We start from the raw sequence: 72089 nt of genomic DNA, 5'->3' as shown, positions 1-72089 counted from the left end.
CTGTAGACGCTGTCTGTCTCACCATGCTACAGTCCTGGTAGTAGTGGTTACTGTAGACCTGTCTGTCTCACCATGCTACAGTCCTGGTAGTAGTGGTTACTGTAGACCTGTCTGTCTCACCATGCTACAGTCCTGGTAGTAGTGGTTACTGTAGACTGCTGTCTGTCTCACCATGCTACAGTCCTGGTAGTAGTGGTTACTGTAGACTCTGTCTGTCTCACCATGCTACAGTCCTGGTAGTAGTGGTTACTGTAGACTCTGTCTGTCTCACCATGCTACAGTCCTGGTAGTAGTGGTTACTGTAGACCTGTCTGTCTCACCATGCTACAGTCCTGGTAGTAGTGGTTACTGTAGACCTGTCTGTCTCACCATGCTACAGTCCTGGTAGTAGTGGTTACTGTAGACCTGTCTGTCTCACCATGCTACAGTCCTGGTAGTAGTGGTTACTGTAGACGCTGTCTGTCTCACCATGCTACAGTCCTGGTAGTAGTGGTTACTGTAGACCTGTCTGTCTCACCATGCTACAGTCCTGGTAGTAGTGGTTACTGTAGACCTGTCTGTCTCACCATGCTACAGTCCTGGTAGTAGTGGTTACTGTAGACCTGTCTGTCTCACCATGCTACAGTCCTGGTAGTAGTGGTTACTGTAGACCTGTCTGTCTCACCATGCTACAGTCCTGGTAGTAGTGGTTACTGTAGACCTGTCTGTCTCACCATGCTACAGTCCTGGTAGTAGTGGTTACTGTAGACCTGTCTGTCTCACCATGCTACAGTCCTGGTAGTAGTGGTTACTGTAGACCTGTCTGTCTCACCATGCTACAGTCCTGGTAGTAGTGGTTACTGTAGACCTGTCTGTCTCACCATGCTACAGTCCTGGTAGTAGTGGTTACTGTAGACCTGTCTGTCTCACCATGCTACAGTCCTGGTAGTAGTGGTTACTGTAGACCTGTCTGTCTCACCATGCTACAGTCCTGGTAGTAGTGGTTACTGTAGACCTGCTGTCTGTCTCACCATGCTACAGTCCTGGTAGTAGTGGTTACTGTAGACGTCTGTCTGTCTCACCATGCTACAGTACTGGTAGTAGTGGTTACTGTAGACCTGTCTGTCTCACCATGCTACAGTCCTGGTAGTAGTGGTTACTGTAGACCTGTCTGTCTCACCATGCTACAGTCCTGGTAGTAGTGGTTACTGTAGACGTCTGTCTGTCTCACCATGCTACAGTCCTGGTAGTAGTGGTTACTGTAGACCTGTCTGTCTCACCATGCTACAGTCCTGGTAGTAGTGGTTACTGTAGACGCTGTCTGTCTCACCATGCTACAGTCCTGGTAGTAGTGGTTACTGTAGACCTGTCTGTCTCACCATGCTACAGTCCTGGTAGTAGTGGTTACTGTAGACTGCTGTCTGTCTCACCATGCTACAGTCCTGGTAGTAGTGGTTACTGTAGACCTGTCTGTCTGTCTCACCATGCTACAGTACTGGTAGTAGTGGTTACTGTAGACCTGTCTGTCTGTCTCACCATGCTACAGTCCTGGTAGTAGTGGTTACTGTAGACCTGTCTGTCTCACCATGCTACAGTCCTGGTAGTAGTGGTTACTGTAGACCTGTCTGTCTCACCATGCTACAGTCCTGGTAGTAGTGGTTACTGTAGACCTGTCTGTCTCACCATGCTACAGTCCTGGTAGTAGTGGTTACTGTAGACCTGTCTGTCTCACCATGCTACAGTCCTGGTAGTAGTGGTTACTGTAGACTCTGTCTGTCTCACCATGCTACAGTCCTGGTAGTAGTGGTTACTGTAGACCTGTCTGTCTCACCATGCTACAGTCCTGGTAGTAGTGGTTACTGTAGACTCTGTCTGTCTCACCATGCTACAGTCCTGGTAGTAGTGGTTACTGTAGACCTGTCTGTCTCACCATGCTACAGTCCTGGTAGTAGTGGTTACTGTAGACTCTGTCTGTCTCACCATGCTACAGTCCTGGTAGTAGTGGTTACTGTAGACCTGTCTGTCTCACCATGCTACAGTCCTGGTAGTAGTGGTTACTGTAGACCTGTCTGTCTCACCATGCTACAGTCCTGGTAGTAGTGGTTACTGTAGACCTGTCTGTCTCACCATGCTACAGTACTGGTAGTAGTGGTTACTGTAGACCTGTCTGTCTCACCATGCTACAGTCCTGGTAGTAGTGGTTACTGTAGACCTCTGTCTGTCTCACCATGCTACAGTCCTGGTAGTAGTGGTTACTGTAGACCTGTCTGTCTCACCATGCTACAGTACTGGTAGTAGTGGTTACTGTAGACCTGTCTGTCTCACCATGCTACAGTCCTGGTAGTAGTGGTTACTGTAGACCTGTCTGTCTCACCATGCTACAGTCCTGGTAGTAGTGGTTACTGTAGACGCTGTCTGTCTCACCATGCTACAGTCCTGGTAGTAGTGGTTACTGTAGACGCTGTCTGTCTCACCATGCTACAGTACTGGTAGTAGTGGTTACTGTAGACCTGTCTGTCTCACCATGCTACAGTCCTGGTAGTAGTGGTTACTGTAGACGTCTGTCTGTCTCACCATGCTACAGTCCTGGTAGTAGTGGTTACTGTAGACCTGTCTGTCTCACCATGCTACAGTACTGGTAGTAGTGGTTACTGTAGACCTGTCTGTCTCACCATGCTACAGTCCTGGTAGTAGTGGTTACTGTAGACCTGTCTGTCTCACCATGCTACAGTACTGGTAGTAGTGGTTACTGTAGACCTGTCTGTCTCACCATGCTACAGTCCTGGTAGTAGTGGTTACTGTAGACCTGTCTGTCTCACCATGCTACAGTCCTGGTAGTAGTGGTTACTGTAGACTCTGTCTGTCTCACCATGCTACAGTCCTGGTAGTAGTGGTTACTGTAGACCGTCTGTCTGTCTCACCATGCTACAGTCCTGGTAGTAGTGGTTACTGTAGACCTGTCTGTCTCACCATGCTACAGTCCTGGTAGTAGTGGTTACTGTAGACTCTGTCTGTCTCACCATGCTACAGTCCTGGTAGTAGTGGTTACTGTAGACTCTGTCTGTCTCACCATGCTACAGTCCTGGTAGTAGTGGTTACTGTAGACTGCTGTCTGTCTCACCATGCTACAGTCCTGGTAGTAGTGGTTACTGTAGACCTGTCTGTCTCACCATGCTACAGTCCTGGTAGTAGTGGTTACTGTAGACGCTGTCTGTCTCACCATGCTACAGTCCTGGTAGTAGTGGTTACTGTAGACTTCTGTCTGTCTCACCATGCTACAGTCCTGGTAGTAGTGGTTACTGTAGACCTGTCTGTCTCACCATGCTACAGTCCTGGTAGTAGTGGTTACTGTAGACCTCTGTCTGTCTCACCATGCTACAGTCCTGGTAGTAGTGGTTACTGTAGACCTGCTGTCTGTCTCACCATGCTACAGTCCTGGTAGTAGTGGTTACTGTAGACCTGTCTGTCTCACCATGCTACAGTCCTGGTAGTAGTGGTTACTGTAGACCTGTCTGTCTCACCATGCTACAGTCCTGGTAGTAGTGGTTACTGTAGACTCTGTCTGTCTCACCATGCTACAGTCCTGGTAGTAGTGGTTACTGTAGACCTGTCTGTCTCACCATGCTACAGTCCTGGTAGTAGTGGTTACTGTAGACCTGTCTGTCTCACCATGCTACAGTCCTGGTAGTAGTGGTTACTGTAGACCTGTCTGTCTCACCATGCTACAGTCCTGGTAGTAGTGGTTACTGTAGACCTGTCTGTCTCACCATGCTACAGTCCTGGTAGTAGTGGTTACTGTAGACTCTGTCTGTCTCACCATGCTACAGTCCTGGTAGTAGTGGTTACTGTAGACCTGTCTGTCGTCACCATGCTACAGTCCTGGTAGTAGTGGTTACTGTAGACCTGTCTGTCTCACCATGCTACAGTCCTGGTAGTAGTGGTTACTGTAGACGCTGTCTGTCTCACCATGCTACAGTACTGGTAGTAGTGGTTACTGTAGACGCTGTCTGTCTCACCATGCTACAGTCCTGGTAGTAGTGGTTACTGTAGACCTGCTGTCTGTCTCACCATGCTACAGTCCTGGTAGTAGTGGTTACTGTAGACCTGTCTGTCTCACCATGCTACAGTCCTGGTAGTAGTGGTTACTGTAGACGCTGTCTGTCTCACCATGCTACAGTCCTGGTAGTAGTGGTTACTGTAGACTCTGTCTGTCTCACCATGCTACAGTCCTGGTAGTAGTGGTTACTGTAGACCTGTCTGTCTCACCATGCTACAGTCCTGGTAGTAGTGGTTACTGTAGACGCTGTCTGTCTCACCATGCTACAGTCCTGGTAGTAGTGGTTACTGTAGACGCTGTCTGTCTCACCATGCTACAGTCCTGGTAGTAGTGGTTACTGTAGACCCTGTCTGTCTCACCATGCTACAGTACTGGTAGTAGTGGTTACTGTAGACCTGTCTGTCTCACCATGCTACAGTCCTGGTAGTAGTGGTTACTGTAGACCTGTCGCTGTCTCACCATGCTACAGTCCTGGTAGTAGTGGTTACTGTAGACTGCTGTCTGTCTCACCATGCTACAGTCCTGGTAGTAGTGGTTACTGTAGACCCTGTCTGTCTCACCATGCTACAGTCCTGGTAGTAGTGGTTACTGTAGACCTGTCTGTCTCACCATGCTACAGTCCTGGTAGTAGTGGTTACTGTAGACCTGTCTGTCTCACCATGCTACAGTCCTGGTAGTAGTGGTTACTGTAGACCTGTCTGTCTCACCATGCTACAGTCCTGGTAGTAGTGGTTACTGTAGACCTGTCTGTCTGTCTCACCATGCTACAGTCCTGGTAGTAGTGGTTACTGTAGACCTGTCTGTCTCACCATGCTACAGTCCTGGTAGTAGTGGTTACTGTAGACCTGTCTGTCTCACCATGCTACAGTCCTGGTAGTAGTGGTTACTGTAGACCTGCTGTCTGTCTCACCATGCTACAGTCCTGGTAGTAGTGGTTACTGTAGACCTGTCTGTCTCACCATGCTACAGTCCTGGTAGTAGTGGTTACTGTAGACCTGTCTGTCTCACCATGCTACAGTCCTGGTAGTAGTGGTTACTGTAGACCTCTGTCTGTCTCACCATGCTACAGTCCTGGTAGTAGTGGTTACTGTAGACCTGTCTGTCTCACCATGCTACAGTCCTGGTAGTAGTGGTTACTGTAGACCTGTCTGTCTCACCATGCTACAGTCCTGGTAGTAGTGGTTACTGTAGACCTGTCTGTCTCACCATGCTACAGTCCTGGTAGTAGTGGTTACTGTAGACCTCTGTCTGTCTCACCATGCTACAGTCCTGGTAGTAGTGGTTACTGTAGACCTGTCTGTCTCACCATGCTACAGTCCTGGTAGTAGTGGTTACTGTAGACCGTCTGTCTGTCTCACCATGCTACAGTCCTGGTAGTAGTGGTTACTGTAGACCTGTCTGTCTCACCATGCTACAGTCCTGGTAGTAGTGGTTACTGTAGACCTGTCTGTCTCACCATGCTACAGTCCTGGTAGTAGTGGTTACTGTAGACGCTGTCTGTCTCACCATGCTACAGTCCTGGTAGTAGTGGTTACTGTAGACCCTGTCTGTCTCACCATGCTACAGTCCTGGTAGTAGTGGTTACTGTAGACGCTGTCTGTCTCACCATGCTACAGTCCTGGTAGTAGTGGTTACTGTAGACCTGTCTGTCTCACCATGCTACAGTCCTGGTAGTAGTGGTTACTGTAGACCCTGTCTGTCTCACCATGCTACAGTCCTGGTAGTAGTGGTTACTGTAGACCTGTCTGTCTCACCATGCTACAGTCCTGGTAGTAGTGGTTACTGTAGACCTGTCTGTCTGTCTCACCATGCTACAGTCCTGGTAGTAGTGGTTACTGTAGACTGCTGTCTGTCTCACCATGCTACAGTCCTGGTAGTAGTGGTTACTGTAGACGTCTGTCTGTCTCACCATGCTACAGTCCTGGTAGTAGTGGTTACTGTAGACCTGTCTGTCTCACCATGCTACAGTCCTGGTAGTAGTGGTTACTGTAGACCTGTCTGTCTCACCATGCTACAGTCCTGGTAGTAGTGGTTACTGTAGACCTGTCTGTCTGTCTCACCATGCTACAGTCCTGGTAGTAGTGGTTACTGTAGACCTGTCTGTCTCACCATGCTACAGTCCTGGTAGTAGTGGTTACTGTAGACCTCTGTCTGTCTCACCATGCTACAGTCCTGGTAGTAGTGGTTACTGTAGACCTGTCTGTCTCACCATGCTACAGTCCTGGTAGTAGTGGTTACTGTAGACCTGTCTGTCTCACCATGCTACAGTCCTGGTAGTAGTGGTTACTGTAGACGCTGTCTGTCTCACCATGCTACAGTCCTGGTAGTAGTGGTTACTGTAGACCTGCTGTCTGTCTCACCATGCTACAGTCCTGGTAGTAGTGGTTACTGTAGACGCTGTCTGTCTCACCATGCTACAGTCCTGGTAGTAGTGGTTACTGTAGACCTGTCTGTCTCACCATGCTACAGTCCTGGTAGTAGTGGTTACTGTAGACCTGTCTGTCTCACCATGCTACAGTCCTGGTAGTAGTGGTTACTGTAGACCTGTCTGTCTCACCATGCTACAGTCCTGGTAGTAGTGGTTACTGTAGACCTGTCTGTCTCACCATGCTACAGTCCTGGTAGTAGTGGTTACTGTAGACCTGTCTGTCTCACCATGCTACAGTCCTGGTAGTAGTGGTTACTGTAGACCTGTCTGTCTCACCATGCTACAGTCCTGGTAGTAGTGGTTACTGTAGACCTGTCTGTCTCACCATGCTACAGTCCTGGTAGTAGTGGTTACTGTAGACCTGTCTGTCTCACCATGCTACAGTCCTGGTAGTAGTGGTTACTGTAGACGCTGTCTGTCTCACCATGCTACAGTCCTGGTAGTAGTGGTTACTGTAGACGCTGTCTGTCTCACCATGCTACAGTCCTGGTAGTAGTGGTTACTGTAGACCTGTCTGTCTCACCATGCTACAGTCCTGGTAGTAGTGGTTACTGTAGACCTGTCTGTCTCACCATGCTACAGTCCTGGTAGTAGTGGTTACTGTAGACTCTGTCTGTCTCACCATGCTACAGTACTGGTAGTAGTGGTTACTGTAGACCTGTCTGTCTCACCATGCTACAGTCCTGGTAGTAGTGGTTACTGTAGACCTGTCTGTCTCACCATGCTACAGTCCTGGTAGTAGTGGTTACTGTAGACCTGTCTGTCTCACCATGCTACAGTCCTGGTAGTAGTGGTTACTGTAGACCTGTCTGTCTGTCTCACCATGCTACAGTCCTGGTAGTAGTGGTTACTGTAGACCTGTCTGTCTCACCATGCTACAGTCCTGGTAGTAGTGGTTACTGTAGACTCTGTCTGTCTCACCATGCTACAGTCCTGGTAGTAGTGGTTACTGTAGACTGTCTGTCTGTCTCACCATGCTACAGTCCTGGTAGTAGTGGTTACTGTAGACGCTGTCTGTCTCACCATGCTACAGTCCTGGTAGTAGTGGTTACTGTAGACCTGTCTGTCTCACCATGCTACAGTCCTGGTAGTAGTGGTTACTGTAGACCGTCTGTCTGTCTCACCATGCTACAGTCCTGGTAGTAGTGGTTACTGTAGACCTGTCTGTCTCACCATGCTACAGTCCTGGTAGTAGTGGTTACTGTAGACGCTGTCTGTCTCACCATGCTACAGTCCTGGTAGTAGTGGTTACTGTAGACGCTGTCTGTCTCACCATGCTACAGTCCTGGTAGTAGTGGTTACTGTAGACCTGCTGTCTGTCTCACCATGCTACAGTCCTGGTAGTAGTGGTTACTGTAGACTCTGTCTGTCTCACCATGCTACAGTCCTGGTAGTAGTGGTTACTGTAGACCTGTCTGTCTCACCATGCTACAGTCCTGGTAGTAGTGGTTACTGTAGACCTGTCTGTCTCACCATGCTACAGTCCTGGTAGTAGTGGTTACTGTAGACCTGTCTGTCTCACCATGCTACAGTCCTGGTAGTAGTGGTTACTGTAGACCCTGTCTGTCTCACCATGCTACAGTACTGGTAGTAGTGGTTACTGTAGACCTGTCTGTCTCACCATGCTACAGTCCTGGTAGTAGTGGTTACTGTAGACCTGTCTGTCTGTCTCACCATGCTACAGTCCTGGTAGTAGTGGTTACTGTAGACGCTGTCTGTCTCACCATGCTACAGTCCTGGTAGTAGTGGTTACTGTAGACGCTGTCTGTCTCACCATGCTACAGTCCTGGTAGTAGTGGTTACTGTAGACGCTGTCTGTCTCACCATGCTACAGTCCTGGTAGTAGTGGTTACTGTAGACCTGTCTGTCTCACCATGCTACAGTCCTGGTAGTAGTGGTTACTGTAGACGCTGTCTGTCTCACCATGCTACAGTCCTGGTAGTAGTGGTTACTGTAGACGCTGTCTGTCTCACCATGCTACAGTACTGGTAGTAGTGGTTACTGTAGACTCTGTCTGTCTCACCATGCTACAGTCCTGGTAGTAGTGGTTACTGTAGACGCTGTCTGTCTCACCATGCTACAGTCCTGGTAGTAGTGGTTACTGTAGACCTGTCTGTCTCACCATGCTACAGTCCTGGTAGTAGTGGTTACTGTAGACCTGTCTGTCTCACCATGCTACAGTCCTGGTAGTAGTGGTTACTGTAGACTCTGTCTGTCTCACCATGCTACAGTCCTGGTAGTAGTGGTTACTGTAGACGCTGTCTGTCTCACCATGCTACAGTCCTGGTAGTAGTGGTTACTGTAGACCTGTCTGTCTCACCATGCTACAGTCCTGGTAGTAGTGGTTACTGTAGACCTGTCTGTCTCACCATGCTACAGTCCTGGTAGTAGTGGTTACTGTAGACCCTGTCTGTCTCACCATGCTACAGTCCTGGTAGTAGTGGTTACTGTAGACCTGCTGTCTGTCTCACCATGCTACAGTCCTGGTAGTAGTGGTTACTGTAGACCTGTCTGTCTCACCATGCTACAGTCCTGGTAGTAGTGGTTACTGTAGACGCTGTCTGTCTCACCATGCTACAGTCCTGGTAGTAGTGGTTACTGTAGACTCTGTCTGTCTCACCATGCTACAGTCCTGGTAGTAGTGGTTACTGTAGACCTGTCTGTCTCACCATGCTACAGTCCTGGTAGTAGTGGTTACTGTAGACCTGTCTGTCTCACCATGCTACAGTCCTGGTAGTAGTGGTTACTGTAGACCTGTCTGTCTCACCATGCTACAGTCCTGGTAGTAGTGGTTACTGTAGACCTGTCTGTCTCACCATGCTACAGTCCTGGTAGTAGTGGTTACTGTAGACCTGTCTGTCTGTCTCACCATGCTACAGTCCTGGTAGTAGTGGTTACTGTAGACTGCTGTCTGTCTCACCATGCTACAGTCCTGGTAGTAGTGGTTACTGTAGACCTCTGTCTGTCTCACCATGCTACAGTCCTGGTAGTAGTGGTTACTGTAGACCTGCTGTCTGTCTCACCATGCTACAGTCCTGGTAGTAGTGGTTACTGTAGACGCTGTCTGTCTCACCATGCTACAGTCCTGGTAGTAGTGGTTACTGTAGACTGCTGTCTGTCTCACCATGCTACAGTCCTGGTAGTAGTGGTTACTGTAGACCTGTCTGTCTCACCATGCTACAGTCCTGGTAGTAGTGGTTACTGTAGACCTGTCTGTCTCACCATGCTACAGTCCTGGTAGTAGTGGTTACTGTAGACGCTGTCTGTCTCACCATGCTACAGTCCTGGTAGTAGTGGTTACTGTAGACCTGTCCTGTCTCACCATGCTACAGTCCTGGTAGTAGTGGTTACTGTAGACCTGTCTGTCTCACCATGCTACAGTCCTGGTAGTAGTGGTTACTGTAGACTCTGTCTGTCTCACCATGCTACAGTCCTGGTAGTAGTGGTTACTGTAGACCTCTGTCTGTCTCACCATGCTACAGTCCTGGTAGTAGTGGTTACTGTAGACGCTGTCTGTCTCACCATGCTACAGTCCTGGTAGTAGTGGTTACTGTAGACCTCTGTCTGTCTCACCATGCTACAGTCCTGGTAGTAGTGGTTACTGTAGACCTGTCTGTCTCACCATGCTACAGTCCTGGTAGTAGTGGTTACTGTAGACCTCTGTCTGTCTCACCATGCTACAGTCCTGGTAGTAGTGGTTACTGTAGACGCTGTCTGTCTCACCATGCTACAGTCCTGGTAGTAGTGGTTACTGTAGACCGCTGTCTGTCTCACCATGCTACAGTCCTGGTAGTAGTGGTTACTGTAGACGCTGTCTGTCTCACCATGCTACAGTCCTGGTAGTAGTGGTTACTGTAGACCTGCTGTCTGTCTCACCATGCTACAGTCCTGGTAGTAGTGGTTACTGTAGACCTGTCTGTCTCACCATGCTACAGTCCTGGTAGTAGTGGTTACTGTAGACTGCTGTCTGTCTCACCATGCTACAGTCCTGGTAGTAGTGGTTACTGTAGACCTCTGTCTGTCTCACCATGCTACAGTCCTGGTAGTAGTGGTTACTGTAGACGCTGTCTGTCTCACCATGCTACAGTCCTGGTAGTAGTGGTTACTGTAGACCTGCTGTCTGTCTCACCATGCTACAGTCCTGGTAGTAGTGGTTACTGTAGACCTGTCTGTCTCACCATGCTACAGTCCTGGTAGTAGTGGTTACTGTAGACCTGTCTGTCTCACCATGCTACAGTCCTGGTAGTAGTGGTTACTGTAGACCTGTCTGTCTCACCATGCTACAGTCCTGGTAGTAGTGGTTACTGTAGACCTGTCTGTCTCACCATGCTACAGTCCTGGTAGTAGTGGTTACTGTAGACCTGTCTGTCTCACCATGCTACAGTCCTGGTAGTAGTGGTTACTGTAGACCTGTCTGTCTCACCATGCTACAGTCCTGGTAGTAGTGGTTACTGTAGACCTGTCTGTCTCACCATGCTACAGTCCTGGTAGTAGTGGTTACTGTAGACGCTGTCTGTCTCACCATGCTACAGTCCTGGTAGTAGTGGTTACTGTAGACCTGTCTGTCTCACCATGCTACAGTCCTGGTAGTAGTGGTTACTGTAGACCTGTCTGTCTCACCATGCTACAGTCCTGGTAGTAGTGGTTACTGTAGACCTGTCTGTCTCACCATGCTACAGTCCTGGTAGTAGTGGTTACTGTAGACCTGTCTGTCTCACCATGCTACAGTCCTGGTAGTAGTGGTTACTGTAGACCTGTCTGTCTCACCATGCTACAGTCCTGGTAGTAGTGGTTACTGTAGACCTGTCTGTCTCACCATGCTACAGTCCTGGTAGTAGTGGTTACTGTAGACCTGTCTGTCTCACCATGCTACAGTCCTGGTAGTAGTGGTTACTGTAGACCTGTCTGTCTCACCATGCTACAGTCCTGGTAGTAGTGGTTACTGTAGACCTGCTGTCTGTCTCACCATGCTACAGTCCTGGTAGTAGTGGTTACTGTAGACCTGTCTGTCTCACCATGCTACAGTCCTGGTAGTAGTGGTTACTGTAGACGCTGTCTGTCTCACCATGCTACAGTCCTGGTAGTAGTGGTTACTGTAGACGCTGTCTGTCTCACCATGCTACAGTCCTGGTAGTAGTGGTTACTGTAGACCTCTGTCTGTCTCACCATGCTACAGTCCTGGTAGTAGTGGTTACTGTAGACCTGTCTGTCTCACCATGCTACAGTCCTGGTAGTAGTGGTTACTGTAGACCTGTCTGTCTGTCTCACCATGCTACAGTCCTGGTAGTAGTGGTTACTGTAGACGCTGTCTGTCTCACCATGCTACAGTCCTGGTAGTAGTGGTTACTGTAGACGCTGTCTGTCTCACCATGCTACAGTCCTGGTAGTAGTGGTTACTGTAGACCTGTCTGTCTCACCATGCTACAGTCCTGGTAGTAGTGGTTACTGTAGACCTGCTGTCTGTCTCACCATGCTACAGTCCTGGTAGTAGTGGTTACTGTAGACCTGTCTGTCTCACCATGCTACAGTCCTGGTAGTAGTGGTTACTGTAGACTCTGTCTGTCTCACCATGCTACAGTCCTGGTAGTAGTGGTTACTGTAGACCTGTCTGTCTCACCATGCTACAGTCCTGGTAGTAGTGGTTACTGTAGACCTGTCTGTCTCACCATGCTACAGTCCTGGTAGTAGTGGTTACTGTAGACCTGTCTGTCTCACCATGCTACAGTCCTGGTAGTAGTGGTTACTGTAGACGCTGTCTGTCTCACCATGCTACAGTCCTGGTAGTAGTGGTTACTGTAGACCTGTCTGTCTCACCATGCTACAGTCCTGGTAGTAGTGGTTACTGTAGACCTGTCTGTCTCACCATGCTACAGTCCTGGTAGTAGTGGTTACTGTAGACCTGTCTGTCTGTCTCACCATGCTACAGTCCTGGTAGTAGTGGTTACTGTAGACCTCTGTCTGTCTCACCATGCTACAGTCCTGGTAGTAGTGGTTACTGTAGACCTGTCTGTCTCACCATGCTACAGTCCTGGTAGTAGTGGTTACTGTAGACGCTGTCTGTCTCACCATGCTACAGTCCTGGTAGTAGTGGTTACTGTAGACCTGTCTGTCTCACCATGCTACAGTCCTGGTAGTAGTGGTTACTGTAGACCGCTGTCTGTCTCACCATGCTACAGTCCTGGTAGTAGTGGTTACTGTAGACCTGTCTGTCTCACCATGCTACAGTCCTGGTAGTAGTGGTTACTGTAGACCTGTCTGTCTCACCATGCTACAGTCCTGGTAGTAGTGGTTACTGTAGACCTGTCTGTCTGTCTCACCATGCTACAGTCCTGGTAGTAGTGGTTACTGTAGACGTCTGTCTGTCTCACCATGCTACAGTACTGGTAGTAGTGGTTACTGTAGACCTGTCTGTCTCACCATGCTACAGTCCTGGTAGTAGTGGTTACTGTAGACCTGTCTGTCTCACCATGCTACAGTCCTGGTAGTAGTGGTTACTGTAGACCTGTCTGTCTCACCATGCTACAGTCCTGGTAGTAGTGGTTACTGTAGACCTGTCTGTCTGTCTCACCATGCTACAGTCCTGGTAGTAGTGGTTACTGTAGACCTGCTGTCTGTCTCACCATGCTACAGTCCTGGTAGTAGTGGTTACTGTAGACCTGTCTGTCTCACCATGCTACAGTCCTGGTAGTAGTGGTTACTGTAGACCTGTCTGTCTCACCATGCTACAGTCCTGGTAGTAGTGGTTACTGTAGACCTGTCTGTCTCACCATGCTACAGTACTGGTAGTAGTGGTTACTGTAGACCTGTCTGTCTGTCTCACCATGCTACAGTCCTGGTAGTAGTGGTTACTGTAGACCTGTCTGTCTGTCTCACCATGCTACAGTCCTGGTAGTAGTGGTTACTGTAGACCTGTCTGTCTCACCATGCTACAGTACTGGTAGTAGTGGTTACTGTAGACCTGTCTGTCTCACCATGCTACAGTACTGGTAGTAGTGGTTACTGTAGACCTGCTGTCTGTCTCACCATGCTACAGTACTGGTAGTAGTGGTTACTGTAGACCTGTCTGTCTCACCATGCTACAGTACTGGTAGTAGTGGTTACTGTAGACCTGTCTGTCTCACCATGCTACAGTCCTGGTAGTAGTGGTTACTGTAGACCTGTCTGTCTCACCATGCTACAGTCCTGGTAGTAGTGGTTACTGTAGACCTGTCTGTCTCACCATGCTACAGTACTGGTAGTAGTGGTTACTGTAGACGCTGTCTGTCTCACCATGCTACAGTACTGGTAGTAGTGGTTACTGTAGACTGCTGTCTGTCTCACCATGCTACAGTACTGGTAGTAGTGGTTACTGTAGACTGTCTGTCTGTCTCACCATGCTACAGTCCTGGTAGTAGTGGTTACTGTAGACCTGTCTGTCTCACCATGCTACAGTCCTGGTAGTAGTGGTTACTGTAGACCTGTCTGTCTCACCATGCTACAGTCCTGGTAGTAGTGGTTACTGTAGACCTGTCTGTCTCACCATGCTACAGTACTGGTAGTAGTGGTTACTGTAGACGCTGTCTGTCTCACCATGCTACAGTCCTGGTAGTAGTGGTTACTGTAGACCTGCTGTCTGTCTCACCATGCTACAGTCCTGGTAGTAGTGGTTACTGTAGACCTGTCTGTCTCACCATGCTACAGTCCTGGTAGTAGTGGTTACTGTAGACCTGTCTGTCTCACCATGCTACAGTCCTGGTAGTAGTGGTTACTGTAGACCTGTCTGTCTCACCATGCTACAGTCCTGGTAGTAGTGGTTACTGTAGACCTGTCTGTCTGTCTCACCATGCTACAGTCCTGGTAGTAGTGGTTACTGTAGACCTGTCTGTCTGTCTCACCATGCTACAGTCCTGGTAGTAGTGGTTACTGTAGACCTGTCTGTCTCACCATGCTACAGTACTGGTAGTAGTGGTTACTGTAGACCTGTCTGTCTCACCATGCTACAGTCCTGGTAGTAGTGGTTACTGTAGACCTGTCTGTCTCACCATGCTACAGTACTGGTAGTAGTGGTTACTGTAGACTCTGTCTGTCTCACCATGCTACAGTCCTGGTAGTAGTGGTTACTGTAGACCTGTCTGTCTCACCATGCTACAGTCCTGGTAGTAGTGGTTACTGTAGACCTGTCTGTCTCACCATGCTACAGTCCTGGTAGTAGTGGTTACTGTAGACCTGTCTGTCTCACCATGCTACAGTCCTGGTAGTAGTGGTTACTGTAGACCTGTCTGTCTGTCTCACCATGCTACAGTCCTGGTAGTAGTGGTTACTGTAGACCTGTCTGTCTCACCATGCTACAGTCCTGGTAGTAGTGGTTACTGTAGACCTGTCTGTCTGTCTCACCATGCTACAGTCCTGGTAGTAGTGGTTACTGTAGACCTGTCTGTCTGTCTCACCATGCTACAGTCCTGGTAGTAGTGGTTACTGTAGACCTGTCTGTCTCACCATGCTACAGTACTGGTAGTAGTGGTTACTGTAGACCTGTCTGTCTCACCATGCTACAGTCCTGGTAGTAGTGGTTACTGTAGACCTGCTGTCTGTCTCACCATGCTACAGTCCTGGTAGTAGTGGTTACTGTAGACCTGTCTGTCTCACCATGCTACAGTCCTGGTAGTAGTGGTTACTGTAGACCTGTCTGTCTCACCATGCTACAGTCCTGGTAGTAGTGGTTACTGTAGACCTGTCTGTCTCACCATGCTACAGTCCTGGTAGTAGTGGTTACTGTAGACTCTGTCTGTCTCACCATGCTACAGTCCTGGTAGTAGTGGTTACTGTAGACCTGTCTGTCTCACCATGCTACAGTCCTGGTAGTAGTGGTTACTGTAGACCTGTCTGTCTGTCTCACCATGCTACAGTCCTGGTAGTAGTGGTTACTGTAGACCTGTCTGTCTCACCATGCTACAGTCCTGGTAGTAGTGGTTACTGTAGACCTGTCTGTCTCACCATGCTACAGTCCTGGTAGTAGTGGTTACTGTAGACCTGTCTGTCTCACCATGCTACAGTCCTGGTAGTAGTGGTTACTGTAGACCTGTCTGTCTCACCATGCTACAGTCCTGGTAGTAGTGGTTACTGTAGACCTGTCTGTCTGTCTCACCATGCTACAGTCCTGGTAGTAGTGGTTACTGTAGACCTGTCTGTCTCACCATGCTACAGTACTGGTAGTAGTGGTTACTGTAGACCTGTCTGTCTCACCATGCTACAGTCCTGGTAGTAGTGGTTACTGTAGACCTGTCTGTCTGTCTCACCATGCTACAGTCCTGGTAGTAGTGGTTACTGTAGACCCTGTCTGTCTCACCATGCTACAGTCCTGGTAGTAGTGGTTACTGTAGACCTGTCTGTCTCACCATGCTACAGTACTGGTAGTAGTGGTTACTGTAGACCTGTCTGTCTGACGCCATGCCACAGCACTTGGCTGGCAAAATTAAGCTTCATTACATATTCACAATGACATCACACCTCCCCAGTGTCCTGGTTACACAGCCCTCACGTGAGAGACAATTAACTATTCTCGATTTCACCTTTTAAAGTGTCAACAGTTTTACATTTCATGGTAAGTCCAGTGCTTAACTTGGACTGAAATAGGTGGTGGTACTGTTTATATATTTAGGTGCAGGTACTCCACAATACCTTTGACCTGATAAGAGGTTTCCGGAACTCCACAATACTTTTGACCTGATAAGAGGTTCCGGAACTCCACAATACTTTTGACCTGATAAGAGGTTTCTGGAACTCCACAATACTTTTGACCTGATAAGAGGTTTCTGGAACTCCACAATACCTTTGACCTGATAAGAGGTTTCCGGAACTCCACAATACTTTTGACCTGATAAGAGGTTCCGGAACTCCACAATACTTTTGACCTGATAAGAGGTTTCCGGAACTCCACGATACTTTTGGCCTGATAAGAGGTTCAGGAACTCCACAATACTTTTGACCTGATAAGAGGTTTGCGGAACTCCACAATACTTTTGACCTGATAAGAGGTTTCTGGAACTCCACAATACTTTTGACCTGATAAGAGGTTCAGGAACTCCACAATACTTTTGACCTGATAAGAGGTTCCGGAACTCCACAATACTTTTGACCTGATAAGAGGTTTCCGGAACTCCACAATACTTTTGACCTGATAAGAGGTTCAGGAACTCAGTAGAACATTTGATGTGCTGGCCCGGGAACTCAGTTCCTGTGAGCTCCTGCCCAAGTCAAGCACTGGGTAGTCAGGTAAATCAATTAAATTCATCAAGGTAAGTCATACAGTTCAATCTGCAATGACATGAAGAATGAGGCCACACTGTTCCAAGCCAACAGCTGGGTGTTGCTAGGGGCTCCCTCCCTCCTACAGCATGTCATTATGCCATGGTGTCTGGTGTATGGCAGCCTCCCACAACACAATGTGTTTGTTTCATGTGACACTATTACACTATGACACACAGCAGGTCTATAGTGGGGGGTGGACGGGCGTGGGAGTGGTGTTTGTGTGTGTGTGTGGGGGGGGAGTGATATATGGTTCCTGTGTGAAGGGGTACCTGTCTCCCATTATGTATCAGTGTGTATGTCATTAGATGTCCAACGGGACGGAGACGGGGGACGGGTTGGGCAACCTATACCTTATAGTACACTTTGGTGAAAAGTAGGGCACTATATAGGGAATAGGGTGCCTATTTTTTCAAACCCCTTGAGAGAATGGGAGAAAGTGGATGGTGGTGGCTATATTCATGTGAAATACGTCCTAGTGACGCTCTAAACAGGACCAAGTCCAGAAAACAAGTCCTTTTATAAACACCTCAATATGATTTAGTAATAAGATGACGTGTTTTTGATCATGACGGCACACAGAGCTTCTGATTTCAGCCATGGGTTAATGTGATCCACGTGTTGTTGTAGTCAGTACTTCTAAACATTACACTGGATACATCTGACTGGTTACATCTGACTGGTTACATCTGACTGGTTACATCTGACTGGTTACATCTGACTGGTTACATCTGACTGGTTACATCTGACTGGTTACATCTGACTGGTTATAGCTGACTGGTTACATCTGACTGGTTACATCTGACTGGTTATAGCTGACTGGTTACATCTGACTGGTTACATCTGACTGGTTACATCTGACATTTCAGTTTCACAAATATTAAATAAAAGGTATTCAAATGCCCCACCCACCCACCCACCAATCCATCCATCCATCCATCCATCCATCCATCCATCCATCCATCCATCCATCCATCCATCCATCCATCTATCCTCCCATCCACCTGCCGACACATTCATCCATCCATCCACCCATTCATCCATCCATCCATCCATCCATCCATCCATCCATCCATCCATCCATCCATCCATCCATCTATCCTCCCATCCACCCGCCCACACATTCATCCATTCATCCACCCACCGATCCATCCAGAAGCGGTCTCTTTTTGAGTGGAGGTAATCTGGGATGGATGGCACCCTATTCCCTATATAGTGCACTACTTTTAACCAGGGCCCTATTCGCTATATAGTGCACTACTTTTAACCAGGGCCCATAAGGAATAGGATGCCATTTCAGACACTTCCAGTGTGATCCCTTCAAGCAGCAAAACAGATGCAAGTATTTTAGTAGGAGGCTAGCGGGTCACTATTGGCAGGCTCTTTAGGCAATAATATGACCCTAAGATGAAGTCACAAACATTGCAACTGTAGTCGACTCCCACACGTCAGGCAGGGCAACACAGACAAAGCATTATGCCCAGTGAGTACCAGCTGGTACCATCGTCTCCTCTCCTCGTCCTCTCTACGGACTTCATTTGTTGTGTCGTCTTGAAAACCAGGACATGGAACTATATAATTATAAAGGAAAACAGCAAACTGCAAATATCCTTCTGGGTTGTCTGGTGTTGTTTTTACTTTCTATACTTTGTCCAGCTGAGAAACGTGAGTAGTGATGTTCTATTGGCTGCTTTGGTCAGGTGGTCATCTTGGTGTGTTATGAGAGGGGTTGTGGATTGTGGTTTCTTGTTTAATGGGGGGGATACTGTACTCAAGCACCGTGCAATCTGACCTCTATCAAAAATGGTTTTATACATTGATAAGTACCTCTGTCACTGTTTCACAGGCCTTGAGGCCTGTACGTCATACTGACCATGGGCCTGATTCTGACTTAGGAAGTTATGCCTTTCCTCCACACGCTAGCCGTGCTTAGGTCAGCTGTTGGCTCACCCGCACCCGCCCGTAATTGCTAATAACCCATCCGCAACCGCCCGACTATGTGTGATAAAGTGAACATCTGAGACCTGCACCCAACCCTAACCCACTAATATACAAAATGTTCTGTAGGCTGCAGTCAGAGACAGCAGAAGGATTTTTTTTAATTAACAGGAGGTGCAGGATATTTTTGTTGTTGCCTGATTTAGATATGTTTCTGCTTATAATTTCCAACATTTTGGTAGGCTATTTGTTAGTCAACTTGTCTATAATTAGATGCAGCTTCTCTTCTGTCATTATAAATGGACCTAGAAGATTAAATCAACCCTTGCTCAACAGAATAATATAATTGATAGATCGATAGAATGCTTCAATATAGTTGACATCCGTAATGTTTTCTCTGTCATCTCTGATTCTTTCTCCAAGACCTTTAGGGGTCAGCGATAAAATGCAAGAAAATAGAAATCTGTGAAAACGACCCAACATGTTTCTGATAAGATTTCAGTTTGGCTTAGATGCATATTTTATGTGTTTGAAATAGTATGAGGTTTTATGATGCTGAAAAAGACAGCACCTTCACCTTTAGAGACGGTCCCTATCCACGCTATCAGGTTTTATGATGCTGATAAAGACAGCACCTTCACCTTTAGATACGGTCCCTATCCACGCTATCAGGTTTTATGATGCTGATAAAGACAGCACCTTCACCTTTAGAGATGGTCCCTATCCACGCTATCAGGTTTTATGATGCTGATAAAGACAGCACCTTCACCTTTAGAGATGGTCCCTATCCACGCTATCAGGTTTTATGATGCTGATAAAGACAGCACCTTCACCTTTAGAGACGGTCCCTATCCACGCTATCAGGTTTTATGATGCTGATAAAGACAGCATCTCTACAGATGGTCCACTACATGGCCAAAGGTATGTGGACACCCCTTCAAATGACTGTATTTCGGCTATTTCAGCCACACTCATTGCTGACAGGTGTATAAAATCGAACACACAGCCATGCAATCTCCATAGACAAACATTGCCAGTAGAATGGGCGGTACTGAAGAGCTCAGTGACTTTCAAGGTGGCACCGTCATACAAGCCAGTTCGTCAAATGTCTGGCCCTGCTAGAGCTGCCCCGGTCAACTGTAAGTCTTGTTATTGTGAAGTGGAAACGTCTAGAAGCAACAACGGCTCAGCCGGGAAGTGGTAGGCCACACAAGCTGACAGGACATGACTGCCGAGTGCTGAAGCACCGTAGCGAGTAAAAATCATCTGTCTTTGGTTGCAACACTCACAACACTCCCTACCGACTGCATCTGGAAGTAATGTCAGCACAATAACTGTTTGTCGAGAGCTTCATGAAAGGGGTTTCCATGGCTGAGCAGCCGCACACAAGACTAAGATAACCATGCGCAATGCCAAACGTCGACTGGAGTGGTGTAAAGCTAAATATGCGATTTGGAACACCTGAGTGTTCCTTACACTGGCGCAGTCGTAGTCTTGACCACGCCATATATTCACCGATATCCCCTTATACTTTCAGTTTATCTTTTATTTTTCACCTTTTCAGTCACATTCCTGAAGCTAAAAAAACAAACAAACACTTTGCTCCCTAGTACATCTGAAAATGAAAAAGGTTCATGAATGACTTGTTGGAGGGTTACTCTCAAAGTGATTTATTAAAATAAATAAAACATAGACATCGATGACATGAGCATGTGCCCCCAGACCTCGTGGGTCTCCCACCTTGCGGAAAACGCCTACAGGGCCTTCTTATTGTGACGTCATCACCCGTTACTAATGATCCTCAGCAACAACCACGTGGCCACGACGGCGTTTATAGAGGAAGCAAATGAAGCTACACGAAACAATGGAATTAAATGGAATGATAATGTCGGCTATTTACCAAATGACTGGAACTAACAGTTGAATTGTAGTGTGTTTGTTAGGCCTACTGACTGTCGATACTGATAATGGCTAATATTTAACGTGATAGAAATAGGAGATAGAGAAAGTCGGGGTAGCCTATAATTAAGACATTCAAGAGTGCCCATCCCTACAAGTTAAAAGGTCTTAACATTTAAATTCTGCAATAATGGCACAACATTTCATAAACTTTATTGTGGGAAAGTTGATATGTTGATATGCTTCAGTTTGTTGCCATATGACTGGTTTCACATTTGTCTCTTGTGATTATTAGGTAAAATATATCTAAAACAAGTGTCATTTCTATTTACAATCCCCTTGTTCAAACGGATTACTCATTTACCTAGCTCTTATCAATAGCACACCTCCTCCATACCTTCATTAATACAGTGTACCTGTAGACACACCTTCATTAATACAGTGTATCTGTAGACACACCTCCTCCACACCTTCATTAATACAGTGTATCTGTAGACACACCTCCTCCATACCTTCATTAATACAGTGTACCTGTAGACACACCTTCATTAATACAGTGTATCTGTAGACACACCTCCTCCACACCTTCATTAATACAGTGTATCTGTAGACACACCTCCTCCACACCTTCATTAATACAGTGTATCTGTAGACACACCTCCACCACACCTTCATTAATACAGTGTATCTGTAGACACACCTCCACCACACCTTCATTAATACAGTGTATCTGTAGACACACCTCCTCCACACCTTCATTAATACAGTGTATCTGTAGACACACCTCCTCAACACCTTCATTAGTACAGTGTATCTGTAGACACACCTCCTCCACACCTTCATTAATACAGTGTATCTGTAGACACACCTCCTCCACACCTTCATTAATACAGTGTATCTGTAGACACACCTCCTCCATACCTTCATTAATACAGTGTACCTGTAGACACACCTTCATTAATACAGTGTATCTGTAGACACACCTCCTCCACACCTTCATTAATACAGTGTATCTGTAGACACACCTCCTCCATACCTTCATTAATACAGTGTACCTGTAGACACACCTTCATTAATACAGTGTATCTGTAGACACACCTCCTCCACACCTTCATTAATACAGTGTATCTGTAGACACACCTCCACCACACCTTCATTAATACAGTGTATCAGTAGACACACCTCCTCCACACCTTCATTAATACAGTGTATCTGTAGACACACCTTCATTAATACAGTGTGTCTGTAGACACACCTCCTCCACACCTTCATTAATACACTGTGTCTGTAGACACACCTCCTCCACACCTTCATTAATACAGTGTATCTGTAGACACACCTCCTCCACACCTTCATTAATACAGTGTATCTGTAGACACACCTCCACCACACCTTCATTAATACAGTGTATCTGTAGACACACCTCCTCCACACCTTCATTAATACAGTGTATCTGTAGACACACCTCCACCACACGTACAGTTTCTCCTGACCCCTGTATCTGTGTCTGTTTGACATCTCTCTCAGTCTGTACAGTTTCTCCTGACCCTGTGTCTATAAAAGAGAACAGCACTGTGGACATTCTAGTAGCCAGGATCAACTGTAGTGTTGATGTTCAGCTGACCATCACAGAGAACCCTGCGGAGGCTTTCTACCTGCGGGGGACGGACCTCATCGCCAAGAGAGGACTGGACTTTGAGGTGAGAGCTCAAGGACAATGTATCAAGCTGATTCTAGGATCAGTTTTGCTTTGTAGAATACAAAGAATACAAGCAGGGGGAGACTGATTCTGGATCAGACCTCCTACTCTGAGACACTTTATACGTACAGTGTCAGAACTTTAACATTTATAGCATTTTTAACATGTCACAAAGTGCAGTTATTTTAAAACTGTGGACAAGTTCAGGTAGTGTTGTGAGGTCTGGCTTGCATGCCAACTGCAAAGTAGTTGGACTGGAACGTGGCCATGAACTGACTCAGTTATGGGGTCAAAGGTCATTTTTCCATTGACAAAAAGGTCAAAAGAAAGGTGGAGGGACTATGCCGATATATTCTGTCTATGATGTGAAATAACAGCTGCTGCTTTTGTGTTTGTTTCCCAGTCCCTGCCCAGTGTGGATGATGCTCTGTGGGTCCGGGTGCGCTGCAACAGAACTGGCTCCAGATCAGTGAGTAGTAGTGATGACATGTCTCATGGTCATGGGCCTGTGAGTCCGGGTGCGCTGCAACAGAACTGGCTCCAGATCAGTGAGTAGTAGTGATGACATGTCTCATGGTCATGGGGCTGTGAGTCCGGGTGCGCTGCAACAGAACTGGCTCCAGATCAGTGAGTAGTAGTGATGACATGTCTCATGGTCATGGGGCTGTGAGTCCGGGTGCGCTGCAACAGAACTGGCTCCAGATCAGTTAGTAGTAGTGATGACATGTCTCATACTGGTCCCACGGCGGACCAGTACAACAACAAAAAAGTATGAAATGTATGCATTCACTACTGTAAGTCGCTCTGGATAAGAGTGTCTGCTAAATGACTAAAATGTAAATGAAATGTCATAGTCATGGGTTATGTCCCAAATTGTACCTTATAGGGCTCTGGTCTAAAGTATATAGGGAATAGGGCTCTGGTCTATAGTAGTACCACTATATAGGGAATAGGGCTCTGGTCTATAGTAGTACCACTATATAGGGAATAGGGCTCTGGTCTATAGTAGTGCCACTATATAGGGAATAGGGCTCTGGTCTATAGTAGTACCACTATATAGGGAATAGGACTCTGGTCTATAGTAGTACCACTATATAGGGAATAGGGCTCTGGTCTATACTAGTACCACTATATAGGGAATAGGGCTCTGGTCTATAGTAGTACCACTATATAGGGAATAGGACTCTGGTCTATAGTAGTACCACTATATAGGGAATAGGACTCTGGATTCCTAAGCATCATTTGGCCTCGCTATTTCTGGGCTGTACCTGTCAATGGTCAAACCATATTTCTGCTCTGAAGCTATGGGTGAAGAACTTCAATGTGTAGAATATCAATTTGCTTTCACATCAAATCTTCAACTCTAAAAATAAGTAGGTTCTCTAAAATGTTTTGCTGCTTTCAAATGCAAACTAACAACGATCCACTCTTTTCTAAGGTGAACGTGTCTGTTGAAGTTTTCATTGAAAATGTGAATGATAATCCTCCAAACTTCGCTCAGAGTCATTACGTTCTCCAGGTGAACGAGGTGAGACTGACCATCTTTCATTTACTATATATTTTATAGCATTAGACACTTATATGTGGGCCTAAAAATACAATGGTGACTATGTTATGATGACTATAGTAATAAACTACTTGCACCCTTCATATAATACCACATCAGTTTGTATGAATTAACTTTCCATATCGGTACATTTCCAAGAAGTAACATTTCTGTAACATAATATGTTGATTCTGGGCCCTCTCTCCCACAGCTGACTCCTGTGAACACCAGTGTTGGTCGGATAGAGGCCACAGACATTGATTCTGAGCCACTGTACTATCGTTTAGAGTCAGCCACGGTAAGACCTTCCCTCTATCACCGATGAACACCATCACTGATCTGTTGATGCTGCTGTCTTGGTCCAGCTCTTTCCTGAATTTTTTTATTTTTATCTCAACAAGACTAACCTGGTATAAATAAAGGTTCAGTCAAATCATTGCTCAGCAGTTAGGAGATTAAACAGACACGTTTGTCATTGTTGGTGTCACCAGAACAGGTATCTACGACTGGAGAACGCCAACACCCCCAACATACTGGTGCACAACATCATCGACTACGACTCCGTCCAAAAGATCTCCCTTGTCTTACATGTACAGGTATACTGTTCTTTACATTCTGCCCTACTGTTTATGTGAAATGGGATTTCAAAGTATTCTAGAAATATACTAGAATCTGTAAAGTATTCTAGAAATATACTAGAATCTGTAAAATATTCAATAAATATACTAGAATCTGTAAAGTATTCTTGAAATATACTAGAATCTGTAAAGTATTCAAGAAATATACTAGAATCTGTAAAGTATTCAAGAAATATACTAGAATCTGTAAAGTATTCAAGAAATATACTAGAATCTGAAAAGTATTCTAGAAATATACTAGAATCTGTAAAATAACATAATCCTATATAGTAGAGAACCAGGATTTGCTGTCCTCAGCTCAATGCCCCTTGACCTTCCTTGACAATCTAATCCCAGGACACGTATAACGTTTCTGAGTCTGGCGAGCCTTCGTTCACTGCCGTGGTGACCATCACGGTTAACGTGAAGGACATTGACAACCGTCCACCGTGGTTCCAGCCCTGTGTCAGAACCAACCTGGGGATAGCCAAACTGTGTGTCAGCTCCGGCTACAGGGCAAAGGTCAACCTCACAGAGAAAGAGGTGTGTGTTACAGTATATCTGTGTAACTTAACAGAGAAAGAGGTATGTGTTACAGTATATCTGTGTAACTTAACAGAGAGAGGTGTGTGTTACAGTATATCTGTGTAACTGAACAGAGAGAGGTGTGTATTACAGTATATCTGTGTAACTTAACAGAGAGAGGTGTGTGTTACAGTATATCTGTGTAACTTAACAGAGAGAGGTGTGTGTTACAGTATATCTGTGTAACTTAACAGAGAGAGGTGTGTGTTACAGTATATCTGTGTAACTTAACAGAGAGAGGTGTGTGTTACAGTATATCTGTGTAACTTAACAGAGAGAGGTGTGTGTTACAGTATATCTGTGTAACTGAACAGAGAGAGGTGTGTGTTACAGTATATCTGTGTAACTGAACAGAGAGAGGTGTGTGTTACAGTATATCTGTGTAACTGAACAGAGAGAGGTGTGTGTTACAGTATATCTGTGTAACTGAACAGAGAGAGGTGTGTGTTACAGTATATCTGTGTAACTGAACAGAGAGAGGTGTGTGTTACAGTATATCTGTGTAACTGAACAGAGAGAGGTGTGTGTTACAGTATATCTGTGTAACTGAACAGAGAGAGGTGTGTGTTACAGTATATCTGTGTAACTGAACAGAGAGAGGTGTGTGTTACAGTATATCTGTGTAACTGAACAGAGAGAGGTGTGTGTTACAGTATATATGTGTAACTGAACAGAGAGAGGTGTGTGTTACAGTATATATGTGTAACTGAACAGAGAGAGGTGTGTGTTACAGTATATCTGTGTAACTGAACAGAGAGAGGTGTGTGTTACAGTATATCTGTGTAACTGAACAGAGAGAGGTGTGTGTTACAGTATATCTGTGTAACTGAACAGAGAGAGGTGTGTGTTACAGTATATCTGTGTAACTTAACAGAGAGAGGTGTGTGTTACAGTATATCTGTGTAACTGAACAGAGAGAGGTGTGTGTTACAGTATATCTGTGTAACTGAACAGAGAGAGGTGTGTGTTACAGTATATCTGTGTAACTGAACAGAGAGAGGTGTGTGTTACAGTATATCTGTGAAACTTAACAGAGAGAGGAACGTCTCTTCTTCTTGTTGTTAAAGTTGACCCGTTCTGCTTCATCAGTCCACATCGCACATCTAATAGAAGTGCAACATCCACTTGTAGAGTACTTATAGTGTATTTTAGCAATCGCGGTGAGTTTGACTATTCAATTGGTTCCATTAAACAGGGCAAACTAAACCAAGTGCAGCTCAAGTATTTCACATACAGTATGTATTTGACCCAGGTCTGTTGTTGTCCACAGGATGGTGCTTTATCTCTGGAGCCTGGTCCGTTATACGCCAAGGATGGAGACAGAAACAGGAGTGAGCTGATCAGCTACAGGATACTTAGAGGTACAACGGGTTGTTTATGTTCTCTCCACAGTAATCTAGTTGTGATGTTCTCCCCACAGTAATCTAGTTGTGATGTTCTCTCCACAGTAATCTAGTTGTGATGTTCTCCCCACAGTAATCTAGTTGTGATGTTCTCCCCACAGTAATCTAGTTTTGATGTTCTCCCCACAGTAATCTAGTTGTGATGTTCTCTCCACAGTAATCTAGTTTTGCTGTCATCCCCACAGTAATCTAGTTTTGATGTTCTCCCCACAGTAATATAGTTTTGATGATCTCCCCACAGTAATCTAGTTGTGATGTTCTCTCCACAGTAATCTAGTTGTGATGTTCTCTCCACAGTAATCTAGTTTTGATGTTCTCTCCACAGTAATCTAGTTTTGATGTTCTCCCCACAGTAATCTAGTTTTGATGTTCTCTCCACAGTAATCTAGTTGTGATGTTCTCCCCACAGTAATCTAGTTGTGATGTTCTCTCCACAGTAATCTAGTTGTGATGTTCTCCCCACAGTAATCTAGTTGTGATGTTCTCCCCACAGTAATCTAGTTGTGATGTTCTCTCCACAGTAATCTAGTTGTGATGTTCTCTCCACAGTAATCTAGTTGTGATGTTCTCCCCACAGTAATCTAGTTTTGCTGTCATCCCCACAGTAATCTAGTTTTGATGTTCTCTCCACAGTAATCTAGTTTTGATGTTCTCTCCACAGTAATCTAGTTTTGATGTTCTCTCCACAGTAATCTAGTTTTGATGTTCTCTCCACAGTAATCTAGTTTTGATGTTCTCTCCACAGTAATCTAGTTTTGATGTTCTCTCCACAGTAATCTAGTTGTGATGTTCTCCCCACAGTAATCTAGTTGCTGTTCTCCCCACAGTAATCTAGTTGTGATGTTCTCTCCACAGTAATCTAGTTTTGCTGTCATCCCCACAGTAATCTAGTTTTGATGTTCTCCCCACAGTAATCTAGTTGTGATGTTCTCTCCACAGTAATCTAGTTGTGATGTTCTCCCCACAGTAATCTAGTTGTGATGTTCTCTCCACAGTAATCTAGTTGTGATGTTCTCCCCACAGTAATCTAGTTGTGATGTTCTCCCCACAGTAATCTAGTTTTAATGTTCTCCCCACAGTAATCTAGTTTTGCTGTCATCCCCACAGTAATCTAGTTTAGATGTTCTCTCCACAGTAATCTAGTTGTGATGTTCTCCCCACAGTAATCTAGTTGTGATGTTCTCCCCACAGTAATCTAGTTGTGATGTTCTCCCCACAGTAATCTAGTTTTGCTGTCATCTCCACAGTAATCTAGTTTTGATGTTCTCTCCACAGTAATCTAGTTTTGATGTTCTCTCCACAGTAATCTAGTTGTGATGTTCTCTCCACAGTAATCTAGTTGTGATGTTCTCCCCACAGTAATCTAGTTGTGATGTTCTCTCCACAGTAATCTAGTTGTGATGTTCTCTCCACAGTAATCTAGTTGTGATGTTCTCCCCACAGTAATCTAGTTTTGATGTTCTCCCCACAGTAATCTAGTTGTGATGTTCTCCCCACAGTAATCTAGTTGTGATGTTCTCCCCACAGTAATCTAGTTGTGATGTTCTCTCCACAGTAATCTAGTTGTGATGTTCTCTCCACAGTAATCTAGTTGTGATGTTCTCCCCACAGTAATCTAGTTTTGATGTCATCCCCACAGTAATCTAGTTTAGATGTTCTCTCCACAGTAATCTAGTTTTGATGTTCTCTCCACAGTAATCTAGTTTTGATGTTCTCTCCACAGTAATCTAGTTTTGATGTTCTCTCCACAGTAATCTAGTTTTGATGTTCTCTCCACAGTAATCTAGTTTTGATGTTCTCTCCACAGTAATCTAGTTGTGATGTTCTCCCCACAGTAATCTAGTTGCTGTTCTCCCCACAGTAATCTAGTTGTGATGTTCTCTCCACAGTAATCTAGTTTTGCTGTCATCCCCACAGTAATCTAGTTTTGATGTTCTCCCCACAGTAATCTAGTTGTGATGTTCTCTCCACAGTAATCTAGTTGTGATGTTCTCCCCACAGTAATCTAGTTGTGATGTTCTCTCCACAGTAATCTAGTTGTGATGTTCTCCCCACAGTAATCTAGTTGTGATGTTCTCCCCACAGTAATCTAGTTTTAATGTTCTCCCCACAGTAATCTAGTTTTGCTGTCATCCCCACAGTAATCTAGTTTAGATGTTCTCTCCACAGTAATCTAGTTGTGATGTTCTCCCCACAGTAATCTAGTTGTGATGTTCTCCCCACAGTAATCTAGTTGTGATGTTCTCCCCACAGTAATCTAGTTTTGCTGTCATCTCCACAGTAATCTAGTTTTGATGTTCTCTCCACAGTAATCTAGTTTTGATGTTCTCTCCACAGTAATCTAGTTTTGATGTTCTCTCCACAGTAATCTAGTTGTGATGTTCTCCCCACAGTAATCTAGTTGTGATGTTCTCTCCACAGTAATCTAGTTGTGATGTTCTCCCCACAGTAATCTAGTTGTGATGTTCTCCCCACAGTAATCTAGTTGTGATGTTCTCTCCACAGTAATCTAGTTGTGATGTTCTCTCCACAGTAATCTAGTTGTGATGTTCTCCCCACAGTAATCTAGTTTTGCTGTCATCCCCACAGTAATCTAGTTTTGATGTTCTCTCCACAGTAATCTAGTTTTGATGTTCTCTCCACAGTAATCTAGTTGTGATGTTCTCCCCACAGTAATCTAGTTTTGATGTTCTCTCCACAGTAATCTAGCTTTGATGTTCTCTCCACAGTAATCTAGTTTTGATGTTCTCCCCACAGTAATCTAGTTGTGATGTTCTCCCCACAGTAATCTAGTTGATGTTCTCCCCACAGTAATCTAGTTGTGATGTTCTCTCCACAGTAATCTAGTTTTGCTGTCATCCCCACAGTAATCTAGTTTTGATGTTCTCCCCACAGTAATCTAGTTGTGATGTTCTCTCCACAGTAATCTAGTTGTGATGTTCTCCCCACAGTAATCTAGTTGTGATGTTCTCTCCACAGTAATCTAGTTGTGATGTTCTCCCCACAGTAATCTAGTTGTGATGTTCTCCCCACAGTAATCTAGTTTTAATGTTCTCCCCACAGTAATCTAGTTTTGCTGTCATCCCCACAGTAATCTAGTTTAGATGTTCTCTCCACAGTAATCTAGTTGTGATGTTCTCCCCACAGTAATCTAGTTATGATGTTCTCCCCACAGTAATCTAGTTGTGATGTTCTCCCCACAGTAATCTAGTTTTGCTGTCATCTCCACAGTAATCTAGTTTTGATGTTCTCTCCACAGTAATCTAGTTTTGATGTTCTCTCCACAGTAATCTAGTTTTGATGTTCTCCCCACAGTAATCTAGTTGTGATGTTCTCCCCACAGTAATCTAGTTGTGATGTTCTCTCCACAGTAATCTAGTTGTGATGTTCTCCCCACAGTAATCTAGTTGTGATGTTCTCCCCACAGTAATCTAGTTGTGATGTTCTCCCCACAGTAATCTAGTTTTGATGTTCTCTCCACAGTAATCTAGTTTTGATGTTCTCTCCACAGTAATCTAGTTTTGATGTTCTCTCCACAGTAATCTAGTTTTGATGTTCTCTCCACAGTAATCTAGTTTTGATGTCATCCCCACAGTAATCTAGTTGTGATGTTCTCCCCACAGTAATCTAGTTTTAATGTTCTCCCCACAGTAATCTAGTTTTGCTGTCATCCCCACAGTAATCTAGTTTAGATGTTCTCTCCACAGTAATCTAGTTGTGATGTTCTCCCCACAGTAATCTAGTTTTAATGTTCTCCCCACAGTAATCTAGTTTTGCTGTCATCCCCACAGTAATCTAGTTTAGATGTTCTCTCCACAGTAATCTAGTTGTGATGTTCTCCCCACAGTAATCTAGTTGTGATGTTCTCCCCACAGTAATCTAGTTGTGATGTTCTCCCCACAGTAATCTAGTTTTGCTGTCATCTCCACAGTAATCTAGTTTTGATGTTCTCTCCACAGTAATCTAGTTTTGATGTTCTCTCCACAGTAATCTAGTTTTGATGTTCTCTCCACAGTAATCTAGTTGTGATGTTCTCCCCACAGTAATCTAGTTGTGATGTTCTCTCCACAGTAATCTAGTTGTGATGTTCTCCCCACAGTAATCTAGTTGTGATGTTCTCCCCACAGTAATCTAGTTGTGATGTTCTCTCCACAGTAATCTAGTTGTGATGTTCTCTCCACAGTAATCTAGTTTTGCTGTCATCCCCACAGTAATCTAGTTTTGATGTTCTCTCCACAGTAATCTAGTTTTGATGTTCTCTCCACAGTAATCTAGTTTTGATGTTCTCTCCACAGTAATCTAGTTGTGATGTTCTCCCCACAGTAATCTAGTTGCTGTTCTCCCCACAGTAATCTAGTTGTGATGTTCTCCCCACAGTAATCTAGTTGTGATGTTCTCCCCACAGTAATCTAGTTGTGATGTTCTCTCCACAGTAATCTAGTGTGATGTTCTCCCCACAGTAATCTAGTTGTGATGTTCTCTCCACAGTAATCTAGTTTTGCTGTTATCCCCACAGTAATCTAGTTTTGATGTTCTCCCCACAGTAATCTAGTTGTGATGTTCTCTCCACAGTAATCTAGTTGTGATGTTCTCCCCACAGTAATCTAGTTGTGATGTTCTCTCCACAGTAATCTAGTTGTGATGTTCTCCCCACAGTAATCTAGTTGTGATGTTCTCCCCACAGTAATCTAGTTTTGATGTTCTCCCCACAGTAATCTAGTTTTGCTGTCATCCCCACAGTAATCTAGTTTAGATGTTCTCTCCACAGTAATCTAGTTGTGATGTTCTCCCCACAGTAATCTAGTTGTGATGTTCTCCCCACAGTAATCTAGTTTTGCTGTCATCTCCACAGTAATCTAGTTGTGATGTTCTCTCCACAGTAATCTAGTTGTGATGTTCTCTCCACAGTAATCTAGTTTTGATGTTCTCCCCACAGTAATCTAGTTGTGATGTTCTCCCCACAGTAATCTAGTTGTGATGTTCTCCCCACAGTAATCTAGTTTTGATGTTCTCCCCACAGTAATCTAGTTGTGATGTTCTCCCCACAGTAATCTAGTTTTGATGTTCTCCCCACAGTAATCTAGTTGTGATGTTCTCCCCACAGTAATCTAGTTGTGATGTTCTCCCCACAGTAATCTAGTTTTGCATCTCATAACAGACTGATCTTGACTTCATGGTTTCTCCTCTGTATCTTCTAACAGACTGATCTTGACTTCATGGTTTCTCCTCTGTTCATAACAGACTGATCTTGACTTCATGGTTTCTCCTCTGTATCTACAGACTGATATTGACTTCATGGTTTCTCCTCTTAACAGACTGATCTTGACTTCATGGTTTCTCCTCTGTATCTCATAACAGACTGATCTTGACTTCATGGTTTCTCCTCTGTATCTCATAACAGACTGATCTTGACTTCATGGTTTCTCCTCTGTATCTCATAACAGACTGATCTTGACTTCATGGTTTCTCCTCTGTATCTCATAACAGACTGATCTTGACTTCATGGTTTCTCCTCTGTATCTCATAACAGACTGATCTTGACTTCATGGTTTCTCCTCTGTATCTCATAACAGACTGATGTTGACTTCATGGTTTGTGTATCTTTCCCTCCCAGGGAATGAAGGCAGCATCTTCCAGATCGATGAGGAGACGGGGAACATCTCCATGGCCAAAGCCGCAGACATTGCAGGCCCAATAACCCTCACTGTCCTGGTAAGAGATGTCTTTTCAATCTGTATTTCCATCTGTGGACTCAATTTCTTCTTTTGTCATTTAATCGATTGAAAGCTATGATTGTGTTCAACATTGAAATTGATCTTCAGATCATGGATCTTTTCAAATGATGATGAATGAGATGCATTTTTCTTACTAGAACGTAATTTGGGGTTTCAGAACACATTTTATAAACATATAGTTCATAAAGTAGCTATAGACTTCTAAAAGTCACTAATATAAAATACATTGTGGTGACTTTATCTGATCCCATTTGGGTTTGAGAAGAATTCTAGTTTATGATATAGTAATCTGGAAACCCAGAACCAAATCTTGTGTGTGCTGGTCATGCTATTTGATATTTATATTAACAGTCTGTCACAGGAGGCTACAGAGAGCTAGCAGCATACCACCCTGCATCCCACTGCTGGCTTGCTTCTGAAGCTAAGCAGGGTTGGTCCTGGTCAGTCCCTGGATGGGAGACTGGGTGCTGCTGGAAGTGGTGTTGGAGGGCCAGTAGGAGGTGCTCTTTCCTCTGGTCTAAAAAAAAAGATATATCCCAATACCCCAGGGCAGTGATTGTGACACTGCACTGTGTAGGGTGCCATCTTTCAGATGGGATGTTGAACAGGTGTCCTGACTCTGTGGTCACTGAAGATCCCATGGCACTTATCATAAAAGTAGGGGTGTTAACCCTGGTGTTAACCCTGGGGTCCTGGCAAAAATGCCCAAGCTGTCCCACATACCATCATGGTCACCTAATCATCCACAGCTTACAATTGGTTCATTCATCCCCTCTTCTCTCCCCTGTAACTATTCCCCAGGTTGTTGCTGTAAATGAGAACGTGTTCTCAGTCAACTTACCTGGTAAAATGACAGAAAAATACAAGGACTAGACTACCTCCCCCTCTCTACTAGATAGACCACCTCCCTCTACTAGACTTAATTACAAGGTGGGAGTTAAAACATGTCCAATTAAGACCTAGGCAACAGGGTTAAGGGAGCTTGGTAGAAAATTACAGGCTGGTGTTTTAATACTGTTTATTCATCAACTAAGGTTTCTCAGTACTCTCTCTTCTGTGTCTGTGTGGCCTGAGTTCGGCCTCTGGGGCTTGGCGCTGGCAATTGATTTATGATGGCTCGCTGATCGAACCTACAGCCTGCATTACATAGAATGAGCTGGCGTTTCTGTACTATGAGGTACCAGGAAGGAGATGTCTCTGGTATGGATAGCTGATGAGAAGAACCTGGTCTTAGGGGCCAAACCCTGCTTTCTATACAATTGGAACAGTCTTCACAACAAATGCTATCTGGCTCGGGGATACTCCTTTCTCATATACCAAGCCTCACCTTTTGACCCATTCCACACATCTGCTTCACACTTATTAAATGTATATTATTTTAAGATTTAACATGTAATGCGCCACATGTATAAAATACATCAGCCAATTCCTAAGGGAAAATATAAATTTTGATGGGAGCTAAAATAGTTCACAAAACTAGAGCCTCTTACTGCCCACAAATTCAATCCATTGCAGTTGTAGCCATGTTTTATCATAATCAGGGTTACAGCTCTGTCGCAATTTGCCCCTCTGTCATGGTTACAGCTTGCTGATTTAAAATGCATTACATGTAGGTAACAGTCCCTTCTGATTAGGCATCACAAAAACGTATTATCTTGAAATCGCCTCGCTATTCATGTTGAATAAATGAGTCTGTTCATTTGAACTGAGCGAGCTGCTAAATCGTCCAGTTTACCTGTTAAAACAAACACCGGCTGCTGTATCTAGCTAAGAAAACCATGGCAACAGTTGAATTACAATCAGAAACCCAGATTTGAGTCAGTAACACAGACCCAATGCTATTGAAATGACAAGTAAATCCCGCAAATAGACCATTTATAATAGTTTGTAGTTTTCTTAACATCTACATTTAAGTCATTTAGCAGATGCTCTTATCCAGAGCGACTTACAAATTGGTGCATTCACCTTAAGATATCCAGTGGAACTACCACTTTACAATAGTGCATCTAAATCTTTTAAGGGGGGGTTAGAAGGATAACTTTATCCTATCCCAGGTATTCCTTAAAGAGGTGGGGTTTCAGGTGTCTCCGGAAGGTGGTGACTGACTCCGCTGTCCTGGCGTCGTGAGGGAGCTTGTTCCACCATTGGGGTGCCAGAGCAGCGAACAGTTTTGACTGGGCTGAGCGGGAACTGTGCTTCCTCAGAGGTAGGGGGGCCAGCAGGCCAGAGGTGGATGAACGCAGTGCCCTTGTTTGGGTGTAGGGCCTGATCAGAGCCTGAAGGTACGGAGGTGCCGTTCCCCTCACAGCTCCGTAGGCAAGCACCATGGTCTTGTAGCGGATGCGAGCTTCGACTGGAAGCCAGTGGAGAGAGCGGAGGAGCGGGGTGACGTGAGAGAACTTCGTTCTGGATGAGTTGTAGGGGTTTAATCTACCAAATAATAACGACACAATTACCAGTTCGTCCAACATTTGGTGAAATGTTATATGCGCAAAGGGATTCATTTACAATCAGGGCAGTCAAACGAGTAAATGGACATCCACTGATTTGGAAACAGATCTGTCGAGTTTAATAAAAGCGGATTATATTTTCTCTTGCGACATATTGAAATTCCTGTATTACATAAAATTTGCACCACAATGACAATTATTTTGATAGAAAACCTACTTAGGCTTTTTACGTCGATCCAAGTTACTGTTTCAGTATGATATATTGGATAAAGTAATAAAGACAGACACCAATGTCTAGTTCAATAGCCTTGTTCATGCATTGTACAAATCCCTACACGTGGAGTCCGGGGAACAGTCCGGCCAGTCGATTACCTATCAACTAGACTCCGTAACAGTTACGTCGATATTCCATCTGAATTCTCTCTGACTTTATAGAAAAATTGATTATCCGATAATATGTAGCAACTCGTCTCTTGCTGCGAAAAAGAGAGAGGTTGAAAAACTAATTTCCAGGCATTATGGGCAGGTTTTCCCCCCCAAATGTATTACCAGGACGGAGAAAAACCCATTAGCTTTTTATAGTTTTATTGGTTAGTGTAAATCAATTCCCCGTACTTTTACCAAAAGTGAACATACGCCAATCTTTTATTTAATTTTAAAAAAACTCTTATTTCCCAGACCCTTTAGACAGTCATACAATGGTCAATGCTTAATAACCTTATCTTTATCAAATGATCCATAAAGGGACCACTCTGAACTTTTCAGAATACTTTTTATTTAAAAAAAAATCTTATACCCCTTATGTACATCTACGTATGAGTTTAAAAAAAAAAGTTGCATATCATTATTATTTCGATTATTACTTGATCAAATCTCCAGTAATCGGTTATACTGTAACGACCCTGGGTTCATAAGCGCGGGAATCGACTCGAGCATGTTTTCGCGGTACAGTCGATAGCGCACCGGACCTCGGGCTAGAAGGTCGAGGGTTCGAGGCCTGCTCCCTGCTGTTTCATTACAATACACACATACAATTATTCCTTTTTTTAATATATATATTCACAGAATCCATCAATAACGTTATAGTCATCTTTTATTATCCAGTAACTCTCATATCACATTCACACTGTACTGTTCCCAAAACACAATAATCAATTAGTTTTCTACAATATAACCTGTAGGAATATTTTCTCATTTCTATCTCAGGGTTAGTTCCTGGCATACCGTAACTCATACATTTACATCTTACTATACTAACCCAGGGCATTACCTATATTTTATTATTTACATACTATATTTTCACTCATTTCATTAGTCATGGGTATCTCTCAGAAATCACACAGCCCAGGCTTTTAATCAGTCCTAACTTCACTAGTCATAGGTGTCCTGTTTCCAGAATCCTAAACCCCAGGCTTTTAGATGGTCTTACTAGTTTAACTAGTCGTAGGTATTCCTATTTCAGAACCCCTCACCCTAGGCTTTTAACTAGTCGTAGTCGTCCCTGTTTCAGAACCCCACATAATTCTCTATGATGGCAACCCGCAGGTCCACTTAGATTCACAGCAGCCCCCTTAGGATTTCTTTATCGATTGTTTTCAAGAAACATTAGTCTCACCCATAATTCAGTTCGAAATGACGTATCCATTCTGCTGATGCTCCCAGCCAGCGCTGGGATCCACTCTTCTCTGTCTAGTAGAGTATGGCTTCCCCAGCTGCATCTAATGCAACTCCCATGCACGAGACAGCAGATGATAGGTCAAAAGGTGAGGCTTGGTACAGTATATGAGAAAGGAGTATCCCCCCAGCCAGATAGCATTTGCTGTGAAGACTGTTGTATTTGTATAGAAAGCAGGGTTTGGCCCCTGAGACCAGGTTCTTCTCATCATGTCCCTGCTGAATGGAGAGGAGGAACCCTCTGATCCTGAGAGGGAATCTGATCCTCATCTATTTGGCCTATGTATATGCGTTACCAAATGACATTTTGATGATAATGATGATACTCAGGAACTAGAGCAAGTTTTGGGGGCAGCAGGTAGCCTAGTGGTTAGAGCATTGGACCAGTAACCAGCAGGTAGCCTAGTGGTTAGAGCATTGGACCAGTAACCAGCAGGTAGCCTAGTGGTTAGAGCATTGGACCAGTAACCAGCAGGTAGCCTAGTGGGTAGAGCATTGGACCAGTAACCAGCAGGTAGTCTAGTGGTTAGAGCATTGGACCAGTAACCAGCAGGTAGCCTAGTGGGTAGAGCATTGGACCAGTAACCAGCAGGTAGCCTAGTGGTTAGAGCATTGGACCAGTAACCAGCAGGTAGCCTAGTGGGTAGAGCATTGGACCAGTAACCAGCAGGTAGTCTAGTGGTTAGAGCATTGGACCAGTAACCAGCAGGTAGTCTAGTGGTTAGAGCATTGGACCAGTAACCAGCAGGTAGTCTAGTGGTTAGAGCATTGGACCAGTAACCAGCAGGTAGCCTAGTGGTTAGAGCATTGGACCAGTAACCAGCAGGTAGCCTAGTGGGTAGAGCATTGGACCAGTAACCAGCAGGTAGCCTAGTGGTTAGAGCGTTGGGTCAGTAACCTGCAGGTAGACTAGTGGTTAGAGCATTGGGCCAGTAACCAGCAGGTAGCCTAGTGGTTAGAGCGTTGGACCAGTAACCAGCAGGTAGCCTAGTGGGTAGAGCATTGGGCCAGTAACCAGCAGGTAGTCTAGTGGTTAGAGCATTGGACCAGTAACCAGCAGGTAGCCTAGTGGGTAGAGCATTGGGCCAGTAACCAGCAGGTAGCCTAGTGGTTAGAGCGTTGAGCCAGTAACCAAAATGTTGCTTGATCGAATCCCTGAGCTGACAAGGTACAAATCTGTTGTTCTGCCCCTGAACAAGGCAGTTAACCCACTGTTCCTAGGCTGTCATTGTAAATAAGAATATGTTCTTAACTGACTTGCCTACTTAAATTAAAAAAAGGTTTGTGTTAATGGCACATAGACTCCATTAGATGTTGCCTTTATAAATAGTGGGATCATAATGGGGCCAAACCCTGGTTTATATACAATTAGAACAGTCTTCACAGCAAATGCTATCTGGCTCCTTTCTCATATACCAAGCCTCACCTTCTGACCCATTCCACACATCTGTTGTTTGTCATGTAGACCTCTGTATTCTCTGTATGATTGAGCTCTTGGCATCACACTTCAGAGTGTTGGGATCGACCAGCTACATTATTGAAATTCTTATTAAATAAAGGTTGATTGTTTGAAGAATTAACAAAGTCTTTCTCACTTGGTTAGAATTTCCACAACAGGAGTTCCTAACCAATCAATGACCTTAATCACAAGGGGGAAGTAATAACCTGCAGACACTAGGCCCTCGGGGACTGGAGATGGACAATACTCTCTCCCATATCTCTCCCACCTCTCCCACCTCTCCCATCTCTCCCACCTCTCCCACCTCTCCCACCTCTCCCAGGCCTCCCAGGTCACCAACAGGGACCAGTTTGCGGTGACTCAGGTCACCATCGAGGTGCTGAAGAAGAGCAGGAACCCTCCGCGGTTTGAGAAGGAGCGTTATGAAGGATATATCTACAGTAACTCAGTCCCAGAGACCATGATCCTACGAGACAGAACCTCCAACAGACCCTTCAGGGTCAGGGCTAGAGACGAGGACTTTGCCACCGTAAGAGTCAGAAGAGATCAACATTTACATTTGAATCATTTTAGCAGACACTTGTCTTACAATCTCAGTCTGTGTTTGTTCATGGGACCTCTAAATGTAATGTCACGTCTTATATACAGTAGAGACATACTCGTCTGGCACCGTGACAGTCCTAGAAATGACACAATTACCATCAATTCTGGGTAGTTACGCTTCTGTTCTGTGTGGGATTTGAAACACTGACACACAACTTTAATCAGCTTGTTTGTGTGTGTGTGTTTATTTGTGTGTGTGTGTGTGTGTATATATGTTTGTGCGTGTGTGTGGTTGTGCGTGTGTTTCAGGGTGTAAACCCAGACATGAGATACGAGGTGCAGTACAGCAGTTATGTCAACGTGACAACCGAAGGGTTTGTTCTTCTGAAGAGGATAGTGAAGACAGAGTCCTTCGCTCTGCAGGTGAGTGGTAACCAGTCTCATTGTTCTTCTGGAGAAGGTTGTGAAGACAGAGTCCTTCGCTCTGCAGGTGAGTGGTTACCAGTCTCATTGTTCTTCTGGAGAAGGTTGTGAAGACAGAGTCCTTCGCTCTGCAGGTGAGTGGTTACCAGTCTCATTGTTCTTCTGAAGAAGGTTGTGAAGACAGAGTCCTTCGCTCTGCAGGTGAGTGGTAACCAGTCTCATTGTTCTTCTGGAGAAGGTTGTGAAGACAGAGTCCATCGCTCTGCAGGTGAGTGGTTACCAGTCTCATTGTTCTTCTGAAGAGGATAGTGAAGACAGAGTCCTTCGCTCTGCAGGTGAGTGGTTACCAGTCTCATTGTTCTTCTGGAGAGGATAGTGAAGACAGAGTCCTTCGCTCTGCAGGTGAGTGGTTACCAGTCTCATTGTTCTTCTGAAGAAGGTTGTGAAGACAGAGTCCTTCGCTCTGCAGGTGAGTGGTAACCAGTCTCATTGTTCTTCTGAAGAAGGTTGTGAAGACAGAGTCCTTCGCTCTGCAGCTGAGTGGTTACCAGTCTCATTGTTCTTCTGAAGAGGATAGTGAAAAAAGAGTCCTTCGCTCTGCAGGTGAGTGGTAACCAGTGTCATTGTTCTTCTGGAGAAGGTTGTGAAGACAGAGTCCTTCGCTCTGCAGGTGAGTGGTTACCAGTCTCATTGTTCTTCTGGAGAAGGTTGTGAAGACAGAGTCCTTCGCTCTGCAGGTGAGTGGTTACCTGTCTCATTGTTCTTCTGAAGAGGATAGTGAAGACAGAGTCCTTCGCTCTGCAGGTGAGTGGTTACCAGTCTCATTGTTCTTCTGGAGAAGGTTGTGAAGGCAGAGTCCTTTGCTCTGCAGGTGAGTGGTTACCAGTCTCATTGTTCTTCTGGAGAAGGTTGTGAAGACAGAGTCCTTCGCTCTGAAGGTGAGTGGTTACCAGTCTCATTGTTCTTCTGAAGAAGGTTGTGAAGACAGAGTCCTTCGCTCTGCAGGTGAGTGGTAACCAGTCTCATTGTTCTTCTGGAGAAGGTTGTGAAGACAGAGTCCTTCGCTCTGCAGGTGAGTGGTTACCAGTCTCATTGTTCTTCTGAAGAAGGTTGTGAAGGCAGAGTCCTTCGCTCTGCAGGTGAGTGGTTACCAGTCTCATTGTTCTTCTGGAGAAGGTTTTGAAGGCAGAGTCCTTCGCTCTGCAGGTGAGTGGTTACCAGTCTCATTGTTCTTCTGGAGAAGGTTGTGAAGGCAGAGTTCTTCGCTCTGCAGGTGAGTGGTTACCAGTCTCATTGTTCTTCTGGAGAGGGTTGTGAAGGCAGAGTCCTTCGCTCTGCAGGTGAGTGGTTACCAGTCTCATTGTTCTTCTGAAGAGGGTTGTGAAGGCAGAGTCCTTCGCTCTGCAGCTGAGTAGTTACCTGCCTCTTACTAGACTACTATAATTGTTTTGATAAATGTTTTGGTTAATGCTGGGGGGTTGCAGAGACATTCATAGGCATGATAATAATGTATTTTTCCTTGTGATGTGTGTGTAGATTCGTGCTATGGACCTGTCTACAGGGGAGTTTGGTACAGCGGCCCTCTCTGTCCTGGTTATACCAGGTACGACTTTCACATAGCACCACAAGGGAAGGTTAATTCATAGCAAAGAGAAATGAGCCCTTGATGGTGGACGACTGACTGTTCAGATTATCTACTCCTACCAACAGCAGACTCTGTACTCTCCATATTAAAGCCTGTATTAATATACTATGGTGGGGATCTACTCCTACCAACAGCAGGCTCTGTACTCTCCATATTAAAGCCTGTATTAATATACTATGGTGGGGATCTACTCCTACCAACAGCAGGCTCTGTACTCTCCATATTAAAGCCTGTATTAATATACTATGGTGGGGATCTACTCCTACCAACAGCAGACTCTGTACTCTCCATATTAAAGCCTGTATTAATATACTATGGTGGGGATCTACTCCTACCAACAGCAGGCTCTGTACTCTCCATATTAAAGCCTGTATTAATATACTATGGTGGGGATCTACTCCTACCAACAGCAGACTCTGTACTCTCCATATTAAAGCCTGTATTAATATACTATGGTGGGGATCTACTCCTACCAACAGCAGGCTCTGTACTCTCCATATTAAAGCCTGTATTAATATACTATGGTGGGGATCTACTCCTACCAACAGCAGGCTCTGTACTCTCCATATTAAAGCCTGTATTAATATACTATGGTGGGGATCTACTCCTACCAACAGCAGACTCTGTACTCTCCATATTAAAGCCTGTATTGATATGCTATGATGGGGTTCAAGTTAGAAGTGAAGTGGAGTAGAGCTTAGGTACATCTCAAAGGCCATTGTCTGCTGTAACGGCTTGATTGACTAATATATTGGTTGATTGATAACTTGATTGGTTGATTGATATCTTGATTTTATATGTTGATTGATTGATATCTTGACTGATTGCCTTGACTGACTATTATTTTCCCTGACCTCTGACCCTCTACAGCTGTGGCGGTTCCCTTGCCCTCTGGGGCAGGGTACCGGGCGGGGGACATGGCTCTGCTAGGATTGGTCATGGCAGCCATCTTGGTTCTCTGCTTCATCGTGATTGGCTTCCTGATCTCCCGCCTGATGAAAGAAGGCACCAACCTGGACAACATAACTGAGGTCAGCACCATTCTGTGAGTTCAGCTCAGAACTGATGCTGCATTCATTACAAGTGGGAAACTCCGAAAATACTACTTGTAAACTGGGATCAACGAGTTGTATGTGTTGAAGTGCTTTAAACTCGTTGAGTAGGCCTGTTGGCTAATGGCAAACAAGCTGCGTAACCCATACACTAACAGCACAGCTATCAGCCTACCCATACACTAACAGCACAGCTATCAGCCTACCCATACACTAACAGTACAGCTATCAGCCTACCCATACACTAACAGCACAGCTATCAGCCTACCCATACACTAACAGCACAGCTATCAGCCTACCCATACACTAACAGCACAGCTATCAGCCTACCCATACACTGACAGCACAGCTATCAGGCTACCCATACACTAACAGCACAGCTATCAGCCTCGCAGACTAATTATAGTGTTCAAAAAAACATATTAATAGATAATTTTTTTGCAGGAATAATGTTTTGTTGTTGTATTTAACTGCCAAAAATGCTGTTATCCAGGTCATTTCCTTAGTATGTGACATCAGAGGTCAGTATGTGGGAGAAGTCAGAGATGATAGGTGAGTTTCCCCACTAGTAATCACCAGTTGGACGGGCGTTCATGTGGGTTTCTCCCAGTGGGATGTGACATCAGAGGTCAGTATGTGGGAGATGTCAGAGATGATAGGTGAGTTTCCCCACTAGTAATCACCAGTTGGAGGGGCGTCATTGGGTTTCTCCCAGTGGGATGTGACATCAGAGGTCAGTATGTGGGAGATGTCAGAGATGATAGGTGAGTTTCCCCACTAGTAATCACCAGTTGGAGGGGCGTTCATGTGGATTCCTCCCAGTGGGATGCTGGTATTGAGGAAGTTCCGCAGCATGACACTTGGTGAAAGTTCTGTCCTGTAAGTGTTTTTGAAGCGGCCTTAGCCCTAACAAGAAGGTAACCTATCGTCAGAACTGTTTGTGCTGTCTTGCCAACACCTTGGCAGGACTTAACAAACAGATCTGGGAGCAGGTAAGCAGGCTAGCCGGGGCTGTTGGATGGAGTAGTGAAGGCTGGTTGAATAACCCTGGATAGGATTAGATGCTGATGGAAGGCCTGTGAGCAAGGCATTTATCCTGATCGAATTGAACAGCTTCACTGAATATTTATGAGTAGTACTTCACAGAAGGGCTCTCTGTGTTAAAGCAGAATAAATGAACCTAACGCTATAGGAAGGCAGAAGCATCTGTGACATTGAACAATGCCTAGAGATCAATGGTTCATTAACTTGTGTGTAAATGACAGCTTTCTCTCTCTCTCTACTCCTCTCTCTCTAGTGCTTCAGTTTTTAACTCATAGGACAACTTTATTACTATTATTTATGACTATTTATCACCTTTTATTATTTATTTGTTACTATTTATTCAACCAAATGATATACACAACACATAAAGCCCTTATCCTGTGATCCTTGTACTTGTCAGATTTGACATGGTAGCTGTCCTGTATTCTGTCCTGTCTGTAGTGTTTGGCTCCGTGTCTGAAGATGGCGAGACCCCATGGGAGACCCAAGGACACCCTGCAGTACACCAACGATGGCTACCAGGGTACCGAGGGTGATGCCCTGCGCGGCGGACCCAGACGTCCAGAGCCGGTAGACAAGAGGGGCCGAGGTGCTACTGTCCCTGGGGACAGAGGCAGGGCCATCCCCCTGGAGCGACGCCGGAGCGACCGCCACTGTGGCTTCTGCGGCCTGTACGCCAACCACAACCACCATGCCAAGCCCAGCCCGGCCAGCAGCCCTGCTAGGGGAGGGGGGAGAGGAGGAGGAGACAAGGACGGGATGAGGTCCATCCTCGCCAAGGGGGGAAGGAAGGAAGGAGGGAAGTCAGTGTGGTTTAAGGAGAACGAGGATGCTTCTGGGATCGAGGTGGAGATCATCCCGGATACTCTGGGTCAGGAGGAGGAGACTGAGGAGGTGGTGTTGGACATGGAGGAGATGGAGGGGGGAGACAGGAGCATGGCTAGCCAGACAGAGATCGATGGTGGGCATGGGGACCAGGAGAGCCATGGAGAGTCTGATTCAGCCGCTAAAGAGGAAAAAGAGAAGGAGGGTTGAGAGGAGACGATATCTGGGTTATATTAAATAGGGAGAGGATATATCTGGGTTATATTCTATAGGCAGGAGGATATCTGGGTTATAGTCTATAGGGAGAGGATATCTGGGTTATATTAAACAGGGAGAGGATATCTGGGTTATATTAAATAGGGAGAGAATATCTGGGTTATAGTCTATAGGGAGAGGATATCTGGGTTATAGTCTATAGGCAGGAGGATATCTGGGTTATAGTCTATAGGCAGGAGGATATCTGGGTTATATTCTATAGGCAGGAGGATATCTGGGTTATAGTCTATAGGGAGAGGATATCTGGGTTATATTCTAAAGGCAGGAGGATATCTGGGTTATAGTCTATAGGAAGAGGCTATCTGGGTTATATTCTATAGGCAGGAGGATATCTGGGTTATATTAAATAGGGAGAGGATATCTGGGTTATATTAAATAGGGAGAGGATATCTGGGTTATATTCAATAGGGAGAGGATATCTGGGTTATAGTCCATAGGCAGGAGGATATCTGGGTTATAGTCTATAGGCAGGAGGATATCTAGGTTATATTAAATAGGGAGAGGATATCTGGGTTATATTACATATGGAGAGGATATCTGGGTTATAGTCTATAGGGAGAGGATATCTGGGTTATATTCTATAGGGAGAGGATATCTGGGTTATAGTCTATAGGGAGAGGATATCTGGGTTATATTCTATAGGGAGAGGATATCTGGGTGATATTAAATAGGGAGAGGATATCTGGGTTATATTCTATAGGCACGAGGATATCTGGGTTATAGTCTATAGGCAGGAGGATATCTAGGTTATATTAAACAGGGAGAGGATATCTGGGTTATATTAAATAGGGAGAGGATATCTGGGTTATAGTCTATAGGGAGAGGATATCTGGGTTATAGTCTATAGGCAGGAGGATATCTGGGTTATATTAAACAGGGAGAGGATATCTGGGTTATAGTCTATAGGGAGGAGGATATCTGGGTTATATTAAATAGGGAGAGGATATCTGGGTTATAGTCTATAGGGAGAGGATATCTGGGTTATATTAAATAGGGAGAGGATATCTGGGTTATAGTCTATAGGGAGAGGATATCTGGGTTATAGTGTATAGGGAGAGGATATCTGGGTTAGAATAAATAGGGAGAGGATATGTGTTAAAGGCACAAAACAGAAGAAAACAGTAAAACAGGGAGGTATCTGAAGATGTCCAGTACGAACGGACCACTCTAAAGAACATACCCCAGCCGGGAAGAGAAGTGGAGTTTCCATCATCATGGGAAAACCTGATTCCAGAGTGGTATTCTGGAATATTTACATTAGTTCACACAGATTGGAGGGAATTACCCTTTTTGGATAAGTGTGTGTCTACATTATGTGGCTTCCATCACACTATGGTGAGTTATTCAATATATAAAGACAATTTCCATGAAGAACTACAAGGGCATCAAGTTGGACACAATACTTTTTAACTTGGTATCTTTTAATGATCGTTCTGAGAGCGAATCCATCAAGTCCTTGGGAAAGATTTGAGTATTACTAATGAGGAAAAAAAATACTTTGAAAATGTGGACATTTACCACTGAAAAAAAGGTTTGTAAGGAGAACACGTCTACTGAATACTAAACAAATTGAGGACATATTGTATTGCATTTTTATTTATGTTGGAAGAAAAAAGTATGAAATGTAATAACCTTATTACAGTATGTAAAGTATGTGGATACAAATTCTGACATTTTATACTATTTATGAGTTATTAAGCAGGCTTGTGGTCAATTCAGGAAGTACACATTCCAATTCTCTTCGATGCCTTTTAAAACGGGAACATTTCTAATTAGAATTTGGTTTACTCTATGAATTGACTGGACCCCAACCCTGGTTATTACAGAGATTTGATGAAATAATAAAGTTTGATTGAAGTGACTGATGTGGGAAAATGTACAAGGTTCAATTTTGAAATGTGGTTGTGCTTGAGCAGTTTTTCCTCTTGTTATGTCATTCACAGGCAGATCTTATAGAGCTGTTTATAACCTGTCTGAAATGTCCAGTTGATCAACTACTGGTCATGTTAGCGAGATAGCTGGTTAGCCTAACTTACCCATCTAAAATCTTGTAGTCATCCAGATCACATGACCAGAGGCCTCAACCCCAGTGCCCCCCCCCCCCCATTGATTGAGTCACTCAGGTATCATATGAACACACAAAGCATGTCAAAATGTGTAGAATTGCAGGAAATGAATTTCTAAAACAGAAAAATCTAACTCCACTAATGAGAGTGGTGTGACCAGTTTGGGGGTCACATGGTCGCTTGGTGGGGGTTTGTTACTACGCTGATAAATGACAATATCAATCCTGACCTTTGACATTTGTGTGAGCTGAATTTCTGAAACAGGAGTGGAGTACTCCTACTCTACAGCATCTATTAGAAGGGGGAATGACAGTGACATTAAAGAAAGGGGAACTTCACTTTTTACAATTATTTTATTGAATCCAATCTTTTGAAGATACATCTTAAAGTCATTGACAAGAGGTCCATTGCCTCATAAAACGCAAATTAAAAATGTTACATTGTTCGGTTGCTTTAAAAATAAAACAAGTCCCTGATTTAACACATACAGCAGATCACCCAGATGGTAAAACTCAGTCTGTTCTGATAGTCATCTTTGACTCCCGATCCTGTACATCCAACACCACGTTTTCGGTTTCACTTTCACAGCAAATAACTCAGAAATTAATGCTTGTTTAGATCAGTGCATTTGAACTCTACACAAATCAAATTGCTAGTTTAAAGATTTCAGAAAAGCAACGGAAAGCTTGTGCAAGTTACAAGTAGTGTCTTTCCCCCACACTTTGATTTTGCCCGTCTAAAATCGTAAAATCTCGATCCACTTTAAATGTACCGCAAAACATTGTCCTAAAACCTTGACTACTTCCCAATTCTCCAAATCCATGACATGTAGTGTGCAGAACAAGTGTACACTTCAGGAGAAGGGTAGATGATGGATAGTGGAGAATGGGGACGTAGCCATCGTTGTAGTTCTACTTGGACTTAGCGAAGCCCACCCTGTTGTTGTCACGGTCGAACACAGTGTAGTATTGGCCAATGAATACATCTCCCAGGATCCAAAGCGGCCCGGCGGGGGCGGGGATGTCCAGGCCCATGAAGCCACTCAGGCAGATGGTCTTACCAGCCTGGCTCTCCTGGAGTGGGGGAAGGAATACAGAGACGCACAGTCAGGCGCAGAGCAGAAGGGGGAAGGAATACAGAGACGCACACAGTCCCACATCATGTCCACACAGTCCCACACCAAACAGTTTGAAACAGAGGGGTAGTATGCATCTGAACTTATTCATTGCTGAAATGCTCATTTTTGTTTTCTGTTGCACAATGTTTTGCTACGGTGTGCACTAATGAACAAGAACCTGATATGTAATGACCAAACAACAGAAATACTAACATCGTAGCCAACAGAGGGACGGTTTGTAAAGAAAGTTAGGCCATTATTACGCAGTAATAATTGTTAAAATAACTGAATTACATTCTGAGACCAACATTCAAATCAATGTACGTTGTCTCCCATGGTTCTGAGAATAGCTTAGTGAACTAAACAATGCCCTGTTTGTGTGGTATAGTGACTGATTGGACACTGTTGCTATGGTTGTTGAATTAGACTACCACCCTCTGCTGGATATCTGCCGCTACTGGACATTTACGTGTAGAAAAACAATGTAGAATCTCTAGAGAGACAGAGAGGAGGGAAAAAAATAAAGAGCGAGAGAGACTCACCTTGAGAACGTACTGCTCTGCAGTCAGACTGTAGGACTGTCCTCCCAGGTTGAATGTGATGTCAGGCATGGTGGGAATCTTATCACAGTTCACCATGTACTGAAACACAAGCAGAAACAGTCAGTGAAGGTGCTACTGTATTCAGGAAATAAAGTGGAGTATAGTTCTTCTAAGTAATAGGAGACGGGCCAGGTCAAGAGGGACTTCATTTAGCTGCAGTCGGGGCCCACAGTGTTGAACTAGAGGAGGAGCGTAGCTGCAGTCGGGGACCACAGTGTTGAACTAGAGGAGGAGGAACGTAGCTGCAGTCGGGACCCACAGTGTTGAACTAGAGGAGGAGGAACGTAGCTGCAGTCGGGGACCACAGTGTTGAACTAGAGGAGGAGGAACGTAGCTGCAGTCGGGACCCACAGTGTTGAACTAGAGGAGGAGGACGTAGCTGCAGTCGGGGACCCACAGTGTTGAACTAGAGGAGGAGGAACGTAGCTGCAGTCGGGACCCACAGTGTTGAACTAGAGGAGGAGCGTAGCTGCAGTCGGGACCCACAGTGTTGAACTAGAGGAGAAGGAACGTAGCTGCAGTCGGGACCCACAGTGTTGAACTAGAGGAGGAGGAACGTAGCTGTAGTCGGGGCCCACAGTGTTGAACTAGAGGAGGAACGTAGCTGTAGTCGGGGCCCACAGTGTTGAACTAGAGGAGGAGGAACGTAGCTGCAGTCGGGGCCCACAGTGTTGAACTAGAGGAGGAGGAACGTAGCTGTAGTCGGGGCCCACAGTGTTGAACTAGAGGAGGAGGAACGTAGCTGTAGTCGGGGACCACAGTGTTGAACTAGAGGAGGAGGAACGTAGCTGTAGTCGGGGACCACAGTGTTGAACTAGAGGAGGAGGAGGAAGAACGTAGCTGTAGTCGGGGCCCACAGTGTTGAACTAGAGGAGGAGGAGGAACGTAGCTGCAGTCGGGGCCCACAGTGTTGAACTAGAGGAGGAGGAGGAAACGTAGCTGCAGTCGGGGCCCACAGTGTTGAACTAGATGAGGAGGGGAACGTAGCTGCAGTCGGGGCCCACAGTGTTGAACTAGAGGAGGAGAACGTAGCTGCAGTCGGGGCCCACAGTGTTGAACTAGAGGAGGAGGAACGTAGCTGCAGTCGGGGCCCACAGTGTTGAACTAGAGGAGGAGGAACGTAGCTGTAGTCGGGACCACAGTGTTGAACTAGAGGAGGAGGAACGTAGCTGCAGTCGGGACCCACAGTGTTGAACTAGAGGAGGAGGAGGAACGTAGCTGCAGTCGGGGCCCACAGTGTTGAACTAGAGGAGGAGGAACGTAGCTGCAGTCGGGGCCCACAGTGTTGAACTAGAGGAGGAGGAACGTAGCTGCAGTCGGGGCCCACAGTGTTGAACTAGAGGAGGAGGAGGAAAGTAGCTGCAGTCGGGGCCCACAGTGTTGAACTAGAGGAGGAGGAGGAAAGTAGCTGCAGTCGGGGCCCACAGTGTTGAACTAGAGGAGGAGGAGGAACGTAGCTGCAGTCGGGGCCCACAGTGTTGAACTAGAGGAGGAGGAACGTAGCTGTAGTCGGGGCCCACAGTGTTGAACTAGAGGAGGAGGAACGTAGCTGCAGTCGGGGCCCACAGTGTTGAACTAGAGGAGGAACGTAGCTGCAGTCGGGGCCCACAGTGTTGAACTAGAGGAGGAGGAAAGTAGCTGCAGTCGGGGCCCACAGTGTTGAACTAGAGGAGGAGGAACGTAGCTGCAGTCGGGGCCCACAGTGTTGAACTAGAGGAGGAGGAACGTAGCTGCAGTCGGGGCCCACAGTGTTGAACTAGAGGAGGAGGAACGTAGCTGCAGTCGGGGACCACAGTGTTGAACTAGAGGAGGAACGTAGCTGCAGTCGGGGCCCACAGTGTTGAACTAGAGGAGGAGGAACGTAGCTGTAGTCGGGGCCCACAGTGTTGAACTAGAGGAGGAGGAGGAAAGTAGCTGCAGTCGGGGCCCACAGTGTTGAACTAGAGGAGGAGGAACGTAACTGCAGTCGGGACCACAGTGTTGAACTAGAGGAGGAGGAACGTAGCTGCAGTCGGGACCCACAGTGTTGAACTAGAGGAGGAACGTAGCGGCAGTGGGACGTAGCTGCAGTCGGGGCCCACAGTGTTGAACTAGAGGAGGAACGTAGCTGCAGTCGGGACCACAGTGTTGAACTAGAGGAGGAGGAGGAACGTAGCTGTAGTCGGGGCCCACAAGGTTGAACTAGAGGAGGAGGAGGAACGTAGCTGTAGTCGGGGCCCACAAGGTTGAACTAGAGGAGGAGGAGGAACGTAGCTGTAGTCGGGACCCACAGTGTTGAACTAGAGGAGGAACGTAGCTGTAGTCGGGGCCCACAGTGTTGAACTAGAGGAGGAACGTAGCTGTAGTCGGGGCCCACAGTGTTGAACTAGAGGAGGAGGAACGTAGCTGCAGTCGGGGCCCACAGTGTTGAACTAGAGGAGGAGGAACGTAGCTGTAGTCGGGGCCCACAGTGTTGAACTAGAGGAGGAGGAACGTAGCTGCAGTCGGGGCCCACAGTGTTGAACTAGAGGAGGAGGAACGTAGCTGCAGTCGGGGCCCACAGTGTTGAACTAGAGGAGGAACGTAGCTGCAGTCGGGGCCCACAGTGTTGAACTAGAGGAGGAGGAAAGTAGCTGCAGTCGGGGCCCACAGTGTTGAACTAGAGGAGGAACGTAGCTGCAGTCGGGGCCCACAGTGTTGAACTAGAGGAGGAACGTAGCTGCAGTCGGGGCCCACAGTGTTGAACTAGAGGAGGAGGAACGTAGCTGTAGTCGGGGCCCACAGTGTTGAACTAGAGGAGGAGGAACGTAGCTGTAGTCGGGGACCACAGTGTTGAACTAGAGGAGGAGGAGGAAAGTAGCTGTAGTCGGGGCCCACAGTGTTGAACTAGAGGAGGAGGAACGTAGCTGCAGTCGGGGCCCACAGTGTTGAACTAGAGGAGGAGGAGGAACGTAGCTGTAGTCGGGGCCCACAGTGTTGAACTAGAGGAGGAACGTAGCTGCAGTCGGGAAGAGAGGGAACGTAGCTGCAGTCGGGGCCCACAGTGTTGAACTAGAGGAGGAACGTAGCTGCAGTCGGGGCCCACAGTGTTGAACTAGAGGGAGGAGGAACGTAGCTGTAGTCGGGGCCCACAGTGTTGAACTAGAGGAGGAGGAGGAACGTAGCTGTAGTCGGGGCCCACAGTGTTGAACTAGAGGAGGAACGTAGCTGTAGTCGGGGCCCACAGTGTTGAACTAGAGGAGGAACGTAGCTGTAGTCGGGGCCCACAGTGTTGAACTAGAGGAGGAACGTAGCTGTAGTCGGGGCCCACAGTGTTGAACTAGAGGAGGAACGTAGCTGTAGTCGGGGCCCACAGTGTTGAACTAGAGGAGGAGGAGGAACGTAGCTGTAGTCGGGACCACAGTGTTGAACTAGAGGAGGAGGAGGAACGTAGCTGTAGTCGGGGACCACAGTGTTGAACTAGAGGAGGAGGAGGAACGTAGCTGTAGTCGGGGACCACAGTGTTGAACTAGAGGAGGAACGTAGCTGTAGTCGGGGCCCACAGTGTTGAACTAGAGGAGGAACGTAGCTGCAGTCGGGACCACAGTGTTGAACTAGAGGAGGAACGTAGCTGCAGTCGGGACCCACAGTGTTGAACTAGAGGAGGAACGTAGCTGCAGTCGGGGCCCACAGTGTTGAACTAGAGGAGGAGGAACGTAGCTGTAGTCGGGGCCCACAGTGTTGAACTAAGAGAGGAGGAACGTAGCTGTAGTCGGGGCCCACAGTGTTGAACTAGAGAGGAGGAGGAACGTAGCTGTAGTCGGGACCACAGTGTTGAACTAGAGGAGGAACGTAGCTGTAGTCGGGGACCACAGTGTTGAACTAGAGGAGGAGGAGGAACGTAGCTGTAGTCGGGGACCACAGTGTTGAACTAGAGGAGGAGGAGGAACGTAGCTGTAGTCGGGGACCACAGTGTTGAACTAGAGGAGGAACGTAGCTGTAGTCGGGGACCACAGTGTTGAACTAGAGGAGGAACGTAGCTGCAGTCTGGACCACAGTGTTGAACTAGAGGAGGAGGAACGTAGCTGCAGTCGGGGACCACAGTGTTGAACTAGAGGAGGAACGTAGCTGCAGTCGGGACCCACAGTGTTGAACTAGAGGAGGAGGAACGTAGCTGTAGTCGGGGCCCACAGTGTTGAACTAGATGAGGAGGAGGAACGTAGCTGTAGTCGGGGACCACAGTGTTGAACTAGATGAGGAGGAGGAACGTAGCTGTAGTCGGGACCACAGTGTTGAACTAGAGGAGGAGGAGGAGGAACGTAGCTGTTGTCGGGGACCACAGTGTTGAACTAGAGGAGGAGGAGGAACGTAGCTGTAGTCGGGGACCACAGTGTTGAACTAGAGGAGGAGGAGGAACGTAGCTGTAGTCGGGGACCACAGTGTTGAACTAGAGGAGGAGGAGGAACGTAGCTGTAGTCGGGACCACAGTGTTGAACTAGAGGAGGAACGTAGCTGCAGTCGGGCCCACAGTGTTGAACTAGAGGAGGAGGAGGAACGTAGCTGCAGTCTGGGCCCACAGTGTTGAACTAGAGGAGGAGGAGGAACGTAGCTGCAGTCTGGGCCCACAGTGTTGAACTAGAGGAGGAGGAGGAACGTAGCTGTAGTCGGGACCCACAGTGTTGAACTAGAGTAGGAACGTAGCTGTAGTCGGGGCCCACAGTGTTGAACTAGAGGAGGAACGTAGCTGTAGTCGGGGACCACAGTGTTGAATTAGAGGAGGAACGTAGCTGTAGTCGGGGCCCACAGTGTTGAATTAGAGGAGGAACGTAGCTGTAGTCGGGGCCCACAGTGTTGAACTAGAGGAGGAGGAGGAACGTAGCTGTAGTCGGGGACCACAGTGTTGAACTAGAGGAGGAGGAGGAACGTAGCTGTAGTCGGGGACCACAGTGTTGAACTAGATGAGGAGGAGGAACGTAGCTGTAGTCGGGACCACAGTGTTGAACTAGAGGAGGAGGAACGTAGCTGCAGTTGGGGCCCACAGTGTTGAACTAGAGGAGGAGGAGGAACGTAGCTGCAGTCGGGGCCCACAGTGTTGAACTAGAGGAGGAACGTAGCTGCAGTCGGGGCCCACAGTGTTGAACTAGAGGAGGAGGAACGTAGCTGTAGTCGGGGACCACAGTGTTGAACTAGAGGAGGAGGAGGAACGTAGCTGCAGTCGGGGCCCACAGTGTTGAACTAGAGGAGGAACGTAGCTGTAGTCGGGGACCACAGTGTGGAACTAGATGAGTGGGGTTGATCCTGTGTCTTACCTCTCCCTGGATGAGTGGGGTTGCTCCGATGGCCTTCTGCAGGGCCTTGACCTCGGCCGTGGGGCCGGTGATGAGGGACGTGCCGGTGTCCACGATGGCTTCACAGCCTCCCTTACACAGACTCAGCTGGCTCCCCACACCCATCCTGTACAAACACACACAGGTTTAAATCCAGCTCCCTTGGTGGTAGGAGGGCTGCATGGTTACACAAGGTAACAATAGATCTATTGTCAGAGCAGTAAATGCCTTTTCACAGGCTTCTCCATTTAAACAACAACCCAATAACTCATCATTTGGGTTTACAGTTCCCTCTCTACATAGTGAAAACAGCATTTATTTAATTAGTGCTCGTAGCCGACAAGACTGAATTTTGCAGAACGCACAGTTACAGTTGAAGTCGGAAGTTTACATGCACCTTAGCCAAATATATTTAAACTCCGTTTTTCACAATTCCTAACATTTAATCCTAGTAAAAATTCCCTCCCTGTCTTAGGTCAGTTAGGATCACCACTTTATTTTAAGAATGTGAAAATGTCAGAATAATAGTAGAGAGAATGATTTATTTCAGCCTTTATTTCTTTCATCACATTCCCAGTGGGTCAGAAGTTTACATACACTCAATTAGTATTTGGTAGCATTGCCTTTAAAATGTTTAACTTATGTTAAACGTTTCAGGTAACCTTCCACAAGCTTCCCACAATATGTTGGGTGAATTTTGGCCCATTCCTCCTGACAGAGCTGGTGTAACTGAGTCAGGTTTGTAGGTCTCCTTGCTTGCACATGCTTTTTCAGTTCTGCCCACAAATTTTCAATAGGATTGACGTCAGGGCTTTGTGATGGCCACTCCAATACCTTGACTTTGTGGTCCTTAAGCCATTTTGCCACAACTTTGGAAGTATGCTTGGGGTCATTGTCCATTTGGAAGACCCATTTGCGACCAAGCTTCAACTTCCTGACTGATGTCTTGAGATGTTGCTTCAATACATCCACATATTTTCCTCACTCTTGGTCTTCCAGTCTGAAGGTACAGAGCCCAGTTGATAGGTGGTAACTAAGGAGGGGGATGTACTTCCTGTCCATGCTTCAGCAAAGATGTTGTTCAGGACCTCAACCTCGTCAGTTTCCACACCATCAAATCGGTATCGTACCTCCAGGTGATTTTGATCAACCAGCTCTGTGATGATGTCCCACAACCCTTTTTGGATTCTTCTTTTTTGGAGTGCTTGAATTTACATTTTGTCGTCTAGTGGATTCTTAGTCCCTCAGATGAGCCTTTGAACAGAGTTCCTTGCCTTTTTCAATTTTGTTTTATCATCAGATCAATCATGGAGTCTCCACAGGTCTTGTTTTTGTCAACCTGTTTTAGACCTGGGTGGGATGAGGGCCTTAGTAGGTAGATGATTGAAATCCCCACATAAGACAACACCTGCTTCAGGTGACTTAACTTCAGAGTCGATGGTGTTAATGAGATCGTCAATGGCTTCCTGTTGCAGTTTCTTCTCATTAGCCGCTCCGGGTGCAACTGTATCCAGACACAAACTCATCTCTTCAGGTCCGGCCGTCTCCTAACCTGGAGACTATAAACATTGAGACAGATTTCTGCCTCTATGTTTGGGGACTCATCTGGAATGTTCTCATATGTCCATGATTCCGTTACACAACCAATTTCTGTCCTGGATGATCTGAGCAGAAGTTCAAACTCATCCACTTTGTTTTGCAAAGATATAGAATTGCAGGTTAGGATATTTGACAGTGGGGAGATTTAGCATCTTATGCCTTCTTAATTGCAGTTAAGACTCGGTCCCTTGGCACTTCTACATGAGACTGAAACCAACAGTGCAAATCTTCGTTTACCTCGGCCAGCCTTGGCTCCTCTTAGAAGGCTTCTAGCTCACAGAATGTTGTTTTCCAGAAGCTTCTGTTTGATGTGTGGAGCCAGAGGTGGCGGGTAAGTTTCCTGAGATTCCCAAGGGAATGCGGTGGGTATTCACAAAATGTTTGTGTCATCCATTTCGCTTGCTCAAAAAGTCCTAAAATTTTTTGAAAACTGACTAATTCTGACAGAACTGATCACAGACATACTAATATAGTGTCCACCAACAACAGATGGCTAATGTAGGAGATAGTTAGTGCATTCTAACGCCACAATAACAAACACAAGCAGCGGCAGAAGTGGCAGCATATAGACAATGGAAGAGCACTCACCCGTCCATGTGGACCTGCCAGTAGGCCTGGCGGCTGACGTTGAGGTATTGGAAGTCTCCACTGTAGTACTTAGGGTCAGTTCCTCCCAGCAGGAGCTCACCGCCGGGCTCAGACTCTGGGTTCCTGACACACACAGGACCAAACAGTCATTTTACTATTTTTATAATGTCTTTGCAGAGCAGAAACAAACTCAGAATTGTTATGCTAGTTTCCTGGATACAGATTAAACCTGGTACTTGAAGCCTTTTGGTAGGCCGTCATTGTAAATAATAATCTGTTCTTAACTGACTTGACTAGTTAAATAAAGGTTAAATAAAAATAACCAGCTTTTTCAATAGACATGGGCTTTTTAGTTCAGTACTAGGCTTAATCCGTGTCCAGGAAACCAGGCCTAAATCTCCAAAAAGGACTCCGGAGCCCCAAAAATTTAAATAAAATAGGTGAGGCACTCCTCTCTGAGGCACTCCTACCTGTTGAGGTAGAAGGAGAACACGTTCTGCTCTACTTTCTTCTGGCTCATGATGTTGTCAAACGGTGGAGCAACCCCGTCCACAGAGATACGGGGGTAGGCCATGCCCAGGATGCCATCAAACTTAGCAGCGATGAAGGCTACACCAGGCTGCTTGATGGCCTCACCGAACACCTGCTCCTCTATGGACAGTCCTCCAATCTACCAGAGAGATGAGCAGCACATTCATTAAAAAAGCATCTATAGACCATCAGGTCACCAAATTGACACCTAACACAGAGAGATAGTATTTTTAGATCATCAAATAAAATCAATTTCAGGCAGAAAAGTGGAAACGCTGTTTAAAATCATTAAGGACACAAAAACTGCCTTAAAAAGGGCATTGCTTTGGAGAATAGTACAATAGTGACAATGGATTTGATTTATACAGCACCTTTCTAGATGCTAGGGCTATTTAACAAGTGTGTAACCTTGGAACCTACCGTGCATGTGTCTTGGCTGAGGTACCCAGACAGACTGCCAGACCCATACTGGATGGCGAAGGCCGTTCCATTCTTTACATACGTGCTGGACTTGGCACCGTTATACTTGTGGTGAAGCACTGACAGACAAAGAAGGGAAGTGTCACTTAAAAAAATAAAATAAAAAATAAATAAATAAAAATCGGTCAAAAATGGCCAATATCAATGGTTATATAACCTAGAAGGAAAAGCACGTTGAAGCATTCAACTAATGGAGGAGAGGCATTTGGCAGAAAGAACAAAGAAACAATAAAACAGAAGATTCTTAGAAACAGATTAAACCTAGAATTGGACTAAGAGGAACATACAGCTTGTTAATATTTATGCTGCTTATAAAAATCAGTGTTCTGGACGTGAGTAGGTCCTACTAGCTCCAGTCATGTGTGTACGAGTCAATGGCCCATTCCCAAAATGGAACCCTAGACCCCTATGGACTTGTGGAGGATCTGAGAGGACGTGACAACTGTATGAACACATATGGGATTGAGTCAGTGTAGTGTGGACTTACAGCAGGCGATGTCTGTGAAGGAGCAGTGGACAGAAGGAACCCACAAGTTGGAAGAGCCTGTATCAAACACCACAGTAAACGTCTGGGCGGGAGTCCCCAGGCCGATCTCACCATAGTACTGAGCCTGGAAAACACACACACGGCTGCATGAAATAAAAACTGTGGTTTCAAGGACCTCATTAAGCATACTGCTCCTGGACTAGAAAGCAGGTAGTAGGATCTTTACATTAAAGTTTACTCCAAACTGGTGGAGGACGGAGGCCCAGTTTCTGCTGGTTCTTCATATACCTATTCCCTCAGAAGAACAAGCACCACTATGCTTTGCTATTGTCACGTTGTAGGGATACAGTGAAGGCAATCCCTTCCAACAGGTAGAGCTGGCCTGAACACATCTGGCAAGATCTACCTAAACTTCTCTGTTCATGCACGTCATGTGATTACTTCAGGCCATTCTACTTCCAAGACAGAGAGAGAAGTTGGCTCTGCCAGTGTCAGAAACGGTTTGTCTGAAGTAAAACAGGTCAGAGTGATCTCTTCTCCTAGTCACGCTGTTGAACATACAAGTCAGTTAACCTTCTGTTGAAGAACAAATAATAATTACACAGTTTAAACGATGAGTCAACGTCCCTCTTTCTAGGACTCCAATCTAGCACTTTATATCTTCGGTCAATCCAATAGGTCTTAGTGATTTCTCTTCTCCTAGTCACGTTCTAACAGTCAGCTAACCTTCTGTTGCAAGCAGAGAATGAACGATTACTCAACATTTTTCAATACGTGACTCAACTTCCTTTTTCTAGGACTCATAGGAAATGAACCTCTTCAGTCAAAATCTCTTGAGACTGCTTGACCACTTCATTGTGATTAGATTAGCAGTCTTAGTGTGTGCGTATCAAATGGCCCAACTTCCTTTAATAGTGCACTACTTTTGACCAGAGCATTGTGGGGAATAGGGAGCCATTTTTGGACACAACCTTTCTCTTATTAACGAGCTGACTATTGAAGGGACAATGGGTTAATTCATTTACTGTGGTTGTATTGTGGTTGGTTGATATCCAAGTGGTTTGATGTGAAAGTTCAATTACTCTGCAAGTTGTTATGAAGTGGCTGAAACCATTCCATGTTTAAAACTGTATTCATTCACAGTTCCAACTTTCCAAGCTTCATAGGAGGAATTGCATTCAATTTTACATGGTAGATGTGGGTGTGTTACCTTGTACCTATCGTTGGATTAATCTACATATCGCAACTCACTTTCGGTGAGAGTCTAGGAAACAGTGGAAACCACAACCATTTCCTGTGTTTGCGCATCCCTCAGCTCGGTGGAAGGAACTATCAGAGTTCCGGACAAAACACACAGAAACCAGAACAATTACTGTACTGTGTAGGCTGCTCAGAATGTTTATCCAATGTTGGGGAACTGATATCATGAACACACACATTGGCCAGTTTATTAGGTACACCACTCCATTCACAAAAATGGTTCACTCCTACAGACAGTGAGTCAAGTGGCCAGACAGTGAGTCAAGTGGCCAGACAGTGAGTCAAGTGGCCAGGGCTTGCTATATAAAGCAGGCAGACCGGCATCGAGGCATTCAGTTACTGTTCGATTGAACGTTAGAAATGGGCAGAATGAGAGACCTAAGCGACTGAGCGTGGTATGAGTCAGTGCCAGGCACGCCGATTCCATTATCTCAGAAACAGACGGCCTCCTGGGCTTTTTATGCACAACAGTGTCTAGGGCAGGGCTAACCAACCCTGTTCTTGGAGTGCCACTAGTACTGCAACTAGGCACCACACCTGACTAACTGAGATAATCGATTAGTTCAAAGATTGAATTTAGTCAACACACCTGGTCTTCCAGGTCTGTTAAATCAAAAACATGAAATGCCTGTGGCATTCCAGGACCAGGGTTGCCTAGCCTGGGACTAGGGTATACCGAGACTCAGCGGCAGTCCTGTGGGCAAAAACAGCTCGTTGATGAGAGGTGGAAGGAGAATGACAAATCGTGCAAGTTAACAGGTGCCACAAACAGACAAATAATGGCGCAGTACAATAGTGGTGTGCAGAACGGCATCTCAGAACGCACAACTCGTCAGTCTTCCTCACAAATGGGCCATTGCAGCAGACGACCACACCGGGTTCCTCTCCTATCAGCTAAAAACAAGAAGAAGAGGCTCCAGTGGGAACGCATGAACCAACACTGGACAATTGAGGAGAGGAAAAGCAACACTTGATGGCAGTCAGGATTTGGTGTAAGCAGCATGAGTCCCATGGCCCCATCTTGCCTGGTATCAACAATACAGGCTGGTGGTGTAATGGTGTGGGGAATGTTTTCATGGCACACATTAGGTCCCTTGATACCAATTGAGCAACATTCTACGCCCCGAAGAATTTGAGCTGTTCTGGATGCAGGGGGGGGGTCTGACCCAGTACTAGATGGTGACCTAGAAAATAATAAATAAATTTAAAAAAAACGAAAAAAAAAAACAAGGCCCTCTTTTTTCTGGTGTATAGATTAAACTACATAAAACGACACAGCCTAGTGGATTTGCCGAGGATAAACCGTACATTATGTCTACAAATTGTCAGCTGATCAGGCTCAGGGAGCTTAGAAGATCAGGCCTTCCTTGCTCTCAGTCACCGGTCATATGACCAACTATTCCTAGTTCCTGTTCGGTCACACAGAGAAAACGATCCCGTCACTAGACCCAACACTGATGGGAAGCTGAGTTACCCGTCATATGACAAACGTTCTTGTTCCGTCACACTTAGAAACTAACAAATCTGATTACCCAACTTTAATGGGAAATCAGAAGGGATCTTCCATCTTCCCTTCAGGACAGGGAGGGGGAGTGGGCTTTGCCTTGTAACGTTCCTAATTCAGCTAGCTAGGAAGACTAGCCGGAAAGGCTGGACTGGCGACAAGAGATTCTTTGTTGGATTTCTCCTGGCCTACCTGCCTGGCTTTTAGCTTATGCTACAGTACATTAGGGAAGTCAAGGGTGACCACTCCATTGGCACAGGTCACCTACGTCCCAAATGGCACCCTACTTCCTATTAAAGTGCACTACTTTTGACCAGGGCCCATAGCAAGGCTCTAATCAAAAGTAGTGCACTACGTAGGGAATAGGGCGCCATTTGGGACGCATACCAAGGGTAACTACTCCACTCCCAGGTCCCTGGTTAGTAGTGACTAAAGGATCTTCTTACATCCATAAAGTTCTTCAGGGTTTCTGGAGTGGGTCCATTGCTGGAGGAGGGGAAGCCCAGGTTGTTGTACTTAGTGTGTTCCTTCCCGGCCAACAGCTCTTCTGCTGCCCTCCCCGAGTCAGTCAGGGTACGCCTGATGGAACGGAACTTCCTCAACGGAATTCTGTAGGAGAGAGAGAAGGAGAGAAAGGGGAAGAGAGAGAGATACAGGGGGAGGGAAAGAGAGGGAGACATAGCGAGAGAGAATCTATTAGAGAACTCCTTTGAAATGGTTAGTCAGCCCTGAACAGTTGGTAGGTCAAGCAGAATCTCAGCAGGCCTACTGGTCAGCACTGTCTAGTGTCTACTCAACCTAGTTCCTGCTGGGAAACAACTTCTGAATAGTTACAGGTCTCCTAATATCAGACAGACACAGTGAAGAACACTGCTGCCAACATACTTTGCTAGCTAGAACAAGTGCTGCATGTGGCAACCTAGCTATGTGTAATATCTGTTTTACAAGGACATTGACGAATGGGAAACATAAACAATATAACAATCAATGGGGCATACACTAATCAAAGATAACATGACAAGATTACATAGGAAGTTCCCAGTTCAATTGATGAAGCAGATGGTATTGTTATCAGACAGGTTAAGGCCAGTTTATACTTGGTCTAACGACATGTCTGTAGACATTTATAATGCGACAAGTGTCACTGGTCTGAACGACATTTAAAGTTATCTGCAGCTGTCGCAACGTCCGTTGTCGTGGTTACCGGTCAGCCACAGCAACCAGACCTAATCTTACTGTGACAAGTTGGTGCAGGAGTTAATAAACAATTCTCCGATAGAATGACCTACTTTAATGTCATCAGATTATTTTCTGTAAATTTACCACTACCTTATAAATAATGTTGTGGGTTTAGTTTCCTGTAATAATGAATAAAAAGTAGCTAAAGTTAAGACGTCAGCTATACTATGATCATTAACGTTATTTGAACTAACTAGCCAACTAGCTAATTAGCAACGAACCAAAACATTGTTAAGAAAATAGCTTTTAGTTGCCCGGCTTGCTAGATTGCCATTAATAACTTTTGAACGGATGGGTTTATTTTGTTAAAATAGATAAAGTATACAATTTGGAGCACCGGGCTGCTGTGCTGATTTAATGCACACATACGACACGTTTGATTTCAGACGACAAAAGAATGTTAATGATCTCGCTACGACAGTTGTTTTACTACATGACACAGGTCAGACGGTCTGTAAACCAGCCTTAATCTAATTTACTACTACATGACACAGGTCAGACGGTCTGTAAACCAGCCTTAATCTAATTTACTACTACATGACACAGGTCAGACGGTCTGTAAACCAGCCTTAATCTAATTTACTACTACATGACACAGGTCAGACGGTCTGTAAACCAGCCTTAATCTAATTTACTACTACATGACACAGGTCAGACGGTCTGTAAACCAGCCTTAATCTAATTTACTACTACATGACACAGGTCAGACGGTCTGTAAACCAGCCTTAATCTAATTTACAATGACACAGTCAGACGGTCTGTAAACCAGCCTTAATCTAATTTACTACTACATGACACAGGTCAGACGGTCTGTAAACCAGCCTTAATCTAATTTACTACTACATGACACAGGTCAGACGGTCTGTAAACCAGCCTTAATCTAATTTACTACTACATGACACAGGTCAGACGGTCTGTAAACCAGCCTTAATCTAATTTACTACTACATGACACAGGTCAGACGGTCTGTAAACCAGCCTTAATCTAATTTACTACTACATGACACAGGTCAGACGGTCTGTAAACCAGCCTTAATCTAATTTACTACTACATGACACAGGTCAGACGGTCTGTAAACCAGCCTTAAATCGCGTTTGGGATCTTGACTTTAGCGGATTTTTATTTTGACATTGTCACAACATGTTTGCCTGGGCGAGAAACTTAGTACTAGCTAATGAAAAAACAAACACCTTTCTCTAGTGCCACTTGATAACATTTAGTTAACGTCACTTTGTAGCCCCAGGGCGTCTTCACTATTCATTCAGCAGAGTAAATATTCACAAACCTAGCTAGGCCTATGGATTTTGTAATACTAGCTAGCTATTTTAATAAGGACGTAACATTAGCTCAACTATTTAAAGATCATTGCTTTTCTAGCTGAGAAGCTAGCTTGGCTAATATGACTTGACTTACCGGACGAGTGCATCAGATGCCAAAGCAAGTGCCGCGAAAAGACACAGGTACAAAACCTTCATTTTACAGCTGCAGAATAACTTTAGCTACAACCTGATCAGCCAGCACAATGACTGGACAATTTGACTTGAGATAACAACAACAGAACTTTATCACCTGACTGTGTCGACGTTGAGTTAAAATCATGTGATGATGGGTGCGTTCCAGGAGTTAAGGCAGCTGCGCGTGCGCATTGCCAATGCGTGCGTTCCAGATACACACATTTGGCGCAGACCTGCGCTGAATGTCATAGATTTACAATGTCTGCAAAAGCGCTTACGGTCTCCAAATGTGTATTTCTTGAACGCACCCAATCCGTGCCGGCATGCTGTCAGAGATGTGTGTCTATCAAATTGTGGGAATAAAGATTTTAGTAACCTGCCCAGGATTTACAGTTGAAAATTAGCCAGCTGGCTAAAACCAGCACTTTTACTGAAATGTTGATTAATGTTCACCAGTGGAGGCTGCTGAGGGGAGGACAGCTCATAATAATGTCTGGAACTGAGTTAATGTAATTCCACTGATTCAGCTCCAGCCATTACCGCCAACCTCCTGTGATGTGCTCTGTCCCTGCAAAAATAATCTCAATAAAGAAGTGTAAACCAAGACACAATGTATCTTCAATGCAGACCAGAATTTGACATAAATATATTTGATATTTGACACTGTTTGCAGATAATAAAATTGTCTTGATGGCTTTGTACTGCATAGTCTACAAGTCATTTATATTGTGGGACAGGATAGGATATATCAAGATAGGATATATCAGGATAGGATAGGATATATCAGGATAGGATAGGATATATCAGGATAGGATAGGATATATCAGGATAAGATGTATCAGGATAGGATAGGATGTGATATATCAGGATTGGATAGGATATATCAGGATAGGATAGAATATATCAGGATAAGAACCATATTGTTGATCTGTATTTCCCCTGGGCCTCTAATGTGAAATGGTATAAAAACTCACCCCTTACACCTGTTCAGATGAGAGCTTTTCTTTTAGTTCCTGATGTGCTGCGTTGTGCTGTAGGGACCTAGTTTATTTGTGAGAGCAACTATTTTGTGTTTGGGATGTGGTTGAGTGTTTTCTGAGAAGATATGTTTCTTCATTCCTCTCTGTGTTTTAGTTGGACAATATTCCACATGATATTTGTGGGCTATACTCGGCCTTGTCTCAGGATGGTAAGTTGGTGGGTGAAGATATCTCTCTAGTGGTGTGGGGGCTGTGCTTTGGCAAAGTGGGTGGGGTTATATCCTGCCTGTTTGGCCCTGTCCGGGGGTATCATCGGATGGGGCCACAGTGTCTCCTGACCCCTCCTGTCTCAGCCTCCAGTATTTATGCTGCAGTAGTTTATGTGTCGGGGGGCTAGGGTCAGTCTGTTATATCTGGAGTATTTCTCCTGTCTTATCCGGTGTCCTGTGTGAATTTAAGTATGCTCTCTCTAATTCTCTCTTTTTCTCTTTCTTTCTCTCTCTCGGAGGACCTGAGCCCTAGGACCATGCCTCAGGACTACCTGGCATGATGAGTCCTTGCTGTCCCCAGTCCACCTGGCCGTGCTGCTGCTCCAGTTTCAACTGTTCTGCCTGCGGCTATGGAACCCTGACCTGTTCACCGGAGGTGCTACCTGTCCCAGACCTGCTGTTTTCAACTCTCTAGAGACAGCAGGAGCGGTAGAGATACTCTCAATGATCGGCTATGAAAAGCCAACTGACATTTACTCCTGAGGTGCTGACTTGTTGCACCCTCGACAACTGCTGTGATTATTATTATTTGACCATGCTGGTCATTTATGAACATTTGAACATCTTGGCTATGTTCTGTTATAATCTCCACCCGGCACAGCCAGAAGAGGACTGGCCACCCCTTATAGCCTGGTTCCTCTCTAGGTTTCTTCCTAGGTTTTGGCCTTTCTAGGAAGTTTTTCCTAGCCACTGTGCTTCTACACCTGCATTGCTTGCTGTTTGGGGTTTTAGGCTGGGTTTCTGTACAGCACTTTGAGATATCAGCTGAAGGGCTATATAAATACATTTGATTTGATTTGATATTCTGTGAAGTTATGCCACTGCAGTAAGGTTTTTTCCTTTGAATTGCAGTTTATTCCATGTGTTTGAAGAGTGGCAAATGGGTATCCAAGCCAATCCTAACGCCATTAAAGTTAATGTCTTTTCATTTTTGTATTTATATTGCAATGACTATTTCTTTGTAAATGCAATTCATTCAGAAGTTTTGTTTGTCACTCTTTTTGGTTGAAGTGTTGTGAACTTGGTCAGCTACAAGTAAACCTGAAGTCTGGACCTGCCTATGTAGGAAGTGATGGCACCTCATACCTGCCTATGTGAAGGCACTGCTGTGCTGTAGGAAGTGATGGCACCTCAGCCCTGCCTATGTGAAGGCACTGTTGTGCTGTAGGAAGTGATGGCACCTCAGCCCTGCCTATGTGAAGGCACTGCTGTGCTGTAGGAAGTGATGGCACCTCATACCTGCCTATGTGAAGGCACTGTTGTGCTGTAGGAAGTGATGGCACCTCAGCCCTGCCTATGTGAAGACACTGTTGTGCTGTGGGAAGGGATGGCACCTCAGCCCTGCCTATGTGAAGGCACTGTTGTGCTGTAGGAAGTGATGGCACCTCAGCACTGCCTATGTGAAGGCACTGTTGTGCTGTAGGAAGTGATAGCACCTCAGCACTGCCTATGTGAAGGCACTGTTGTGCTGTAGGAAGTGATAGCACCTCAGCACTGCCTATGTGAAGGCACTGTTGTGCTGTAGGAAGTGATAGCACCTCAGCCCTGCCTATGTGAAGGCACTGTTGTGCTGTAGGAAGTGATGGCACCTCAGCCCTGCCTATGTGAAGGCACTGTTGTGCTGTAGGAAGTGATAGCACCTCAGCACTGCCTATGTGAAGGCACTGTTGTGCTGTAGGAAGTGATGGCACCTCAGCCCTGCCTATGTGAAGACACTGTTGTGCTGTGGGAAGTGATAGCACCTCAGCCCTGCCTATGTGAAGACACTGTTGTGCTGTAGGAAGGGATAGCACCTCAGCCCTGCCTATGTGAAGACACTGTTGTGCTGTAGGAAGTGATAGCACCTCAGCCCTGCCTATGTGAAGGCACTGTTGTGCTGTAGGAAGTGAAAGTAGAACAAAGAACATGTTTTGTACAGTACCCATTACAAACACTCCTAATCATTTAATAAATGTTGCTTTAAAACATACATATATATATATTGCATGCTGTTTCCCTATACATGAACCTAGAACCTGTGGTTTGAATAGATGTTACACAATCAATAGCTAAATCATGTGGGGACATTATGTCTTGTAACCTATTAGCCTCAATGACTCAAGAAATGTGACTCACTTCTCTAAAAAAAAGCCTTTATTTCACTCTGACTTTGCAAATATTTAGAGAAGGCAAGTATGCCTTTTGTGCAATGAAGTCTATATACTGATAGTTACTCGTGACAGACAGCTGAGATTTTGTCATGGGTGACGAGGTTATATGCTGACCAATGTAGTCCATATATGCTGACCAATGTAGTCCATATATGCTGACCAATGAAGTTCATATTTGAAGACCAATCAAGTCTATAGTGTGTTAGACTTGTGATACTGCTGATTTACTGATGTGAATGAGTTACATGGGTTAACGGTTGCTGTACGTGACATGTTCCTGCTCTCCTATCTATTATAGGATGTTGTTTACTATTCAGAGAGAAAATGAATAGACCCTTGACAGCTGGATGGATGCTTGATTGAACTCCTAAAAGGAGTGGGTAGGTTTTTTAAGAAATGTGGTGGACATGCCACCAAGCTTATCAGAGTACAATGTGGAGCTACCACCGTATTGAGTAGGCTACTTTTTAAAAATGATTTCAGATTACATGAAGTGCTGAGAGGTTGTTACTGGACAAGAGCATCATACCATTGATCAAGGTGCTGTTCTCTCTTCTGCCAGCAGTCAGCACTATAGACCTCCTGTCTTCTGCCAGCAGTCAGCACTATAGAGCTCCTGTCTTCTGCCAGCAGTCAGCACTATAGAGCTCCTGTCTTCTGACAGCAGTCAGCACTATAGAGCTCCTGTCTTCTGACAGCAGTCAGCACTATAGAGCTCCTGTCTTCTGCCAGCAGTCAGCACTATAGAGCTCCTGTCTTCTGCCAGCAGTCAGCACTATAGAGCTCCTGTCTTCTGGCAGCAGTCAGCACTATAGAGCTCCTGTCTTCTGCCAGCAGTCGGCACTATAGACCTCCTGTCTTCTGACAGCAGTCAGCACTATAGAGCTCCTGTCTTCTGCCAGCAGTCAGCACTATAGAGCTCCTGTCTTCTGACAGCAGTCAGCACTATAGAGCTCCTGTCTTCTGCCAGCAGTCGGCACTATAGACCTCCTGTCTTCTGGCAGCAGTCAGCACTATAGAGCTCCTGTCTTCTGACAGCAGTCAGCACTATAGAGCTCCTGTCTTCTGCCAGCAGTCGGCACTATAGAGCTCCTGTCTTCTGACAGCAGTCGGCACTATAGAGCTCCTGTCTTCTGACAGCAGTCGGCACTATAGAGCTCCTGTCTTCTGACAGCAGTCGGCACTATAGAGCTCCTGTCTTCTGCCAGCAGTCAGCACTATAGAGCTCCTGTCTTCTGGCAGCAGTCAACACTATAGAGCTCCTGTCTTCTGACAGCAGTCAGCACTATAGAGCTCCTGTCTTCTGACAGCAGTCAGCACTATAGAGCTCCTGTCTTCTGACAGCAGTCGGCACTATAGAGCTCCTGTCTTCTGACAGCAGTCGGCACTATAGAGCTCCTGTCTTCTGACAGCAGTCGGCACTATAGAGCTCCTGTCTTCTGCCAGCAGTCGGCACTATAGAGCTCCTGTCTTCTGACAGCAGTCGGCACTATAGGGCTCCTGTCTTCTGACAGCAGTCGGCACTATAGGGCTCCTGTCTTCTGACAGCAGTCGGCACTATAGAGCTCCTGTCTTCTGACAGCAGTCAGCACTATAGAGCTCCTGTCTTCTGCCAGCAGTCGGCACTATAGTCTTCTGCCAGCAGTCAGCACTATAGAGCTCCTGTCTTCTGACAGCAGTCAGCACTATAGAGCTCCTGTCTTCTGACAGCAGATCAGAGACCACTGGACACAGAGCAGTGATGAGGAGCCCAGTGCAGCTGCTCTTCCTCTGAATGATGTCCCAGTACTCAGTCGGTGTGGAGTGGAGCTGCTCTTCCTCTGCATGATGTCCCAGTACTCAGTCAGTGTGGAGTGGAGCTGAGCCTGCTGCTGCTCTTATGACCACCATATTATACCTTATACTGTCCCCAGCCCACCAATCAGAGTGGATTCCTTAACTCACCTGTTCACCCAACTCACCAATTAGAACGCTTCCTTAGCTCACGTACCCACTGGCAATCAATTAGATAGATTTTATGTTGTTGTACACAAATGAACAACCAAATAAATCTTCCTTAAAAACACATTAAAAAAACGCACACTGCTCTTTCCCAAGCTGGAATACAGCTGTAAAATAAGGCCTGTATCTATAAAGTAAATTGTTGCCCTAGACACATGGACAATCTATCACAGTTCAATGGTCCAAAATAAACTTTATCCAAAATGTGGTCCAAAATAAATTGTATCCAAAATGTTGATGGATATCTCTCCACAGTGGATCTGTGCAGGGCTCAGTGCTGCTGTGTTGATGTTGAAGATACTGTCTGTAATTAAAGGAAGACGTCCAAGATTAAAAACCAAAAACTACATTTTAAGTGAGAATAGGTATTGGTCTGAAGCCGAAAAAGAAAGGAAATTCACATGAGCACCACAATGCCTATTCCACCCATGCTCTACTAAGGTTTTCCAGCACACAGCTTTGACCTACTACAGTAGCTATGTTGGTATTGTACTTCAAACTATGTGCAGGCAGGTTGCTTAGGATTCAAACCTCCTCAAACAGCCTAATTAATGGAAACCTTGGTAGAGCATGGGTGGAGTAGGCATTTTGTCCTCATGTGAATTTCCTTTATTTTTCGGCTTCAGACCAATGCCTATTGTAACTTAAAATGTAGTTTTTAGTTTTTAATATCCATGTTTTTTACACCGGAAGGTGATTATCCAACATTATAGTACCGCATTATAATACAGCTTAACACAGCAGTAAACGTTAAGTAAAAGTACACAATAATGACAATGGTAACAGACATAATGTCACTCCCTGATCTGTTTCACCTGTCCTTGTGCTTGTCTCCACCCCCTTCCAGGTGTCGCCTATCTTCCCCATTATCCCCTGGGAACTTATACCTGTGTTCTCTGTTTGTCTGTTGACAGTTGGTCTTGTTTATCAAGTCAACCAGCGTTTTGTCTCTGCTCCTGCTTTTCCCCAGTCTCTCTTTTTCTCGCTCTCCAGGTTTTGACCCTTGCCTGTCCTGACTCTGAGCCCGCCTGTCTGAGCACACAGCCTGACCCTGCCTGCCGTCCTGTACCTTCGCCCCTACTCTGGATTACCAACGTTTGCCTGACCTTGACCCTGAGCCTGCCTGCCGTCCTCTACCTTTGCCCCACCACTCTGGATTATCAACCCCTGCCTGCCTTGACCTGTCGTTTGCCTGCCCCTGTTGCTATAATAAACATTGTTACTTCAACACAATCTGCATTTGGGTCTTACCTTCAAACCTGATACATAATGTAGTTGTCAGTATTTATTTAATATTAACCTCTATGGGCTAGGTGGGACGCCCCACCTACTCAACAGCCAGTGTAATCCCGTGGCGCGTTATTCAAATTCCTCAAAAAACTTCAATTTTTCAAACATATGACTATTTTACACCATTTTAAAGATAAGACTCTCGTTAATCTAACCACACTGTCTGATTTCAAAAAGGCTTTACAACGAAAGCAAAACATTAGATTATGTCAGCAGAGTACCCAGCCAGAAATAATCAGACACCCATTTTTCAAGCTAGCATATAATGTCACATAAACCCAAACCACAGCTAAATGTAGCACTAACCTTTGATGATCTTCATCAGATGACAACCCTAGGACATTATGTTATACAATACATGCATGTTTTGTTCAATCAAGTTCATATTTATATCAAAAACCAGCTTTTTACATTAGCATGTGACTAGCATGTGACTAGCATTCCCACCGAACACTGCCGGTGAATTTACTAAATTACTCACGATAAACGTTCACAAAAAGCATAACAATTATTTTAAGAATTATAGATACAGAACTCCTCTATGCACTCGATATGTCCGATTTTAAAATAGCTTTTCGGTGAAAGCTCATTTTGCAATATTCTCAGTAGATAGCCCGGCATCACAGGGCTAGCTATTTAGACACCCAGCAAGTTTAGCACTCATCAAAGTCAGATTTACTATAAGAAAAATGTTATTACCTTTGCTGTCTTCGTCAGAATGCACTCCCAGGACTTCTACTTCAATAACAAATGTTGGTTTGGTTCAAAATAATCCATAGTTATATCCAAACAGCGGCGTTTTGTTTGTGCGTTCAAGACACTATCCGAAAGGGTAAATAAGGGTGACGAGCATGGCGCAATTCGTGACAAAAAAATTCTAAATATGCCATTACCATACCTCGAAGCATGTCAACCGCTGTTTAAAATCAGTTTTTATGCCATTTTTCTCATAAAAAAGCGATAATATTCCGACCGGGAATCTGCGTTTAGGTAAACAGACGAAAGAAAATAAAGCATTCGGTCGACTCGGGCATGCGCCTAAGCCCATAGTACTCTGATCGGCCACTTGCCAAAAGCGATAATGTGTTTCAGCCAGAGCCTGCCTCGATATCGTTCAGCTTTTTCCCGGAATCTGAGAGCCTATGGGAGCCGTAGGAAGTGTCACGTTATTGCAAAGATCCTCAGTCTTCAATAAAAAGAGCCAAGATGAAACACAATTTGTCAGACAGGCCACTTCCTGCATGGAATCTTCTCAGGTTTTGGCCTGCCATATGAGTTCTGTTATACGCACAGACACCATTCAAACAGTTTTAGAAACTTTAGGGTGTTTTCTATCCAAAGCCAATAATTATATGCATATTCTAGTTACTGGGCAGGAGTAGTAACCAGATTAAATCGGGTATGTTTTTTATCCGGCTGTGTCAATACTGCCCCCTAGCCCTAACAGGTTAACAGCTGATTTTCCATAGAGAAGCGAGAAACCAATTTAAGCCAATATGTAATAAACTGGAAAAATGGTTCCTTATCTATGTTAAGAGCACATCTTTTGGCTCAAATCCCGTTAATGGGATCGATTTGACAACAGCCAGTGAAATTGCAGGGCGCCAAATTCAAACAACAGAAATCTCATAATTAAAATTCCTCAAAAATACAAGTATTATACACCATTTTAAAGATAAACTTCTTGTTAATCCAACCACAGTGTCCGATTTCAAAAAGGCTGTACAGCGAAAGCATACCTTGCGATTATGTTAGGTCAGCGCCTAGTCACAAAAAAACACAGCCATTTTCCAGCCAAAGAGAGGAGTCACAAAAAGCAGAAATAGAGATAGAATTAATCACTAACCTTTGATGATCTTCATCAGATGGCACTCATAGGACTTCATGTTACACAATACATGTATGTTTTGTTTGATAAAGTTCATATTTATATCCAAAAATCTCAGTTTACATTGGCACGTTATGTTCAGTAATGTTTTGCCTCTAAAAAACATCCGGTGAATTTGCAGAGAGCCACATCAATTTCCAGAAACACTCATCATAAACTTTTCTATAAGATACAAGTGTTATACATAGGATTAGAGATAAACTTCTCCTTAATGCAACCGCTGTGTCAGATTTCAAAAAAGCTTTACGGTGAAAGCACACCATGCGATAATCTGAGTGCAGCGCTCAGCCACCAAAACAAGCCATACAGATACCCGCCATGTTGTGGTGTCAACAAAAGTCAGAAATAGCGTTATAAATATTCACTTACCTTTGATGATCTTCATCGGAATGCACTCCCAGGAATACCAGTTCCACAATAAATGTTTGTTTTGTTCGATAAAGTCCATATTTATATCCAAATACCTCCTTTTTGTTCACTAATCCAAATGCACAAGGCGCGAGCACAAAGTCCAGACAAAAAGTCAAAAAAGTTCCATTGAAGTTTGTAGAAAAATGTCAAATGATGTACAGTGGGGGAAAAAAGTATTTGAGATCAAGAGCAATTTTTATAACTCCTGAAACAAACACTTAAACAAATGACAAACTGCTGAGAAACACCTGCAAAATACAACATCAATAGACAAGTACAAAACTCTTAAGAAAAATGATTGACATATTTACACATCTGAAATTGGATAGGTGCTCTAAACCCTACAAACTTCTGCTACACATGTCCTAAGTAATGCTGTACACAACTTTCCAACTCCAGTAAAACAGCACACATGTCCTCATTTATAAATGGCTGTATAAATATGAAAACAAGTGGGAGAACTCACAGATTTGGAAACAGAACATACATTTTAAGTGTTGATGGTGTACAATGTACCGTGTTTACTGCGTGCATTTGAATTGGCATAAGTCATTTGTCAGTTCCACATGAGCCAGTTTGCATTTCTCAGTGATTGACGCATTCCCACAATCCGTCACTCTGCCATAAAGCACTGTGGCACTAGGCAGTACCGTAGTGAGGGCGTGTATCTCACGGATGAGGGCAACGACGTCTTCCTTTAGAGTCTGAGAGCTGGTCTCTCCTCCGTTCTAGCAAGACACATGCAGTAGTTCACACCACCACGCTCGCTGCCACTTGCCTGGCCCTCCACGAACCCAAAGGCTCTTTTAAGAGCCACCTAATAAATTAAAATAAGTGTTTGTTTGTGTGTGTGTGCATGCACGTGTGGGTGTGTGTTGTGTGGGTTGGAAGGGGGCTGTCAAAATTAAAAATAAAACGCTGATTTCGACAGACCATTTAAAATGGACAGTCTTGAAGCTTTCGTTCAACCATCAGATCCTCCTCTCCACCCTCTCCGAGCTGGGCATCTCCGGCGCCGGCGCCGCCCACGCTTGGATTGCGTCCTACCTGACAGGTCGCTCCTACCAGGTGGCGTGGCGAGAATCTGTCTCCGCACCACGTGCTCTCACCACTGGTGTCCCCCAGGGCTCTGTTCTTGGCCCACTCCTATTCTCGCTATACACCAAGTCACTTGGCTCTGTCATATCCTCACATGGTCTCTCATATCATTGCTATGCAGATGACACACAATTAATCTTCTCCTTTCCCCCTTCTGACAACCAGGTGGCGAATCGCATCTCTGCATGTCTGGCAGACATATCAGTGTGGATGACGGATCACCACCTCA

The 72089-nt window shown here is 45.2% G+C and overlaps 2 protein-coding genes across 2 annotated transcripts; one reads left to right on the top strand and one right to left on the bottom strand.

Moving 5' to 3' along the window:
* Positions 1-18134: 18134 nt before the first annotated feature.
* Positions 18135-45635, top strand: cdhr5a (cadherin-related family member 5a). Its single transcript, XM_045708988.1, has 14 exons — positions 18135-18413; positions 22113-22285; positions 22688-22753; positions 23723-23812; positions 24042-24128; positions 24322-24426; positions 24805-24990; positions 26303-26393; positions 32050-32147; positions 38076-38282; positions 38606-38719; positions 40256-40322; positions 41235-41395; positions 42902-45635. The coding sequence occupies exons 1-14, from the start codon at positions 18314-18316 to the stop codon at positions 43493-43495; spliced, it is 2139 nt and encodes a 712-aa protein (XP_045564944.1). The 5' UTR covers positions 18135-18313; the 3' UTR covers positions 43496-45635.
* Positions 45636-45961: 326 nt separating this feature from the next.
* On the bottom strand, positions 45962-61976 carry LOC106587969 (cathepsin D). The gene is made up of 9 exons (XM_045708990.1): positions 61733-61976; positions 59527-59689; positions 56317-56440; positions 55770-55888; positions 55289-55488; positions 54819-54941; positions 52614-52758; positions 47287-47385; positions 45962-46700 (listed from the first exon to the last, which is right to left on the bottom strand). Exons 1-9 carry the CDS (start codon positions 61792-61794, stop codon positions 46539-46541), a joined length of 1197 nt encoding a protein of 398 aa, XP_045564946.1. The 5' UTR covers positions 61795-61976; the 3' UTR covers positions 45962-46538.
* Positions 61977-72089: the final 10113 nt, after the last annotated feature.

Source organism: Salmo salar, chromosome ssa26 (assembly GCF_905237065.1).
Source record: "Salmo salar chromosome ssa26, Ssal_v3.1, whole genome shotgun sequence".
Classification (NCBI taxonomy): domain Eukaryota; kingdom Metazoa; phylum Chordata; class Actinopteri; order Salmoniformes; family Salmonidae; genus Salmo; species Salmo salar.
Note: the sequence above shows the minus strand (reverse complement) of the source record. Positions and strands in the feature narration are given on the sequence as shown.

Coding starts and splice junctions, on each gene's coding strand:
- cdhr5a (XM_045708988.1), top strand. CDS start 18,314: ATGGAACTATATAATTATAAAGGAAAACAGCAAACTGCAAATATCCTT. Junction 23,813..24,041: donor ACGTTCTCCAGGTGAACGAG/GTGAGACTGACC, acceptor TCTCTCCCACAG/CTGACTCCTGTGAACACCAG. Junction 41,396..42,901: donor ACCTGGACAACATAACTGAG/GTCAGCACCATT, acceptor TCCTGTCTGTAG/TGTTTGGCTCCGTGTCTGAA.
- LOC106587969 (XM_045708990.1), bottom strand. CDS start 61,794: ATGAAGGTTTTGTACCTGTGTCTTTTCGCGGCACTTGCTTTGGCATCT. Junction 54,942..55,288: donor TTCTCCTTCTACCTCAACAG/GTAGGAGTGCCT, acceptor TGTGTGTGTCAG/GAACCCAGAGTCTGAGCCCG. Junction 47,386..52,613: donor CCCCACTCATCCAGGGAGAG/GTAAGACACAGG, acceptor CTTGTGTTTCAG/TACATGGTGAACTGTGATAA.